General features: G+C 45.3%; 5 protein-coding genes across 5 annotated transcripts; 2 read left to right on the top strand and 3 right to left on the bottom strand.

Annotated features, from left to right (window-relative positions):
* The first annotated feature begins 32,974 nt into the window (after positions 1-32,974).
* On the top strand, positions 32,975-34,483 carry LOC100273946 (uncharacterized). The gene is made up of 2 exons (NM_001148336.1): positions 32,975-33,498; positions 33,578-34,483. The coding sequence occupies exons 1-2, from the start codon at positions 32,989-32,991 to the stop codon at positions 34,322-34,324; spliced, it is 1,257 nt and encodes a 418-aa protein (NP_001141808.1). The 5' UTR covers positions 32,975-32,988; the 3' UTR covers positions 34,325-34,483.
* A 63-nt stretch (positions 34,484-34,546) lies between these two features.
* On the bottom strand, positions 34,547-38,078 carry LOC100192485 (Fumarylacetoacetase). Its single transcript, NM_001137705.1, is given in 14 exon segments — positions 34,547-34,823; positions 34,918-35,043; positions 35,111-35,207; positions 35,385-35,449; positions 35,541-35,603; positions 35,749-35,819; positions 36,005-36,064; positions 36,147-36,246; positions 36,531-36,606; positions 36,720-36,794; positions 37,069-37,193; positions 37,290-37,348; positions 37,460-37,538; positions 37,759-38,078. Coding segments are annotated over 14 exon segments (1,284 nt in total). The 5' UTR covers positions 37,984-38,078; the 3' UTR covers positions 34,547-34,760.
* A 4,376-nt stretch (positions 38,079-42,454) lies between these two features.
* Positions 42,455-43,118, bottom strand: LOC100277392 (HrpN-interacting protein from malus protein). Its single transcript, NM_001320301.1, has 2 exons — positions 42,838-43,118; positions 42,455-42,714 (listed from the first exon to the last, which is right to left on the bottom strand). The coding sequence occupies exons 1-2, from the start codon at positions 42,917-42,919 to the stop codon at positions 42,617-42,619; spliced, it is 180 nt and encodes a 59-aa protein (NP_001307230.1). The 5' UTR covers positions 42,920-43,118; the 3' UTR covers positions 42,455-42,616.
* A 2,900-nt stretch (positions 43,119-46,018) lies between these two features.
* LOC103654838 (ultraviolet-B receptor UVR8) lies at positions 46,019-49,022 on the bottom strand. The gene is made up of 4 exons (XM_008681661.3): positions 48,567-49,022; positions 47,526-47,742; positions 47,145-47,457; positions 46,019-46,660 (listed from the first exon to the last, which is right to left on the bottom strand). The coding sequence occupies exons 1-4, from the start codon at positions 48,878-48,880 to the stop codon at positions 46,176-46,178; spliced, it is 1,329 nt and encodes a 442-aa protein (XP_008679883.1). The 5' UTR covers positions 48,881-49,022; the 3' UTR covers positions 46,019-46,175.
* Positions 49,023-49,851: 829 nt separating this feature from the next.
* Positions 49,852-53,907, top strand: LOC100282040 (calcium ion binding protein). The gene is given in 5 exon segments (NM_001154953.1): positions 49,852-50,051; positions 50,769-51,011; positions 51,883-52,082; positions 52,510-52,684; positions 53,467-53,907. Coding segments are annotated over 4 exon segments (678 nt in total). The 5' UTR covers positions 49,852-50,051; positions 50,769-50,818; the 3' UTR covers positions 53,577-53,907.
* Positions 53,908-71,381: the final 17,474 nt, after the last annotated feature.

Raw genomic sequence — 71,381 nt, 5'->3', positions numbered from 1 at the left:
AACCAACCAACAATTTAAGGCACTTAACAAGAAAGCACAAGAACACACGATTTATCCCGAGGTTCGGCAACCACCACAAAGGTGTCCTACTCCTCGTTGAGGAGCCCACAAAGGCCCGGGTCTTTTCCAACCCTAATCCTCCACAAGCCGACCACAAAGGTCAAGACAATCTCTTTTCAAATTTGCTCAAAGAGCGGGTAATACAAACTTCTTGGGGTCGTCCACAAATTTGGAGACTCCCAAGCAACCTCTAACCGTCAAGGAACACAAGGCTCCAAGAGTTACAAATCCGCACAAGTTCAAGTTTGCAATGAGCTCAAGAACAAAGAGAATGGGAGAATCAAGATGAAATTGACAGTGCGTTAGATCGACTTCACCTCACACCAAGGATCCTTCAAGCGATTGAAGGAGATGCGATTTCGGGTGTGAGATGTGAATTGAATGTCTTTGTTTGGGGTTTGGTCAGCTGAGAAATCGTGGAGAGAGCAGAAATAATGAAGAGAGAGTGTGTGGGGGGTATTTAAAGAATTCCCCAAAAGCTGGCAGCCGTTGGGAGAAAAAAACCAAAAACCGGTTGAATCAGTTTACAGACCGGTTGAACCGGTTTCCACCAGGAAGATCTCGGTTCACTGATCTACTCAGCCGAAGACTCGACCGGATCCAAAACCGGTTGAGCCGGGAAAAATTCCGGTTGAACCAGTTTCTCAAAAATATCTGCAACGATTTTTCTGACAGCTCTGACTGTCAGACAAGTCAGAGCAGGGATGGCAGAGGAACAGTCCAAAAACCGGTTGAACCGGTTTCAGGTCCGGTTGAACCGATTTCAAAGGCTGAAAAGCAAGTTTTGAATATTTTGAAGTGAACAAAGGTGGAACTCTTGTGGGAAGTAAAAATGGTTTTTCACAAAGGCATTCATGATCTGGAAAAGTGTTCTCGAAGATGATTTTGAAGGATTTTGAACTTAGCTCATTGCATTACTTACTTAACCATTGCAGATCCCTCTTAATTTAACGGCGATTCCTATAACTCAAGAATTATAAAATGAACACTGTCGTTGTTTCTAAGCACCTGGAGCACGCCATATGATGTAGAATTTAAATCCATTGTGCTTTACATTTTTATGCTCATAAGATCTGTGTTTCTCCTGTTTGTAGAATTATTGTGTACATGCTAGGAGCAAACTTGTTAGAATCTCTGTTTGTTTTGTTATTTAATCACCAAAACCCTCAATTAGGGTTGATTGCACTTACAATCTCCCCCTTTTTGGTGATTGATGCCAAAACAAACTAGAGTAGAGATAAAAATTAAAAAGTAAGAACACTTGCGAGATAAAAGTATTTATGTATGTGCAGCTCTCCCTAAATATGTGCATGGGTTTTGTGATATTAATATTGACTTGATATGTTAATTTGCAACATATTTAGAGAGAGTGAACAACCAACACAATACACAAAAACTGAGGGATGCAACACAATTATATAGGATGTGATGATAAAAAGAATAGTATTACACAAACAAGCCCATCATTGCATAGCATAAGATATGAAATGTTACTACTGGCTATTACAATAATGTCATCACATCACATCATTAAAAAGTTTGTGGCTCTAAGCCATCACCACATGCATCACAAGTCAGACGAATAATAATTATTACAAACCAGGTGTTCATTACATAAATTAAAGGTGCTGCTAAGATGAGAATCCTTCTCCCCCTTTTTGGCAACAAGAACCAAAAAAGGAGAGAGCCACCAAGCCATAGATCACCACTGAGGAGGAGGATGCGGAGCAAAGAATTGATGCGCCAGGTGAGATGCAAAGTGTTCTTCCCCAAACTGATCTGGGGGAGGATAGCTTCCTGAAGGATCCTGGGGCGGAGGATGAGAAGAGGATTGACCCGGATCCCCCTGGTGGGGAGGCGGGGCAAACTGCTCACGATCATCAAAGTATTCTTCATCTTCTGGAGACATGAAAGACACCCCATATGCCTGCTGGTGCCACTCATTGATTTCTGGAGGAGGTGGATGGAGAGGCACATCAGGCGAACGGGGAGCAAATGGCATACCCATAGAGGAAGCTTGACGACGAAGATTGTCGTCAGTCTCCCGTTGTCGCCGAGCCAGCTCATGAACATCTGAAGATATATTTCTGCACATGGAGAAGAATGCAGCAATGCCATGGGCCAGACGAGCACCCATCCCACGACCACGACCTCGACCACGACCACGACCACGTAGTGTGGGAGATCCGCGACCAGGAGATGGACGCGAGGGTCCGGCAGCAGCAGGTCCACGAGAGCTGGAGGGCGCTTTCCTCAGACGCCCTGCTGGATTGTTTGGATCAATTCAGAAGGGGGTGTAAGATAGATGTCTTGTGCCTTTCTCATAGCGAAATTGAGTCACCACTTCAATCATTTTCATGATGAAGGGGGCGTGGAGACGCCCTTAAGAGGGAAGCAGGCAGCATGAATAACTTCTTGCCAAATCATATCAAAAATGTTGATGCTTTCCAAGCTATTGGGCTTCATAAACGAGAGCAAGACTTTGCTCTCCCCCAGGATGTTCATCTGATTACCCCCTTTAGGAATGAGGGTCATTCTGCATAGAGAACTAATATATCTATAAAATTTATGCAGATTTGTGGACTCCCAAAATTTACCAGTCTCAGGTAAATGAAGATCCCATGCTTCATCCTTGGTGGGTTGCCGAAAATCATGAATTTTGATCTTGTCCCCAGAAATGTCTTCATCAGAGAATCCAAGAATGTGAGCAAACCTCCGGTAGCTCACCTTGTACCAGCTGCCTTCGATATAGAAATTTAGATAAGGAAAGTTAAAGGGACTTTCCTCATCGGCCAGCTTGATCCAAAGAGTGGAATAGAACTGAGCAATGACCTCATCATTCCAATCATATTGGAAGGTCATTATATTCTTCATTTTCTTCCTCTCACAGCCCCTCAAAGCCTGTGTCATTTCTGGATCTCCAATAGCTTCACATCCTTCCCAGTTGATGTATCTTTGATGCAGAATAGGATGATGCTTCTTGGGAAGAATCACAGAGTTATAAAAATCCACATGCTGAAGGGTCAAGAATCGATTACCATCGATCCTAGCATCACGAATACGTAATGTAGGGTTCTGGAATCGGATGTCCTGGAGAAGAGCGGACCCTCCGCTGGCAGTAAAATATGTGATAGGCTCATTCGCAGATCGACGAGCCTCCGCCCGGTGGAGTACCAACCCTCGGATAATGGGAGCGTTGGCAGAGGGGAGGTCAATCTCATCATCCTTGCCACCATCATCATCACTTGTTGGCTCCCAAGCCTGTGGATTTGCCGCAGGTCAAGAGCGACCGGAAGGATTCTGGGTTGTTCGACCGCGAGCTCCATGAGACCCTGAGGCCTCACCACCTTGCATTACGTTTCTGGATCCTCACCCACGCTTGGATCTGGAACGCGAGGGAGTATCTTCATGAATCTCTTGATCATCATCGGAGTCGGATTCAACAACTGATGGGTTCCTCTGACGCACCATCCTTAATATAAAAAGAAGAACCTATGGTGAGCGAGGAGATCGATGTTCAAGGATTTTAACAAACACGTTTGAGTAGAGACGCGTATGATATTGAGCATGCACTTCAACCATTTATGCGAGCGGTTCAACTACAACGAACAATATCAAACAACTAAACTCAAACAATGTTCGAGACAAAGAAGATAGTCTAAGTGTTGCAAGCACCTAAACTAAAATGTATCCTTGAAACGATACACTAGATAATCAAGAACGGGTGAGATCGAGTAAAAACATGAGAAAATAAGGTAATACCTTGATCTGAAGATTGAACCACAGAAATCCCAACTAAAGTGAGGGAGTTGATGGAGGAAGCCGAGAGGAACAAATCTCCAACAAAACTCCCAAGGATTTGATGGCACAAATGGACTTTGGTTTGTGATGAAAGTGAGAGGGAGAGAGACCAAAAGTGTAGGCAATGGCGGCTGGAAGAAATGAATGGGTAAGAAGTGAAAGGAGGAAGGGAAGGAGAAAAGGGAGGCGGTGTCGGCTGGTCAGCGGACCCAAAACCGGTTCAACCGGTTATAAAACCGGTTCAATCGGTTTTGCGTCAGAGTGAATAGTTAAAGCGCGCAGAAAAAGTTGCTGACTGCGAGGAATTTCTGCCAGACTGACAGCGTAGTCTGCGAGACTGACGGCGCAGACTGCGGCGTTGACTGACAGCACGGACGCAGAGGCGGCCAAAACCGGTTCAACCGATTTTTATACCGGTTCAACCGGTTTCCACCAGGGAAAAATCGGTTGAGTGGCCTACTCAGCCGATTTACTCAACCTATTTTGAGATATTGCCCGGTAAGGCTTTAACAACACTTAACATATATGACATGAGTAATTTTAATAATAAAAACAATATTTCTCATGACATTTTGTGCATACAACCATTTTATATCCATCAATCATGTGTTCAAAATTTTAGTTTTATGACACGTTTCGAGAATCCAAGATATTTAGCTCACTACTAAGAAAGCAAAACCTAGTCTCATCAAGGGGTTTTATGAAGATATATGCTAGTTGATTTTCGGTGCTCACATGAAACAATTCGATATCTCCTTTGGCTTCATGGTCTCTCAAGAAATGATGTCTAATGTCAATGTGTTTGGTTCTAGAGTGTTGCACAAGATTGTTTGCAAGTTTTATGGCACTCTCATTGTCACACAATAGTGGAATCTTATTAAACTCACAACCAAAATCTCTAAGGGTTTGCTTCATCCATAACAACTGTGCACAACATGCCCTAGCTGCTATGTACTCAGCTTCTGCAGTGGAAAGTGCAACACAATTTTGTTTCTTGGAACTCCATGACACTAAGGACCGCCCAAGGAATTGGCAAGTCTCAGTAGTGCCTTTTCGATCTACTTTGCAACCGGCATAATCTGAGTCAGAGTAGCCAAGTAAATCGAAAAGGGAGCCTTTAGGATACCATAATACTAGGTTTTGGGTGTGGACTAAGTATCTTAGGATTCTCTTAACGGCAACAAGATGACAATCTTTAGGATTAGCTTGAAAGCGTGCACACATGCTGAAAGGGAAATGTGCCCTTGGGCCATTTCTAAGTATTTTGGTGATTGAGTGCCAACACAAGTGCTTAAATGTGAATCTATGCCCATGGATGAACAAAGTACAAATCAAGAGCAAAGGTATGTTTCTAAGTCTCAGTACGTTGGTTTTGTGTACTAATAAACTTGTCTAAGTATGAGAAACAGAAAGAAGAAGAGAAGAAAAGAGTTGGCTGTGTATAGCCAAGAGGCTGTTTCGGTCTGGGGCACCGGACTGTCCGGTGGTGCACCGGACAGTGTCCGGTGGTGCACCGGACAGTGTCCGGTGTGCCAGGTTGCCTCGGGCGAAGTGGACGCTCTCGGGAATTTGCCGACGGCGTACGGCTAAAATTCACCGGACTGTCCGGTGTGCACCGGACTGTCCGGTGAGCCAACGGTCGGCCGGGCCAACGGTCGGCCGCGGAATCTGCGCGCGACACGTGGCCGAGCCAACGGTCGGGAGGGGGCACCGGACTGTCCGGTGTGCACCGGACTGTCCGGTGCGCCAACGGCTCCCAGATCTGCAACGGTCGGCTGAGCCGTTTAAGGAAAGAAATCGGGCACCGGACAGTGTCCGGTGTGCACCGGACTGTCCGGTGCGCCCGACGACAGAAGGCAAGGACAGCCTTCCTGGTTTGTTCTCAATGGCTCCTAGCTGCCTTGAGGCTATAAAAAGGACCCCTAGGCGCATGGAGGAGCATACCAAGCATTCCTACAACATTCCTAAGCACCAAGACATCGATCTCACGCATTCGTTTCATTGTGATAGCATCTAGAGCTCTTGTTGAGTTGCGAACTCTTTGAGTTGTGTTGCGAGCTCTTGTTGCAACTTGTGTGCGTGTTGTTGCTCTGATCTTTCGAAGTCTTGTGTGCGTTGCTCATTCCCCCTTTGCTCTGTGTTCTTTGTGAACTTCAATTGTAAGGGCGAGAGGCTCCAAGTTGTGGAGATTCCTCACAAACGGGATTGAGAAAAAGCAAGCAAAACACCGTGGTATTCAAGTGGGTCTTTGGACCGCTTGAGAGGGGTTGATTGCAACCCTCGTCCGTTGGGACGCCACAACGTGGAGTAGGCAAGCGTTGGTCTTGGCCGAACCACGGGATAAACCACTGTGTCGTCTCTGTGATTGATCTCTTGTGGTATTGTGTTTTGTTGAGACTCCTTTCTAGCCACTTGGCATTTATTGTGCTAACACTTAACAAGTTTTTGTGGCTATAAGTTTAAGTTTTACAGGGTCACCTATTCACCCCCCCTCTAGGTGCTCTCAATTGGTATCGGAGCCGTTCTCTTCAAGAAAGGGACTAACCGCCCGAAGAGATGGATCCTAAGGGGAAGGGAATCGTGATCAACGACAAGGAAAAGGAGTCCTTCGTCAACGAGCCAAAAGATGACAAATCCAACGACTCTGGCTCGGGCCACAGACGTAAAGATGGGAAGAAGAAGAAGATAAGACGTATCAAGGAGATCGTCTACTACGACAGCGACGAGTCTACTTCTTCCCACAAGGACGACGACTACAACAAACAAAAGACGGTTAACTCAAACTTTTCTTTTGATTATTTGCGCATTCCGCACAGCTCAAATGCTCATTTGCTCCCCATTCCACTTGGCAAGCCTCCTCACTTTGATGGAGAGGACTACGGATTTTGGAGTCACAAAATGCGTACACACCTATTTTCTCTCCATCCAAGCATTTGGGAGATTGTGGAAAGTGGAATGAAATTTGATAGCTCGGATAGTCCTTCGTTTATTAATGAACAGATCCATAAAAATGCACAAGCTACTACTGTGTTGCTAGCCTCTTTGTGCAGGGACGAGTATCACAAGGTGAGCGGCTTGGACAATGCCAAGCAAATTTGGGACACCCTCAAGATCTCTCATGAGGGGAATGATGTCACCTTACTCACCAAGATGGAGTTGGTGGAGGGCGAGCTCGGACGATTCGCGATGATAAGGGGCGAGGAGCCGACGCAAACATACAACCGGCTCAAGATCCTTATCAACAAAATAAGGAGCTACGGAAGCACGCGATGGACGGATCACGACGTCGTCCGCCTAATGCTAAGGTCATTTACCGTTCTTGATCCTCATCTAGTGAACAATATTCGTGAGAATCCCAGGTACACGAAGATGACGCCCGAGGAGGTACTCGGAAAATTCGTAAGCGGGCGGATGATGATCAAGGAGGCAAGATACGTGGACGACGCCTTGAATGGACCGATCAACGAGCCTCAACCCCTTGCTCTCAAGGCAACAAGAAGCAAGGAGGCGCTACCTAGCAGGGTGGCACAAATTGAGGCGGCCGGACTTAATGATGAAGAGATGGCCCTCATCATCAAAAGATTCAAGATGGCGCTTAAAGGTCGCAAGGGACAGCCAAGCAAGACCAAAGCCAAGGGGAAGCGTTCGTGCTTCAAATGCGGTAAGCTTGGTCATTTTATTGCTAACTGTCCCGACAATGATAGTGATCAGGACCAAGGGAACAAGAGGGAGAAGAAGAAGAATTATAAGAAGGCAAAGGGCGAGGCTCATCTTGGCAAGGAGTGGGATTCGGACTGCTCCTCGTCTGACTCCGACAATGAGGGACTCGCCGCCACTGCATTCAACAAGTCATCCCTCTTCCCCAACAAGCGTCACACTTGCCTCATGGCAAGAGAGAAGAAGGTAATCACTCGTAATGATATCACTTATGATTCTTCTAGTGACGATGAGTCTAGTGATGATGAAATAGATTACTCTAGTTTGTTCAAGGGATTGGATAGAAATAAAATTGATAAAATCAATGAATTGATTGATGCCTTGAATGAAAAGGATAGGCTTTTAGAAAAGCAAGAGGATTTGTTGTATGATGAACATGATAAATTTGTTAGTGCACAAAATTCTCTTGCTCTAGAAATTAAAAGAAATGAAGTGCTTTCTAGTGAATTATCTTCTTGTCATGAAACCATTGCTACTTTAAAAGGTGTTAATAATGATTTAAATGCTAAACTAGAAGTGGCTAGTAAATCTAACTCTTGTGTAGAACATGTTATGGTTTGCACTAGGTGTAAAGATTTTAATGTTGATGCTTGTAGTGAACACCTAGTTTCAATTTCTAAATTGAATGATGAAGTGGCTAGTCTTAATGCCCATCTTAAGACTAGCAAAAGCGAATTTGATAAATTAAAATTTGCAAGGGATGCCTATACGATTGGTAGACATCCCTCAATTAAGGATGGACTTGGCTACAAAAGGGAAGCCAAGAACTTGACAAGCCATAAGGCTCCCATCTCCGCCAAGGAGAAAGGGAAGGCCCCTATGGCTAGTAGTGTGCAAAAGAACCATGCCTTTATGTACTATGATAGAAGACAACCTAGAAATGCTTATAGGAGTTGTAATGCATATAATGCCTTTGATTCTCATGCCATGTTTGCTTCTAGCTCTTCTTATGTGCATGATAGAAATGTTGGTAGGAGAAATGTTGTTCATAATATGCCTAGAAGAAATGTTGTTAATGTTCCTAGGAAATTAAATGAACCTTCTACAATATATCATGCTTTGAATGCTTCCTTTGCAATTTGTAGAAAGAATAGAAAGGTAATTGCTAGGAAGTTAGGGGCAAAATGCAAGGGTGATAAAACTTGCATTTGGGTCCCTAAGGAAATTGTGACTAACCTAGTAGGACCCAACAAGAGTTGGGTACCTAAGTCCCAAGCCTAAATTTGCCTTGCAGGTTTATGCATCCGGGGGTTCAAGCTGGATTATCGATAGCGGATGCACAAACCATATGACGGGGGAGAAGAAGATGTTCACCTCCTACGTCAAGAATAAGGATTCCCAAGATTCAATTATATTCGGTGATGGGAATCAAGGCAAGGTAAAAGGGTTAGGTAAAATTGCAATTTCTAATGAGCACTCCATATCTAATGTGTTTTTAGTAGAGTCTCTTGGATATAATTTGCTATCTGTTAGTCAATTATGCAACATGGGGTATAACTGTCTATTTACAAATGTAGATGTGTCTATCTTTAGAAGAAGTGATGGTTCACTAGCTTTTAAGGGTGTATTAGACGGCAAACTTTATTTAGTTGATTTTGCAAAAGAAGAGGCCGGTCTAGATGCATGCTTAATAGCTAAGACTAGCATGGGCTGGCTGTGGCATCGCCGCTTAGCACATGTGGGGATGAAGAACCTTCACAAGCTTCTAAAGGGAGAACACGTGATAGGTTTAACTAACGTGCAATTCGAAAAAGATAGACCTTGTGCAGCTTGTCAAGCAGGTAAACAAGTGGGAGGAGCACATCACAGCAAGAATGTGATGACCACATCAAGACCCCTGGAGCTGCTGCACATGGACCTCTTCGGACCCGTCGCCTATCTGAGCATAGGAGGAAGTAAGTATGGCCTAGTTATTGTTGATGACTTTTCCCGCTTCACTTGGGTGTTCTTTTTGCAGGATAAGTCTGAAACCCAAGGGACCCTCAAGCGCTTCCTCAGGAGAGCTCAAAATGAGTTTGAACTCAAGGTGAAGAAGATAAGGAGCGACAACGGGTCGGAATTCAAGAACCTTCAAGTGGAGGAGTTCCTTGAGGAGGAAGGGATCAAGCACGAGTTCTCCGCTCCCTACACACCACAGCAAAATGGTGTGGTAGAGAGGAAGAACAGGACGCTAATCGACATGGCGAGGACTATGCTTGGAGAATTCAAGACCCCCGAGCGTTTTTGGTCGGAAGCCGTGAACACGGCTTGCCACGCCATCAACAGGGTCTACCTTCACCGCCTCCTCAAGAAGACGTCATATGAGCTTCTAACCGGTAACAAACCCAATGTATCTTACTTTCGTGTATTTGGGAGCAAGTGCTACATTCTAGTGAAGAAGGGTAGAAATTCTAAATTTGCTCCCAAAGCAGTAGAAGGGTTTTTGTTAGGTTATGACTCAAATACAAAGGCGTATAGAGTCTTCAACAAATCATCGGGTTTGGTTGAAGTCTCTAGCGACGTTGTATTTGATGAGACTAATGGCTCTCCAAGAGAGCAAGTTGTTGATCTTGATGATGTAGATGAAGAAGACGTTCCAACGGCCGCTATGCGCACCATGGCGATTGGTGATGTGCGACCACAGGAACAATTGGAGCAATATCAACCTTCTTCCTCAACTATGGTGAAACCCCCAACTCAAGACGATGAACAGGTTCATCAACAGGAGGCGTGTGATCAAGGGGGAGCACAAGATGATCATGTGATGGAGGAAGATGCGCAACCGGCACCTCCAACCCAAGTTCGAGCGATGATTCAAAGGGATCATCCCGTCGACCAAATTCTGGGTGATATTAGCAAGGGAGTAACTACTCGATCTCGATTAGTTAATTTTTGTGAGCATTACTCCTTTGTCTCTTCTATTGAGCCTTTCAGGGTAGAAGAGGCCTTGCTAGATCCGGATTGGGTGTTAGCCATGCAGGAGGAACTCAACAACTTCAAGCGCAATGAAGTTTGGACACTGGTGCCTCGTCCCAAGCAAAATGTTGTGGGAACCAAGTGGGTGTTCCGCAACAAACAGGACGAGCACGGGGTGGTGACGAGGAACAAGGCTCGACTTGTGGCAAAAGGTTATGCCCAAGTCGCAGGTTTGGACTTTGAGGAGACGTTTGCTCCTGTGGCTAGGCTAGAGTCAATTCGCATCTTGCTAGCATATGCCGCTCACCATTCTTTCAGGTTGTACCAAATGGATGTGAAGAGCGCTTTCCTCAACGGGCCGATCAAGGAGGAGGTGTACGTGGAGCAACCCCCTGGCTTCGAAGATGAACGGTACCCCGACCACGTGTGTAAGCTCTCTAAGGCGCTCTATGGACTTAAGCAAGCCCCAAGAGCATGGTATGAATGCCTTAGAGACTTTCTAATTGTTAATGCTTTCAAGGTTGGGAAAGCCGATCCAACTCTTTTTACTAAGACATGTGATGGTGATTTGTTTGTGTGCCAAATTTATGTTGATGACATAATATTTGGTTCTACTAACCAAAAGTCTTGTGAAGAGTTTAGCAGGGTGATGACGCAGAAATTCGAGATGTCGATGATGGGCGAGTTGAACTACTTCCTTGGGTTCCAAGTGAAGCAACTCAAAGACGGCACCTTCATCTCCCAAACGAAGTACACGCAAGATCTGCTAAAGCGGTTTGGGATGAAGGACGCCAAGCCCGCAAAGACTCCGATGGGGACCGACGGACACACCGACCTCAACAAAGGAGGTAAGTCCGTTGATCAAAAAGCATACCGGTCAATGATAGGGTCTTTACTTTATTTATGTGCTAGTAGACCGGATATTATGCTTAGCGTATGCATGTGTGCTAGATTTCAATCCGATCCTAAGGAGTGTCACTTAGTGGCGGTGAAGCGAATTCTAAGATATTTGGTTGCTACGCCTTGCTTCGGGCTCTGGTATCCAAAAGGGTCTACCTTTGACTTGGTTGGATACTCAGATTCCGACTATGCTGGATGTAAGGTCGATAGGAAGAGTACATCAGGGACGTGCCAATTCTTAGGAAGGTCCCTGGTATCGTGGAACTCTAAGAAACAAACCTCCGTTGCCCTATCCACCGCTGAGGCCGAGTATGTTGCCGCAGGACAGTGTTGCGCGCAACTACTTTGGATGAGGCAAACCCTCCGGGACTTTGGCTACAATCTGAGCAAAGTCCCACTCCTATGTGATAATGAGAGTGCTATCCGCATGGCGGAAAATCCTGTTGAACACAGCCGCACAAAGCACATAGACATCCGGCATCACTTTTTGAGAGACCACCAGCAAAAGGGAGATATCGAAGTGTTTCATGTTAGCACCGAGAACCAGCTAGCCGATATCTTTACCAAGCCTCTAGATGAGAAGACCTTTTGCAGGTTGCGTAGTGAGCTAAATGTCTTAGATTCGCGGAACCTGGATTGATTTGTAGCATACATGAGTTTATGCCTTTGATCATATTCCTTATGCATTTTGTTGCTTAATAATGGTGCTCAAGTTGTACACACACTCCCTGGACCTCACAAGTCCGTTGCAAAGTGATGCACAGTTTTAGGGGGAGAAGTGTTGCAACTTGACCCTTTGAGACTAACCATTTGGTTGAGTTTGATTTAGTCTCAAAGAAGGTTTGAAAGGGTAAGGTGGACTTGGACCGTGAAAGACTTCCACTGCACTCCGATGAAAAGAGTAATTTCTCCAAGTTCATCTTTTAACTCTTATTGCCTATTTGCCCTTAGTTGAAGATTTTGGTGAGGCAATGGGGTTAAGGGCAAAGATTGATCCCGTTTTGGTGCTTGATGCCAAAGGGGGAGAAAATAAAGGCCAAAGCGATAAATGGATCAGCTACCACTTGAGAGATTTTGAAAATAGTAGAATAGAGCCTTTTGTTTTGTCAAAACTCTTGCATTGTCTCTTTTGTCAAAAGTTGGCCTCTTGTAGGGAGAAATGTTGATTACGGGAAAAAGGGGGAGTTTTTGGAATCTTGAATCAATTTTCTTTGGAAAACCTCTCTTTATGTCTCTACAAGTGGATTTGACTTAGAGATAGGATTTTGAGTTTGATTCGCAAAAATAAACCAAGTGGTGGCAAAGGATGATCCATATATGCCAAATTGAATCAAAATAAATTTGAGTTTTTATTTGAAGTGATATTGCACTTGTTCGAGTTGCTTTATGTTGTGTTGGCATAAATCACCAAAAAGGGGGAGATTGAAAGGGAAATGTGCCCTTGGGCCATTTCTAAGTATTTTGGTGATTGAGTGCCAACACAAGTGCTTAAATGTGAATCTATGCCCATGGATGAACAAAGTACAAATCAAGAGCAAAGGTATGTTTCTAAGTCTCAGTACGTTGGTTTTGTGTACTAATAAACTTGTCTAAGTATGAGAAACAGAAAGAAGAAGAGAAGAAAAGAGTTGGCTGTGTATAGCCAAGAGGCTGTTTTGGTCTGGGGCACCGGACTGTCCGGTGGTGCACCGGACAGTGTCCGGTGTGCCAGGTTGCCTCGGGCAAAGTGGCCGCTCTCGGGAATTTGCCGACGGCGTACGGCTAAAATTCACCGGACTGTCCGGTGTGCACCGAACTGTCCGGTGAGCCAACAGTCGGCCGGGCCAACGGTCGGCCGCGGAATCTGCGCGCGACACGTGGCCGAGCCAACGGTCGGGAGGGGGCACCGGACTGTCCGGTGTGCACCGGACTGTCCGGTGCGCCAACGGCTCCCAGATCTGCAACGGTCGGCTGAGCCGTTTAAGGAAAGAAATCGGGCACCGGACAGTGTCCGGTGTGCACCGGACTGTCCGGTGCGCCCGACGACAGAAGGCAAGGACAGCCTTCCTGGTTTGTTCTCAACGGCTCCTAGCTGCCTTGAGGCTATAAAAAGGACCCCTAGGCGCATGGAGGAGCATACCAAGCATTCCTACAACATTCCTAAGCACCAAGACATCGATCTCACGCATTCGTTTCATTGTGATAGCATCTAGAGCTCTTGTTGAGTTGCGAACTCTTTGAGTTGTGTTGCGAGCTCTTGTTGCAACTTGTGTGCGTGTTGTTGCTCTGATCTTTCGAAGTCTTGTGTGCGTTGCTCATTCCCCCTTTGCTCTGTGTTCTTTGTGAACTTCAATTGTAAGGGCGAGAGGCTCCAAGTTGTGGAGATTCCTCGCAAACGGGATTGAGAAAAAGCAAGCAAAACACCGTGGTATTCAAGTGGGTCTTTGGACCGCTTGAGAGGGGTTGATTGCAACCCTCGTCCGTTGGGACGCCACAACGTGGAGTAGGCAAGCGTTGGTCTTGGCCGAACCACGGGATAAACCACTGTGTCGTCTCTGTGATTGATCTCTTGTGGTATTGTGTTTTGTTGAGACTCCTTTCTAGCCACTTGGCATTTATTGTGCTAACACTTAACAAGTTTTTGTGGCTATAAGTTTAAGTTTTACAGGGTCACCTATTCACCCCCCCCCTCTAGGTGCTCTCACATGCAAACACTTAACACGATGTCAGGTCTAGATGCACATAAGTAAAGCAGTGATCCTATCATTGATCTATATAACTTTTGATCTACTGGTTTACCTTCTTCATTTAGGTCAAGATGTCCATTTGATGACATTGGAGTCTTGGCGTGCTTTGCCTTTTCCATGCCAAACTTCTTGAGCATGTCTTGTGTATATTTGGTTTGGCATAGAAAGGTACCTTCCTTGAGTTGTTTGACTTGAAATCCCAGTAAGTTTTTGAGCTCGCCCATCATAGACATCTCAAACCTGTTCGTCATTACTTTGCTAAATTCTTCACAAAATTTTTCATTAGTACTACCAAATATAATGTCATCGACATATATTTGGCACACAAATAACTCATTGTCAACTTTGCGAGTAAATAATGTAGAGTCAGCTTTTCCTATAGTAAATCCATTCTTAATTAAAAAATCTTTAAGACAGTCATACCAAGCTCTAGGGGCTTGTTTAAGCCCGTAGAGCGCCTTGTGAAGTAGATAGACGTGGTTTGGCTTCCTTGGATCTTCAAAGTTCGGTGGTTGCTCCACATAGACCCTCTCTTGTAGTGGTCCATTTAGAAATGCGCTCTTGACGTCCATTTGATATAACTTGAAATCATGGTTAGTAGCATAAGCAATTAATATTCTAATTGACTCTAACCTTGCTACCAGTGCATATGTTTCACCAAAATCAAGTCCTTCCACTTGAGTGTAGCCTTGGGCAACCAACCGTGCTTTATTTCTTGTAACAACGCCATGTTCATCTTGTTTGTTCCTAAAGACCCATTTTGTCCCAATCACATTTTGCTTGGGTCTTTGAACCAAGGACCAGACTTCATTCCAGGTGAAGTTGTTCAATTCCTCTTGCATAGCAATTATCCAATCCAGATCACCCAACGCTTCTTCAACCTTAAGTGGCTCAAGAGAGGAAACAAACGAGTAAAATTCACAAAAATTTGCTAAACGGGGTCGAGTTGTTACCCCTCTCCTGATGCTACCCAGGATGTTGTCCACTAGATGATCTCTTTGAATGGTATGATGGACTCGAGGATGGGGCACTGATGGTTGTCTTTGAATTTGCTCCTCATCATCATCCACTTGATCAAGAGGCACTTCACCATTAACACTTTCGTGTTCATCTTCTACCACGGTTGGCATCCTTTGGGGTTGATGATTTTCTTCAAGACTTGGATGACTTGAGGTTGATGGGTTTGCTTGGGTGGAGGATTTTTCACCCACCACCTTTGCACCCACATCAAAAACCTCATTGGTCATCCACAAAGTTCCTTCCTCATCATCCATTTATTGAGGTCTCACTTCACCTATTGCAAGCTTCTTTATGGCCTCACAAGGTGGTTCTTCATTTCCTGCAGTGTCATTAGAAACACGCCCTTGCGAGCCATTAGACTCATCAAATGTCATGTCTATTGCTATTTCAACAAGACCAGTGGTATTGTTGAAAACACGATATCCATGTGCATATGATGCATATCCAAGCAAGAAACCCTCGTCCACTCTAGGAGCAAACTTTGAGCTCTTGACTTTCTTGTTAAGAATAAAGCATTTACAACCAAATACTCTAAAATAATCAACTTTAGGTTTGTTACCAGTGAGAAGCTCGTAGGCAGTCTTCTTGTAGATCTTGTGAAGATAAAGGTGGTTGATTGCATGACAGGCGGTGTTGACTGCCTCTGCCCAAAAGTTGCCAGGAGTCTTGTACTCATCCAACATGGTTCTAGCGGTTTCAATTAGAGTTCGGTTCTTCCTTTCCACAACACCATTTTGTTGTGGAGTGTAGGGAACCGAAAACTCATGCTTGATTCCTTCTTCGCCTAAGAATTCTTCGACACCTGTGTTCTTGAATTCTGTCCCATTATCACTTCTCACTTTCTTGATTTTGAGCTCAAACTCATTTTGAGCTCTTCTCATGAATTTCTTCAAGGTCTCTTGGGTTTCACCTTTGTCACTCAAAAAGAAAACCCAGGTGAAGCGAGAAAAATCATCAACAATGACTAAGCCATACTTACTACCACCAATACTGATGTAAGCCATAGGTCCGAAGAGGTCCATGTGAAGAAGCTCCAATGGCCTCTTTGTTGTGACCACATTCTTTGATTGATGTGGGACTCCATGTTGCTTTTCCTTCTTGACATGCGCCACAAACCCTATCTTTCTCAAATACAACATTTGTTAGTCCAATGATGTGACTATCCTTTTGAAGTTTGGCCAAATTCCTCATACCGACATGAGCTAGCCGACGATGCCATAGCCAACCCTTGTCGGACTTTGCCACTAAACAAGTCTCAGGTGTCACTTTACTTGTTGTGAAATCAACAAGATAAAGTTTGCCCTTCAAGCGACCCGTAAAGGCAACTGAGGAATCCTCCCTTCTAAGGATATTCACATCCACATCAGAAAATAAGAAATTATAACCCATTCCACAAAGTTGTGAAATGGACATCAAATTGTAGCTTAAAGAATCTACCAATAAAACATTTGAAAGTGATTGTTGGTCAGAGATAGGAATTTTACCAATACCAATCACTTTACTCTTGCCACTATCTCCAAACACAATTTCTTGTGCTTCTTGAGTTAGTTGCAAGGAATGAAACATGTCTTCCTCCCCGGTCATGTGATTTGTACATCCACTGTCAAGCACTCAACTTGACCCACCAGAGGAGTAGACCTGCAAAACAAATTTAGGCTATGCTTTTAGGTACCCAAATTGAATTGGGTCCTGCAGTGTTAGTTATAGCCTTGGGTACCCACACACTTCTTTTCATGACTTTTCTTTTAGTGTAGGCACCCACATATTTAACAACTAACTTACCTAAATCCCAAGTCAACATATAATCACAAAGATAAGAGTGAGAAATGGGAGCATTAAATTTTTCTCCACTTGTTGATCCTGCGTCCTTCACCTTACTCTTTGTGGAACTCAAGTTTACCTTTACTTGAGTTGACTTGTCATTTGAGGAGTGAATCCTCCCCAAGGCATCATATAGGGTGGTTCCCTCTATGAACTTGGGGGATCTCCACCCCTTATGCACTATGCTAGGGTTTTCCTTAACTGAGTTGAACTCAAGCCCCCTTTTTCCATTGTTGGGCTTTAGGGACTTGTACTTGGGTTCAATTTTCTTTAACCCATAATTGCTAGAGCATTTCTTCAATATTTCTTTGACCTTCACCTGTGGGCTTTTCTTCCTTGCACGGTTAGTTAAACAGCAAGAAGCATGGTATTTGGCACAATGTTTGCAAAAGGTATTATTTGAGGAGCTAGACTTAGATTCAATCAATAAAGATGAGGCATTGATGTTCTTGCAGTTTTCAAGTTGCACTTGAAGTTCTTGATTTTGGACATTCAAGATTAACATGCTTGATTCAAGTGCATCCTTTTCATTTGCAAGATTAGCTATAGAGGTTTTCATATTTGTTACTTCTTTTTCTTTATCCTCTATAGTTATCTTGACTAAGGATACTTCCTTAGTCAAGGCATCTAGCATTTCATCTTTATTGAGTAGCAATTCTTGAAGCTTTAGGTTTCTCTCCTTTTCAAGGATGAGCAAGTCTTCTTGAGCATCAAGAGTTGCTTTTCTTTTATCTAGCTTCTCCATTAATTTGGTGATAACATTATATCCATTCAAGCCAAATTCTTTAATCATTTTGTTTTTCATGGCAATTTGTTCATCATCATCATCATTTGGAAAATCATTACTAAATAAAATTACCTTATCTCCTTTTGCCATGAGGCAAGTTGGAGTGTAGGAGTCGTCTTGTAGGTTGGTGAAGAGTTGCAAGCTTGAAGTAGATTGGATGGCAACGTTTGCCACCACTTCCTCTTCTTTGGAGCTAGAACTCTCTTCATCGGAGTTCCATTCTTCACCAATATGGGCTTGACCATATTTCTTCTTCTTGAAATATCCCTTGTTCTTGCCTCCCTTTTTGAACTTGTCCTTCTTGTATTCCTTCTTAGCTTCTTGTTCCTTTTTGTTAGGACAATCCGCTATGAAATGACCGGTTTGGCCACATTCATAGCATGCCCTCTTCTTTCCTTTCCTTTGAAACTTGTCATTTTTCCTTACAAATTTCTTGAATGTTTTGATGAACATAGTTGTGTCTTCATCACTTGAGCTATCTTCATCACTTGATGTCTCGACCACTTTCTTTGCCTTGTGGTCTTTGTTCTTCTTGGGGGTGTCTTGTTCATTTGAGATCAAGGCATGAGAGTCTCTTGCCTTGATTGGGGCTTCTTCGGATTCATGTTGTTGAATCTTTGCAAATAATTGATGAGGCGTCATTTCCTCATAGTCATCACGATCCCTTATCATCCTTGCTAGACTCTTGTCCTTTTCTTTGTATGCACTCATGAATAGTCTTGTGACCTTGGAGTCACTCCAATCTTCACTTCCAAGCACTCTTATTTTGTTTACTAACACCATTAGCCGATCAAAGAGTGATTGAAGTGACTCACCCTTAGTCCAATCATATCTAGCAAGCTCACTCTCCAAAGCTTCAATTCTATGTATCTTAGCTTTGGGATCTCCTTCATGTGACATTTTAAGAATATTCCAAATGTCACGAGCATCTTCTCTTCCTTGAACTTTTCGGTATTCTTCCAGACAAAGACTTCCTTTTATTATGCTCACCGCTTGAGCATTGCGGTGAACCTCTTGCATCATTTCCGGAGTCATCTCTTCTCCTTGGGTGGGCTTATACATACCTACATTAACAATCTCCCAAAGACTAGGATGTACACCGATTAAATGCGACTTCATCTTATCGGCTCACTCGTCATAGTTCAACTCACTAAGAGTTGGCAACTTTCCAAGTGGTGCGGAAGAGAAGTTGGGAATAAAATTTCTAGAATAATCAAATTGAACTTTATTGAACTCGTTATCTTTACTTTTGGTGGATGATCCTTCGGTGGTGATACTCACCTTGCTCATCACCTTTGACACCAAAAGTTCTACCAAGTCATCATTGTATTCAAATTTTCCCTTACCTTTATCTTCTTCGGCCTTTCTCCTTGATTCTTCTTCTTCGGCCTTTTTCTTAGCATCTTCCTCTTTCATTTTGAGGAACATCTTCTCGGCAATCTTCATGGCGAGGTCGAGGACCTTGGGGTCCACTTCCTCACCGGAAGATGTGACAGGGATTTCCTCGAGGAGAGGATCCACATGGTCTCGTTGAGTAGACATGATCGTTTCCTCACGCGGTTAAGCGTAAAACGAGGTACGAAGCTCCGATACCAATTGAAAGTAGCCTAGAGGGGGTGAATAGGCTACACCTGAAAAATTTCACTAAAAACTTCGAGATAGGTCAAATTAAAGTTGCACTGGTGCAAACCGGTTCAGTTGATTTTGTTTACAACTGAACAAGTTTGAACCTGCTCAACTTAGATTAAATAATCAGTTAAACAAATACTACGAAGTAGTGAAAGATTTTGCTAATGACTTGCCCTACAGAAAATCCACTCAAATAGATGAATATGAACCAACCAACAATTTAAGGCACTTAACAAGAAAGCACAAGAACACGCGATTTATCCCGAGGTTCGGCAACCACCACAAAGGTGTCCTACTCCTTGTTGAGGAGCCCACGAAGGTCCGGGTCTTTTCCAACCCTAATCCTCCACAAGTCGACCACAAAGGTCAAGGCAATCTCTTTTCAAATTTGCTCAAAGAGCGGGTAATACAAACTTCTTGGGGTCGTCCATAAATTTGGAGACTCCCAAGCAACCTCTAACCGTCAAGGAACACAAGGCTCCAAGAGTTACAAATCCGCACAAGGTCAAGTTTGCAATGAGCTCAAGAACAAAGAGAATGGGAGAATCAAGATGAAATTGACAGCGCGCTAGATCGACTTCACCTCACACCAAGGATCCTTCAAGCGATTGAAGGAGATGCGATTTCGGGTGTGAGATGTGAATTGAATGCCTTTGTTTGGGGTTTGGTCAGCTGAGAAATCGTGGAGAGAGCAGAAGTAATGAAGAGAGAGAGTGTGTGGGGGGTATTTAAAGGATCCCCAAAAGCTGGCGGCCGTTGGGAGAAAAAAAGGCAAAAACCGGTTGAACCGATTTACAGACCGGTTGAACCGGTTTCCACCAGGAAGATCTCGGTTCACTGATCTACTCAGCCGGAGACTCGACCGGATCCAAAACCGGTTGAGCCGGGAAAAATTCTGGTTGAACCGGTTTCTCAAAAATATCTGCAACAATTTTTCTGACAGCTCTGACTGTTAGACAGGTCAGAGCAGGGATGGCAGAGGAACAGTCCAGAAACCGGTTGAACCGGTTTCAGGTTGTAAAGCCCTAAAATTTTTATAAGGTAAAAAAATAATAATACATGTATTTATATAAAAGTGCTTTGGGAATTATTCGATTTCCTTTTCTTTGTGCATACTCAGTTAGTGGTATTAAATTATTATTCAAACTAAACAAATAAATGAATAAAGAAATGTGCACATCATGTCGATGATTTTGTTGTGATGCATTTTGTTTGAATACAGGAATCAAGACTTAATTTGACCTCAATGATAAATGAAAATATAAAACAGAAATGAGGAAGGAAATGTTCATGGGACCCTATTCCCCCCATAAATGAATAACAAAAGGGAATAAAAAAACAGTAAACAACAGGGATTAGATTATTTTGGCACTCACAAATCTGAAATCCAAAGATGAGAATTTGAATTTGATTATCTCAAACCAAGCAGAAAATTTATAAAAAGAAAAAGAGAAAAGATTTCTCCTGCGCTTGGGCCGAATCCCACGGCCAGGCCCAAAACCCCACTCCACCTGCCAGCCCATTAGATCCTACCGCTGGCGGCCTCACCCGCGCGCCATATGTCACTGCGATGTGGGTCCCACTCGCCAGCCCAAATCTCTTCTGTCGCGTGGAGTCGCTTCCTTGTGGGGTCGGATGACCAGTCGTCTCCCTTCCGCAACAGCTCGATCTTCCTCCTCCGGTCAGACTCGGGCATCGCTATCCGGTTTCCTCTGCCCATGATTCTCGCCAGTCGTTCCTCAACCAAGCGCATAGCACGCGGAGTATCATAACCAACATGCTCGAAGGAGATTTATCCGGGTTCCGCTCGGGTTGTTGCGGATCTTGTCTGGGATCCCTATTCCTCGCCAGGCCCCTGATGCGTGGCCGGGGATCGCGGATGGCCGGTTCGGACCGATTCCTCCTCCCTCAAACAGAACGCGAGTTCTCTGCGCGCTCCGTGGGAATCGGGGGTCTCTAGCTGTCCGTTCCGGTCTCTGGCCCGAGCCCTATATAGCTATGTGTCGTTTCTCCTATCTATTTGAGCTAGCTCCGGAAGCCACGCCCGCCACCATTGTTTAGCGGGATGCAAACTCTGTGGCCTCAATTTGGGGCTGGGGAACTGTCTGGGCGCCACGCCGGGACCCGGGGGTGTGCTCGTGGCCTTCTCGGACGCGGGGAAATCCACCGGAGCCCTGGAGATTCTTCATCGGAATGTGTCCTCCACCGCCATACCGCCCTTCACCATGGTCGTCCCATCCTGACATCCGCTGTCATTGGTATGTGCACTTAACGTGTTCGCCCTTGTTCATACACTGCGTAGCGCTCGCTTGATTAGAGATTAGAGCTCGGGGTCGCAATGGAATCGACCTGCGGCGTGGCCGCCGTCGTGTCCGGTGTGCGCGCCGTTGCGGCTCGGAGCAAGGGGGAAGAAGTCCAGGAACCGTTGGATCCCTGATGTGGGATTGTGGTGTGAAGAGGTGATCAGCCGTTAGATAGACTATGGACGCTCCTGATCTGACGGTGATCGGGGGGAGGAAATCTTGACGCGACGCGTGAACCGTTAGATCACGCTTGGGCGGTGGATGGATTTCGTTGAGTCTGAGCCGTAGATCTAGGATCCCGCGGCTATCGTGGTGCGCTGATTCATTGAAGTCAGGATCTAATCCCAAGCGTTGATTTAGATCCAACGGCTCATTGTGGCCGATACCCCTTCGACTTGTGCGTCTTACAAATGAGCCCCTGAGTTTTCCAAAATAGAACCCGCGGTCCACAGAACAGTGCACTGAGTCTTAAAATTATTTGTACCATAGCCCCTGCGCTTTCTGGAATTTGTGGTCCAATCCAGAGAGCATTGAAAATCAGAAATTAATATCAGAAATTAATTTTTAGTGCATAAATAAATGTTAGAACTTGTTTAATCTGTAGAAAATTCATATGAACTCCAAATTGGTCCATTCCAGTTCCTAAATTTTCATAAAATTATTGTCTATCTATTGTGCCACTGTTTTGGCATGAAATACACATTAAAATTTATTTCTCACTTAAACCTATATTAAATGCATAAAACCTTAGAAAATCCATAACTTAAAATCTATACCTCCAAATTTAACGATTCCAGTTCCTGTGATCTTATTTTAATGTCTAGATTATTACTGTGTATTTTATTTACATGCTTGGTGTAATGTTAATTTTGCCTATACAATGTTTGTTTGTATTGCTACGACTAGAGCGAGGACACGTGTCATCTGAAAAGCAAGTTGGTACCTGGATTCTCAAGTGCCAGGCAAGTTGTGCCCTTGATCACTTCTTTTTACCCAGCCATGTTCTGATTAATCATAATGATCTGCATAGGTTAATTTTGATGGGACCCAATAGGTTACCCTAGTTTGATTATCTTTATACCTTGTTTACCACTAAAACTTTTTGGGTAGTACTTGCTAGTGCTTTATGTGGTTTTGGGTATGAAGATACATTACTCATGATTATACTTTTGTTATCCGTTGTTATTTATCGTTCATGATAAGATCATTATGTTAATTGGAACATGGAGCGACCACCCGGGAAAACAGTGCTACCACAAGGGTTTAATGGGACGCCCTTGGCTGATTAATTAGGAAAGCTAGTGGAGGACTACCTTACCCGAAAGGGGCAAGGGCAGTAGGGGAGTGGTCAGTGTAGGGAGGCCCTCAGGAGGATTTTGCTGCGATGGTGGTCCTGCAAGGGATTCCTGCATTGGAGCTTCCTATAAACTGTAGCGGGTTTTCTGAAGCTAGTGGAACTTTGTAAAGGCCTCGTAGTGTTACCCTGCCTCGCCTCCTCGGTAGAGGTGTATGGGAAGTCGCGATCCCTTGGCAGATGGGTAACATGACTTGTGGGTAAAGATGCGCCACCTCTGCAGAGTGTAAAACTGGTATACTAGCCGTGCTCACGGTCATGAGCAGCTTGGACCCTCACATGATTAATTTATGGAACTTAAATTCAATTTGTCATATGCATTGCATCGCAGGTGATGTTGTTACTTCTGTTCTACTATTTAATTGGGTTGGTATTTACTTATACTTAGTAATTGCTAATAAAATTTTGACCAACTTTAAAAGCAATGCTCAGCTCTAACCATCCTCTTTGGTAAGCCTTACACTTCACGTGAGCTCCCACCTTTGGCGAGTTCATGCACATTATTCCCCACAACTTGTTGAGCGATGAACGTATGTGAGCTCACTCTTGCTGTCTCACACCCCCCCACAGGTCAAGAACAGGTACCGCAGGATGAGGCGCTTGGAGGATGCTGCGATGAGTTCGTGAGAGATCTAGGCCGTCGTCTCCCAGTCAACTTTGGGTTGCTGGACCGTTGTCTCCTTATGATGTAATTATTTAATTATTTTGTATAGAACTCCTGTTATATAGTAAAGATGTGACATTCGATCCTGTGCCATGATTCATCATATGTGTGAGACTTGGTCCCAGCACACCTAGTGATTATGTTTACGCCCGGGTTTTGGACCCCTAAAACCCGGGTGTTACAGAAGTGGTATCAGAGGAATGTTGACTGTAGGACGAAACCTAGATAGAACTGGACAACCAATACTTACTTACCTTTGCTACTCTGATTCTTTTCTAAACTCTTCTTAATATTTTCTCATCTAATTCCGCTTACTCTGATTATTCTTATCTTTTCTTTCTAAAGACAAATGTGGATTTCACACTTTGAAATCCTATGCCTAAAGTGACTTTTAGGAATAGGAGACCTAATCTTAGGAACAAAAACAAAACTATTTTTTTATAGGTATCTATACGCTTGAGTGTTTGTTCTTATGATACTTGTTTGATTTGGATTTTTGATTGAGTGTGGCGAGTTGTGGAGTAATATCCACAATTACACCTGCATATGCATATAGAAAAAAATATGCTCATCAAAATAACTAGACAAGCTAGATTATCCCTCATTAAAATATATCTAGCTTAATAGATCCATCTTATCTTAAAAGATATTCTATTACCTTAGTAGACTCATCTTATCTTGAAAAGATTTTATCTTCTCTGAATAGATCAAACCGACTTCTAATGGTTCTAACTTATCCTTTTGAATTCATCTTATCTTGAAAGAATCGCCTTATCCTAACCATCCTACTTATCTCATCCCAAAGTAACCACCATGATCTAATCCAAGTCAATGAGATCTTATCTAGTCATAACAATCTAACCTAGATTTAATCTAATGTGATCTAACTTAATGTGGTCTACTAAAACATATTAGTGATATTGGTGAAATAGACTAGACCCTGATCCGATAAAACATGAACCTAAATTGGTGCCTTACACCAACTCGTCAGTGATCAACAACCTAACCTACATCACAGGTTGCCTAGTTCATCTATTCCAAAAGCAAAGTAAAACTCTGTTCAAACCTACCTACCTCATGTACCTCGGCTATCCTAACTATATATCCTTAGCCATATGTCCTTAACTCGGATGACAACTCCAAGAATAAAGGCCAAAGAATACCAACCATGTCAAAGGAGGATAAGCATCAACTCAAGTCTTCAAAAATCAAGTTAGATCGCTAGAAGAATCAAGATCCACAGTTCTGGATGAAGTTTTTCCTTATTATACCCTTGCCACAACCCCTACTTGCCATAATCGTACCTCATCTGACCTAATAAATGGCTAGACATACAATATCCATATATTCTAAATCGTCTACTAACTGTTATGAAAAAAAACTTGAACAAAACTTTGATTTCCAAAACCCAATGAGAAATTAAAATTCTAAACCAAACCTATTGTATCCCCTTTTCTTACAAATCTCGGGGACGAGATTTCTTTTAAGGGGGGTAGGATTTGTAAAGCCCTAAAATTTTTATAAGGTAAAAAAATAATAATACATGTATTTATATAAAAGTGCTTTGGGAATTATTCGATTTCCTTTTCTTTGTGCATACTCAGTTAGTGGTATTAAATTATTATTCAAACTAAACAAATAAATGAATAAAGAAATGTGCACATCATGTCGATGATTTTGTTGTGATGCATTTTGTTTGAATACAGGAATCAAGACTTAATTTGACCTCAATGATAAATGAAAATATAAAACAGAAATGAGGAAGGAAATGTTCATGGGACCCTATTCCCCCCATAAATGAATAACAAAAGGGAATAAAAAAACAGTAAACAACAGGGATTAGATTATTTTGGCACTCACAAATCTGAAATCCAAAGATGAGAATTTGAATTTGATTATCTCAAACCAAGCAGAAAATTTATAAAAAGAAAAAGAGAAAAGATTTCTCCTGCGCTTGGGCCGAATCCCACGGCCAGGCCCAAAACCCCACTCCACCTGCCAGCCCATTAGATCCTACCGCTGGCGGCCTCACCCGCGCGCCATATGTCACTGCGATGTGGGTCCCACTCGCCAGCCCAAATCTCTTCTGTCGCGTGGAGTCGCTTCCTTGTGGGGTCGGATGACCAGTCGTCTCCCTTCCGCAACAGCTCGATCTTCCTCCTCCGGTCAGACTCGGGCATCGCTATCCGGTTTCCTCTGCCCATGATTCTCGCCAGCCGTTCCTCAACCAAGCGCATAGCACGCGGAGTATCATAACCAACATGCTCGAAGGAGATTTATCCGGGTTCCGCTCGGGTTGTTGCGGATCTTGTCTGGGATCCCTATTCCTCGCCAGGCCCCTGATGCGTGGCCGGGGATCGCGGATGGCCGGTTCGGACCGATTCCTCCTCCCTCAAACAGAACGCGAGTTCTCTGCGCGCTCCGTGGGAATCGGGGGTCTCTAGCTGGCCGTTCCGGTCTCTGGCCCGAGCCCTATATAGCTATGTGTCGTTTCTCCTATCTATTTGAGCTAGCTCCGGAAGCCACGTCCGCCACCATTGTTTAGCGGGATGCAAACTCTGTGGCCTCAATTTGGGGCTGGGGAACTGTCTGGGCGCCACGCCGGGACCCGGGGGTGTGCTCGTGGCCTTCTCGGACGCGGGGAAATCCACCGGAGCCCTGGAGATTCTTCATCGGAATGTGTCCTCCACCGCCATACCGCCCTTCACCATGGCCGTCCCATCCTGACATCCGCTGTCATTGGTATGTGCACTTAACGTGTTCGCCCTTGTTCATACACTGCGTAGCGCTCGCTTGATTAGAGATTAGAGCTCGGGGTCGCAATGGAATCGACCTGCGGCGTGGCCGCCGTCGTGTCCGGTGTGCGCGCCGTTGCGGCTCGGAGCAAGGGGGAAGAAGTCCAGGAACCGTTGGATCCCTGATGTGGGATTGTGGTGTGAAGAGGTGATCAGCCGTTAGATAGACTATGGACGCTCCTGATCTGACGGTGATCGGGGGGAGGAAATCTTGACACGGCGCGTGAACCGTTAGATCACGCTTGGGCGGTGGATGGATTTCGTTGAGTCTGAGCCGTAGATCTAGGATCCCGCGGCTATCGTGGTGCGCTGATTCATTGAAGTCAGGATCTAATCCCAAGCGTTGATTTAGATCCAACGGCTCATTGTGGCCGATACCCCTTCGACTTGTGCGTCTTACAAATGAGCCCCTGAGTTTTCCAAAATAGAACCCGCGGTCCACAGAACAGTGCACTGAGTCTTAAAATTATTTGTACCATAGCCCCTGCGCTTTCCGGAATTTGTGGCCCAATCCAGAGAGCATTGAAAATCAGAAATTAATATCAGAAATTAATTTTTAGTGCATAAATAAATGTTAGAACTTGTTTAATCTGTAGAAAATTCATATGAACTCCAAATTGGTCCATTCCAGTTCCTAAATTTTCATAAAATTATTGTCTATCTATTGTGCCACTATTTTGGCATGAAATACACATTAAAATTTATTTCTCACTTAAACCTATATTAAATGCATAAAACCTTAGAAAATCCATAACTTAAAATCTATACCTCCAAATTTAACGATTCCAGTTCCTGTGATCTTATTTTAATGTCTAGATTATTACTGTGTATTTTATTTACATGCTTGGTGTAATGTTAATTTTGCCTATACAATGTTTGTTTGTATTGCTACGACTAGAGCGAGGACACGTGTCATCTGAAAAGCAAGTTGGTACCTGGATTCTCAAGTGCCAGGCAAGTTGTGCCCTTGATCACTTCTTTTTACCCAGCCATGTTCTGATTAATCATAATGATCTGCATAGGTTAATTTTGATGGGACCCAATAGGTTACCCTAGTTTGATTATCTTTATACCTTGTTTACCACTAAAACTTTTTGGGTAGTACTTGCTAGTGCTTTATGTGGTTTTGGGTATGAAGATACATTACTCATGATTATACTTTTGTTATCCGTTGTTATTTATCGTTCATGATAAGATCATTATGTTAATTGGAACATGGAGCGACCACCCGGGAAAACAGTGCTACCACAAGGGTTTAATGGGACGCCCTTGGCTGATTAATTAGGAAAGCTAGTGGAGGACTACCTTACCCGAAAGGGGCAAGGGCAGTAGGGGAGTGGTCAGTGTAGGGAGGCCCTCGGGAGGATTTTGCTGCGATGGCGGTCCTGCAAGGGATTCCTGCATTGGAGCTTCCTATAAACTGTAGCGGGTTTTCTGAAGCTAGTGGAACTTTGTAAAGGCCTCGTAGTGTTACCCTGCCTCGCCTCCTCGGTAGAGGTGTATGGGAAGTCGCGATCCCTTGGCAGATGGGTAACATGACTTGTGGGTAAAGATGCGCCACCTCTGCAGAGTGTAAAACTGGTATACTAGCCGTGCTCACGGTCATGAGCAGCTCGGACCCTCACATGATTAATTTATGGAACTTAAATTCAATTTGTCATATGCATTGCATCGCAGGTGATGTTGTTACTTCTGTTCTACTATTTAATTGGGTTGGTATTTACTTATACTTAGTAATTGCTAATAAAATTTTGACCAACTTTAAAAGCAATGCTCAGCTCTAACCATCCTCTTTGGTAAGCCTTACACTTCACGTGAGCTCCCACCTTTGGCGAGTTCATGCACATTATTCCCCACAACTTGTTGAGCGATGAACGTATGTGAGCTCACTCTTGCTGTCTCACACCCCCCACAGGTCAAGAACAGGTACCGCAGGATGAGGCACTTGGAGGATGCTGCGATGAGTTCGTGAGAGATCTAGGCCGTCGTCTCCCAGTCAACTTTGGGTTGCTGGACCGTTGTCTCCTTATGATGTAATTATTTAATTATTTTGTATAGAACTCCTGTTATATAGTAAAGATGTGACATTCGATCCTGTGCCATGATTCATCATATGTGTGAGACTTGGTCCCAGCACACCTGGTGATTATGTTTACGCCCGGGTTTTGGACCCCTAAAACCCGGGTGTTACACAGGTCCGGTTGAACCGGTTTCAAAGGCTGAAAAGCAAGTTTTGAACATTTTGAAGTGAACAAAGGTGGAACTCTTGTGGGAAGTAAAAATGGTTTTTCACAAAGGCATTCATGATCTGGAAAAGTGTTCTCAAAGATGATTTTGAAGGATTTTGAACTTATCTCATTGCATTACTTACTTAACCATTGCAGATCCCTCTTAATTTAACGGCGATTCCTATAACTCAAGAATTATAAAATGAACACTGTCATTGTTTCCAAGCACTTGGAGCACGCCATATGATGTAGAATTTAAATCCGTTGTGCTTTACATTTTTATGCTCATAAGATCTGTGCTTCTCCTGTATGTAGAATTACTGTGTACATGCTAGGAGCAAACTTGTTAGAATCTCTGTTGTTTTGTCATTTAATCACCAAAACCCTCAATTAGGGTTGATTGCACTTACATTGAGGCATCCAAACACTCTAGCTAATAGTTTAGCTATTAACTATTTTTGATAAATTAGTTAATAGTTAGATAGTTATTTGTTAGATAGCTAATTCCACTAATAATTTTTAGGTAACTAACTATTAGTTCTAGTGCATTCAAACACCCTCTAAGGGTCCATTTTAGCTTTAGCTTTTGGAGAAGGAGAAGCAACTCTACATATGTTTTTAAGAAGCTAAAGCCATTTTAAAAAATTAGTTGGTAACACATCTTATATGTTGTTTTGCAAAATAAACCTTGTATATGTTTTTAGTGTATTATAGTTTTGCTAATTAGATCGTACGCACGTACGACATGTAATTCATAGTAAGTTGATAACGTATGTTGGATGTAACATCATATTTTAAAGAGGACATATCTCGTGCACATGAAAGTTTTGTGCACATGGTACACATCTCCATGTCCAGTGGCCTATGGCCCGACTGCTCCCCACCTCCACCTGCATCATCACCGGGCGCCAACTTCCCACCATGTTTGTGAAACTTCAGTCTGTGTCTGTGAACGATGTGACAAAATTGTGAACAATGACTGCGAGTCGTGGAATATGTCAACTATATGTATGAACAATCTGCTCTTCACAAGTTACAGCAAAACACAAAGTGACACAATCTGGAACTGAAGATTCCAGATATATACATTCAGTAGCTCGGTCGGCAACATTCAGTTTACTTTGACAGATACCTGCAGTAGCATGTGCATGCTGAATGTTGCCTGCTGAATGCTCGGCCAACACAGAACCTCACATACACATGCAAAGAATAACAGAAGCAGACAGCTCAGGTCACAATAGCATTACCTTACATAAATTCTTCATTTAGTTTTGCATACACATGCAGTCGGCATTCAGTTTTGCATAGACATACAAAGAATAATAACAAAAGCAACACATTCATATTCAGTTTTGCATATACATGCAGTCGACGGCACACAGAACTCACACACACATTCAGTTTTGCATCTAGGCCAAAGCTAGTGGAATCAACACTAGTGGCTGAAGTTAGATGCACATTCCATCTTCCATTAAGAGCAGTGGAATCAACACTTAGGTAAAGCATGCAACCATCACGAAAACCAGTGATGCATAGACCTAGTGCACAGAAGAAACGGTTGAAATAGTTCTTCCCATCCTCCTTAGTCACATCAATCTCTACGATGTTGTCTGGTGACTTTGCTAGTATAGCCTCCCGCCATGAGAACAAAAGTTGGAAGCTATGCTCCTAAGTTCCAAACTACTCCTTTAGTGCCTTCTACTTCTCCTTCCACATTGTGTCGTACGCAATGGTCACATTATGAATTCCTAGAAGTGTATGTTGCAGCTCTTTAGCACCCATTTTTTGTTTCTTCACCAGTAAAGGAAGAGCGTGGAATGCAACCCATCCACTAGTAGGTGTGGTCGTCTTCCTCCTGCCACTAGAAGTGCATGTACGAAAGTCATCTAGCACAACAACCACAATAGCAGCTAATCTTTTCTTCTCCTCCCTAGCATAAATTTTTCGAGGACAACCACCACCTTTGCAATAACCATTGTATTTGGTGGTCGAAGTAACATCAATTCCAAGCTCAAACTCGTGCTTGATGGCGTATATCGTCTCATAGCAATTTTAAACTCCTTCATGTTAGGAAACAAACTTCCTGGTTGCATTGAAGGATTCATTCTATCATAAGCAACACTCTCGTCTGGAATATACTATTCACATTCATGGTCTGTAGGGTCGTCTCCCAAATCAACATCCGAAGTTTAATTTATTCCACGTTAATAATACCGCCTCTAGCGACATCCTCTCTTTTTCTATTCTCAGTTTCATCCTCTATATTCAGTCCAAGACGAACATACATCTCATTTTCACTAGGTACTTCATGTCTCCCTTCTTCCTCCCAAAAACCACTAACAACCAAAAACCCCAATCAAGTCGTTCTTTGGCTTCTATCCTCTCAGTGTCCTACAAGAAAACAATGAAAAGAAATCTAGCCTATCAATTTGACAAGTACCCTAAACCAACACAACATGAGCCACCTTATTAACCTCCACTTGCCCAGGTGGCACCAAGGACGCGTCCAACCAATCCAAACGTCCACCATTATTGGAAGCCAAATCCATTTGGGCACCTTCATCTACAAACATATAGAATATTTTCGAAGACAACAGATCCCTAAGCGCAAGGAGAAATGAGATCGGGGCAACACAAATCGAACTCACTGGTCGTCGGCGACGGCAATGCAGATAGCGAGGCAGGGTTGATCCGTGGAACTTTCGTCGATGCATGGACGTCGTCGATGAGTCCCACTGACCTCCCCTTCATAGTGCCTGCGATTGCTCCAATAAAATCCGAGGAGGGGACAAGGAAGAGAAGAGAGAGGGGACAAGGAAGAGGATGCTTCACGACGTCGTGGGGTTGGGGGCTTAATCGTCGTTCATCACGAGACCGCACAAAGATGATTCTGTTCTAGCAAAGTGGTCGCCTGCTGTTATGGCGAAGCAGCCGACTCTGCCTCCATTTCGTCGAAGCTTGTCTTGCCGTGTTTAGGGTTTTTAGGGTTTAGAGAGAACCACAACCTCCATGTCTAGTGGCCTATGGCCGGACTGCTCCCCACCTCCACCTGTATCATCACCGGGCGCCAACTTCCCACCATGTCTGTGAATCTTCAGTCTGTGTCTGTGAACAGTGTGACACAAAATTGTGAACAATGACTGCGAGTTGTGGAATATGTCAACTATATGTATGAACAATCTGCTCTTCAAGAGTTACAACAAAACACAAAGTGACACAATCTGGAACTGAAGATTCCAGATATACACATTCAGTAGCTCGGTCGGCAACATTCAGTTTACTTTGACAGATACCTGCAGTAGCATGTGTCTGCTGAATGTTGCCTGCTGAATGCTCGACCAACACAGAACCTCACATACACATGCAAAGAATAACAGAAGCAGACAGTTCAGGTCACAATAGCATAACCTTACATAAATTCTTCATTCAGTTTTGCGAGGACATACCCAGTGCACATGAAAGCTTTGTGCACATGATACACATATTAAATCATCACTATCCATCTCAGATCTAACGTCTTTGATCGATCATTGTAATTTACAAATAACACTTTCTACCACTACAGCCTAACACGTCGGAGGTTGTCCTTAGCAAATATACCAAACAAATACAGACGTTAGATCTAAGATGAGTGGTGGTGATTTAATATGTGCATCATGTACACTAAAATTCCATGTGCACTAGATACGTTCTCTCAGTTTTGCATACACATGCAGTCGGCATTCAGTTTTGCATAGACATACAAAGAATAATAACAAAGGCAACGCATTCATATTCAGTTTTGCATATACATGCAGCCGACGGCACACAGAAACTCACATACACATTCAGTTTTCTTCATCTAACACATACTGATTAAAAATCTAGACCAAGTCAGGATTCATTTTCTTCTTCTTAGGACTGGTTTTCTTCATCCTAGCAGCTAGTGCAGGGACAACGACGGTCGACAAGGGTTGGAGAGCGTGGGAAGAGAACTGGGGAGGAAGGAGAAATAGGACTCACGTCGTAGGTATCACCGTCCGAGAACAGAGGTTACTGAAGCATTAGAGCAGGCTGGTACGTAATCGTTCGTTGACGCACGGTGTCTCGCTCGAATCGGAGAGACTTCAACGGGCAACCAAGCTGATCGAGCCCCCTAAAAAAGCAGAGGACACCAACGGCCGCTCGCCCGGCGCGCCATGGCCATCCCAAACATAGCACGCCACCCCCTCGCCGTCGCCGCATATATATGTGCCCGAGCGCGCCACGGCTCCGGCGCGGCACGCACCCTACAGCACGAGACATATCGATGGCGTTCATCAGCAGTGCGGCGATGAAGGCAGCCGTGGCCGCTCTGCTGGTGTTCGCCGCGGTGTCGCCTGCCGCGCGCGCGGTGGCGGCGGAGGCGGAGGCGAAGGCGAAGGCTGTGGGAGGCGCGCCGTCGGTGCCCGCTGGCTCGCTGGACATCGCGCAGCTGGGCGCCAAGGGCGACGGCAAGTCGGACAGCACCCCGATGGTGCTCAAGGCGTGGAAGCACGCGTGCGAGGCGACGGGGCAGCAGAAGATCGTCATCCCCAAGGGCAACTACCTGACGGGCGCGCTGGACCTGGTGGGCCCCTGCAAGTCCTCCATCATCATCCGCCTCGACGGCAACCTGCTCGGCACCGGCGACCTCAACGCGTACAAGAGGAACTGGATCGAGATCCAGAACGTCGACAACCTGTCCATCAACGGCCACGGCACCATCGACGGGCAGGGAGCCCTGGTGTGGAACAAGAACGAGTGCCAGCGTTCCTACAACTGCAAAATCCTCCCCAACGTACGTGCTTCTTCTTTCTCTGTCTGTCCCCTGCTTCGGAAGGTGATGTGATGTAAATCGCAACGGCGAACGCGTGCAGAGCCTGGTGCTGGACTTCGTGACGAACGCCCAGATCCGCGGCATCACGCTGCTGAACAGCAAGTTCTTCCACATGAACATCTTCGGGAGCAAGAACGTGGTGATCGACAAGGTGACGATCAAGGCCCCCGGCAACAGCCCCAACACGGACGGCATCCACATCGGCGACTCGAGCAACGTGACCATCAGCGGCACCACCATCGCCGTCGGCGACGACTGCGTCTCCATCGGCCCCGGGAGCAAGACCATCCGCGTGAAGGGCGTCAAGTGCGGCCCGGGCCACGGCATCAGCGTCGGCAGCCTGGGGCGGTACAAGGACGAGAAGGACGTGGAGGACGTGAAGGTGACGGGGTGCACGCTCGCCGGCACCACCAACGGCCTGCGCATCAAGTCGTACGAGGACTCCAAGTCGTCGCTCAAGGCCACCAAGTTCCTGTACCAGGACGTCACCATGGACAACGTCTCCTACCCCATCATCATAGACCAGAAGTACTGCCCCAACAACATCTGCGTCAAGTCCGGCGCCTCCAAGGTGGCCGTCAACGACGTCGTCTTCAAGAACATCCACGGCACCTCCAACACGCCGGAGGCCATCACGCTCAACTGCGCCAACAACCTGCCCTGCCAGGGCGTGCAGCTCATCAACGTCGACATCAAGTACAACAGGTCCGACAACAAGACCATGTCCGTCTGCAAGAACGCCATCGGCAAGTCCATTGGCATGGCGAAGGAGCTCGCCTGCGTCTGAACCTACTTGCATCCATCACTCACTCTTCGTCACCTCTCTCTTTCTCACTCTCGCCAGTCTTTTTTTAGGCCTCTGGCAATCTGCGAACTTTCTTATTCATTCTACTAGTGTGGATCTATAATTCCATTCAAAATATATACATGATCTAAATTTCATGCCACAGAGGACATTGCAATGTACAAGTTTAAGAACACAACCCAACTCTTAAATAGAGGGAGACATCGTATAAAATGGTGAAGCGGTTTTATTGCACAACAGAGCATCAGTCTCCTCATCTTCAACAGCCCAGGAAAACAACCCATATTCATATTGTTCAGTTACATAGCAGCCTTGCTAGATAGCGGCATGAACTCTTTGATAGTTGAGACCGTTGAGACAACTCTCTGATAGCTGAGATCGTTGAGACTCCGGAGAACTGATGCCAAGACGTGTTGGCTCAGGGAAGTGCCGGCAGAACCTTCCCGGTGCAGGTTCCAAAACCAATGTTGTAGCCTTCACCCTGAAGAACCAGCGGATGGTGGAATCAAAATACAGCCTAGCGTCACTGTAGAGGCCTAGATCTGAATTGATCAGGAAAGACGAACTCACAGTACCTTGCAACATCCTGTCAAGATGACTTCATCTCCATCTTCTAGGAACTTGCGGGTCAAATTCCCCACCGGTATCTCCTTCTGCCCGTTCCATGTCAGCTCCAGCAGACACCCGAGGGAGTCCGGTTCCTGAAATGGCACATGTCAAAGTAAGATTCATACTATGGGTATAGAAGTTGCAATGTTTACTCCATACAGGTCCACTCAGTGTGCCAGTCGCAAATATATCCCCCGGCCTCATGTTGCATCCGTTGATGGTGTGGTGTGCTAGCTGCTGTGTCAGCGTCCAATACCTGTGCAAAAATTGGTTACAAGAAATGTGCCAGCACTGTTATGTGCTATGGCAAAACATTATATGGTTGAATAGTTGGGATCCTATTAACACACATTAGTATTTCTTTTTCTCGAACGGTGCAGGAGCACACGTTAGTATTTAAAGTGAAAAAAAAACGAATATGCAGTGTGCTTACAGATGCTTGAAATTAGTTTTTGTGACAATTGATGCGTCATTTTGATCTTTCGGCTTAATCCAGGCCTTTCAAAGGAGAAAAAAAGTGTCCCAGTTAGATCTCTTTTTATGACATAAATAATAGCGAAGAAGAAGCTGCAAGGTAGCAATGTCATACTTCAAGAGGAATGTCATAATTTATGTGATTCTTTTCGGCTAAGTACGGTAAAGGCTCGGGTTCCTGTAATGCAAGGAGAATTAGGTCACCATGGATCGAAGTTCTATAAAATGCTGATTAGAAAAACTAACCAAACTGACCGGTGTTAACTAAGCGCTAGTGATTAACTGATTATTCCAACGATAAATCTTAAAGAATGTTTCCTCACCTGCTTAGGAGCATCACACATGAAAGGCTTCAAAGCATCTAGGGTAACAATCCATGGTGATACCGTGGTACCTAGAGAAATTGTAGAAGCACAGTACATTTTCAGGTCACAACTGAAATATGGAGCCCAAAAGGGAAAATGACGGAAGTGCATATGTTAAGCTTGCAGGACTTCTAACTTTTTTTGTTTATAAAGCATGGCCCTTAAGATTTGTTTAGAAAACCTAAAGTTTCATTAAGGGCATCAAGTGTCTTACTGAAGCTTTTCCCAAGGAAAGGTCCAAGAGGTATAGTCTCCCAAGCCTGGATATCTCTGGCTGGCATATTACATGCAACTCAGTATTAAACACATCATGGATGTTAATCTTAAACAGCTGAAAATTGAAAAGAACAGAATACCACTCCAATCATTCATCAAAGTTAGGCCAAAAATATGTTCTTCGGCGTCATTAATATCAATAGGTTTGCCTAATTCATTCCCTGGACCAACAATGGCAGCCTGAAAGCAACAAGCCAGCAATTATTATGATATAATACAGTGAATAAAGAAAATTGTCACTGAAATAAACCACAGTTACCTATACTAGTCCCATAATTGATAATCATATACCAATGATAACTGAAAGTGTGTGGGGAAAATAATAATAGCTGAAAGTGACCTTACCGCTTAATGAGAAAAAAACAATTACTGAAAGTGACTCGACAGCTTAATTAGGTAGGTAGGCCAATTACAACCACAAAAGAGAGTAAGTACATGGGGTCTAGGGTTAGTAAGAAGCTAACCATCTCAAGCTCAAAATCAAGCTTCTGCGAGGGACCAAAATAAGGAGCGGAGTTTCCTGTTGGATGTCCTTGTCCCCTAAAAATAGAGAAATAATTAAACAAAAGAGCAACAGGCAGCACACAAAATAAAGGTTTCAAGCTTGAAACAACAGTTAAGACTCGTTTTAACAAGTATTTTGGGATGCACACCTGGGCCTAATGACATTGGTTCCAGACACAACTATAGATGATGCTCGCCCATTGTATCCTACTGGAAGATAAAACCTGAATTGACAAAATGTACATTGTAAGTTAGTTACAACTGGGTCACATCAATGAAGTAACGAGAACAAAAGTAGAGTAAACAATGGCATGCAGCAAAGCATTTGAGATATTTAATCATTACCATGAAGATTGAGCATAGTAACATAACAACCAGCTCATGACTACAGTAACTTAGCAAGAATATTCAGACAACAGGATCTGATCTCAACTGATTAACATACTGCTTTTGCTCCCCTAAATGCCAACAAAGCACATTATCCGAGAAAACACATACCAATTTGGATTGACTGGAGTCTGCGGCCCTCGGAAGATGAATCCACAATTCATTGCATGGTGCACAGAACAAAAGAAGTCCGTGTAACCTCCAACCGTGATTGGTAGAACCATCTCTATATCACTCTGCATTGCCAAAGCAGAGCATTGGCGATGATTTAGTCAATGATCCTTTGTTATTACCCTCAGAAGAGACGGGAAGACAGACTAAAAAAAACTCACCATTGGTACCAGACACTTGTTCCTCAGTGCTTCGTTGTCACGCAAGACGGGCTCGTCGGCTGCAAAGCAACAAAGAAAAAGAATGAAAAAAAACAAGCACATTGTTCTTACTTCTTCTTTATATTGATACTTTTCCTAATTGTGTGGCTAAACAGAAGAAGACTCGGAACCTGATAGGATTTTCTGTAGCGTGGCGCGCGCCTCCCTCCACGCCGGCCGGCCCATCCCCAAGAACATGTTGAGCGTCTCCTGCATGCAGCACCAAGGACACCAGTTATTTTCTACTCTATAGTCACTACTCACTACCAGACCAGTTTCCTTAGATCCTCAATTAACTATTTCCACGCTGCAACCGATACCAACACCCATTCACGAGTCGGAGAAGCTAAAATCAAGCTCATACCATCCGTCCGTCCGTCACTGCAGAGCAATCAAAACAAATCAAAGGGTTGAGGAGCAGAGCAGGCACCTGGTGGAAGCACGGGGAGCCGGAGAGCGCGGGCCCGTCGAAGAGCCCCGCGTCGGCGACGGCGGCGAGGTCGAGCGCGAAGTCCCCGATGGCCACCGCGGGGCGCGGCGCCTGCGCCTGCACCCCCCGCCGGCGGAAGACCCCGAAGGGCAGGTTCTGGATGGGGAAGTGGGAGCCCGCCGGCACCTCCACGAACGACCGCAGCTGCTGGCTCGGCTCCGCCATTGCTCCCTCCTCCGCTTTCTCGTGGGTGGTGTTTGGTTTGCACTTTGCAGTTTACTGGTGGTCACCACTCTCGATCGCCTTGTGCTGGTGCTGGCGGCTGGCCACAAGCGACAACAACCCCGCCGTGAAGACTAGCACTCCTGTATAAACAGACACCCTGTCTATTTATAAGCTGATAGAGCATCTCCAACAAACATTATTAATATGCCATCACCATCCGTATATCCCAAATCTACAATTTCTCACTTCTTCACAAATCTATTTGCATGCGTGCTCTCCTAAAAAACGCTCTCTCGTTTACACGCTCCCATTGATACTGTTCAAAATACATATCTGCATACGGTGACTATTAGAGATAGTCCGTAGTATTGATGTATCCTCTTAGATCTCATCATAGCCCATCCGACCCGACTCGATCCGATTAATGCAACGGATATTTTGACCCGCAATAATTTACAGGCTGGTATAGGCCGTGGTTTTTTTTGACTCAAACCCCAACCCAATTCAAAAAAATCCGACCAAAAGCCAAAAAGCAGACCTGAAAAAACCCTGGCTTGAAACGTCAAACAGAAAGACACGAGCTAACCCGATCTGACCCAAGACTAGCTAGTCATAGGTCGAGTACGGGCCGTAGTAAATGGCCCACAATCCAACCTTACCCGACCTGAACTCAATCCGACGTTTGAACGGGTCTGATACACAATAATGTGGATAGATATTAAAGTTTAGAAATATTGGGTATCACGAGTCGAGGGCAACAAGTTACACATATGATATTCGTATTTGTCCTAATCTATATGGTTTGGGATAGATTGACATGAAAATTAATCAATTTCTACAATAACCCGTTCCAACATGGAGATTAGTTTGAATGCAATCTTAGTTTTTTTGTTTTACGTTGTCGTTAGGGATAAAAGTGGATATCCAAATTGTTCAAATAAATTTAATATTTTAAGTAGATATACATAAAATTCGATGTTGGTATTTTCTTATGTTATCCAGCATATTATTATAAATAAGAATAACATTTTGTATAAATTGTCTTATGCATTGTTTGTTCTCTACAACAACAAAAAATGTGAATAAATATCGAAATTTGTATCCGAATTTTATATCTATCATTTGAGAAAATATATGATAAATTTGAGGTTTATCTTTTATAAATATTTACAAGCTCAATGTTATAATTAAGAATATGAATTTGTATAGCAGATTACGTATCCTATTTATTCGCAATCAAGAAAACGACAAAAAATGATATCCAAATAAGTATATGTTTTCGACCATTTTCATCCTCATCCCTAGTTGTCATAGCAAAGACATTAGGGTACCAGAAGTACCCAAGAAAGGATTGCTAACACGGAAGAGGGTAAGCCCTAAACCCTAAATTATATCCACAATGTCATGCACATCGACAACTTAATACACAAGAATTTTTATAGAGGCTTAGGCCGCAGCGTTTTTAATACACTACAACTTCGTACTGATCATGGATTATTGAGTGTATATGGTATGCCAAGATTACAAGCCCTAGCCCAACAGGCGCAACACTTCCTTGAAGATGAGTCATATGGGAGAAGATGGACTAACTCTCACTATTGCAGTCCTGACCGAATTGTCTTCAATTTTTTGGTTTGGGTTTGGTGGATTTTGTTGTGGATCCTTATGGGAGTTAGATGTCTAAACTTAAACTAAATGGTGTTCTACCCCTTTTATAGTTCAAAGAGGTGACAATTTTATATGCATATACCTCCTATGGTTCCTACATGTCATTAAGCCAGCCTAGAGTAAGGAAGGTGACTTAATGGATCTAGTATGATTCCTTGTACCTTTATCACAAGTAAGAGCCGACATATTGCCTAGTGTTAGTTATAAGGATTCTCTTAATCCTCTGGTAGGTAGGATCACCTTCATGAATAAAGTGATAAATATTAAAGTATGTTTGTCCAATAGCGTTGGATACACCTACCTTCTATATGTACGCATCGTTAGGGCGAAGGCGAACTTGTAATGCCAATATGCCATTGCTCACATTTAATATAAGCGTTATTGTAGTTGTCACTTTGCAAGGGGATCGCCATATCGACTACCGAGATTGATATTATAACATGTGACATCAACTTTCGAGACCCGGGCTTGCTGGTCTCTGGTGATTGGTTGTCAGTATAATCTCTTACAATTTATTGTACTTTCCGGTGATTATAGGATCAACACATGCACTATATAGTGGCCTCGAGTGCCCTGCAGTATTTAATGTGGTGTACTCGAAACTTATTCATTAAACTATTGTCACGGGGATAGTCTTTAGAGTATCTCCAACAGACTCTCTATCCTACTATATATCTTACTCACTATTTTAAACTTTACTTTGCAAACAGTGCAAATAGTACCTTATATAACCGTTTACACGGGCTGCTGGACATAACATTTAGGTATTTAGGTACGAGGCGCTATATATATAGGGGAGAATCTTTTAGTTGCCAAGTACCTAGCTTTGGCTTCGAGCTGCTTTCTCCAACGCAGATCAAGTAATGTTTACGCTGGACACGTTAGTAGGCAGTAGCAGTACAGATTTTACGCCAAAGGTGTGTCCACTCCAAAGGGAACATGCCCCCTGTACTCGAATTTCCGTATTTTCCTTTCCGTTTTATTCAAAAAGAATTAACAAAACAGAGTTTAACTAAACCTAAACACTTAAGAAAAACCTGAAGAACTGTTGTTTAGCGGTTAAACGGTTTGCACGGCAGCGGAAGCAAAAAACGCATGAGCAGAGCAAGCGAAGGAAACGGAACGTGGCGCGCGCGTCGGAGCCCCGAAGCCGAGGCGAAACGCGGGCGGTGCCTTCCGATGTTTTACTCCGGAACGTTTCTGAATATTCCGGTACGCCCTCTTCACTTCCAGCGAGGAGCAGACAGCAGAGCACCGGAAAGGGTTGGAGATGGCCGCTCGTATCGGCGCCTTCTTGGGCCCCCAAATAGCGGCGTCAACAGCTCCTCCAGGTTTAGCGTAGCCGGCGGAGCTCCCTCATCTTACCGGAACCGAAGAGAAAAAAAAATGGTCAGCTAAGATACCTAATAGAAATGTGATACCTTACATAGATTCCCTTACCTTTTCTCAGTTAATTTTTTTCTTAATGTCCTTATCATAAATGTACCGGTCGTCTTAGGTCTGTTTGGCTGCGTCTAGATCAAAGGGATTGAGGAGGATTAAGTCTATTCATAGTCAAAATTAAATGTAAAAAATTTTAATTAAAATTAAATAGAAGAGAATTTAATCTCCTTACGTTCAGACGCAGCCGAACAAGACCTAAACAGTTTTAATGGGCATTATCCGGTGACTCGAGGCAGTGTCCAAGCAAGGAAGATCATGCACTGCATCAAGCTGATTGCGACATCAACCTTTGTGGTTCATTAGTGAGGAGAGGGGGTGCAAAAGAGGAAGGTTGAAAAATAGGAAAGAAAAACACAAAGGATGTGTTTGGTTGCGGGACAACTAGTGACAGACAGGACATGGACATCCTCTAGCGTCCTCTCTCGTCTCTCTAATTTTAAGAGACAATACTGGAATAGTTCTGTCCGAACCCTGAACCAAACAATCTTATTTAAGAGATTGTCCTATCCTATCACGTCATTACAACCAAACACACCCACACTAACAGCATCTAGAAGGGTGAGTGTCCATAACCGCCATCATTGCAGATTTTATTATAAGCCATCTTCTGATTGCGTGACTTAGAAACACAAGTAGCTTAAGTGCAATTAAGTTCCTAAACATGAATTCTTCAATTCTGCATCAGTAGCATTTTGGTGTTAGATATGGTACTAGATAGGGGGGAATGACAAAGAAATGCAAAGGCAACAAAGACTGTATGATCAACTGATAGTCTTTCAGGCATAAACATATCTAAGCTTATCCGTGGAAACTGGTCAATAAAGCTCGAGATACATGCATCAAAGAAAAAAAAACAGCATCTTGTGATTGGAGAAGTACTTTTCAAAATTATGGACGACCAAGAAGGATGATCGGAGAAGTAATTTTCAAGAGAAACGAGATGCACAGGCTGACATGTGAGGTCCATATGTCAGCCACGACATGTTTAGACTTAACTGAGACCCAAACAACGATTAAGAACCAGACTGACATACTTTAAAAGTTTGTAGACCTAAATGACATAGGGCGACAAGTTTAAGGAGCGGAAATGTATTTTACTCCATGATTTTATATACAGATTTTAGTACAGCTGTAGCATTAATGCATGTATAAAAACCAGAACGCTACTGCATTGTTCAGGCTTAAAGTAATTTCGATAAGAGCACAGTAAATTTTCTTCACTTCCATATCGATATTTTTGTCGTATGTATTGTATTGGATCCTTAAATGGACAAATCGTGTGAAATAAAAAAAAACGCCCTACGTTTCTGTGCAGCAACAGAGGCTCAGATGGATTAAGTGACATAGGAGAACACCCACATTGATCAACATTCCTTTCTACAAAGACCGGGCACAGATGTTTAGTACATTATTATTGCAACGCTACGAAGTTCTGTGAACATGTGAAGCAGAAAAAAAAAAGTGGCTCATTTTAATAACCTAAACAAAGGAGGCCCCTCTGCAACGGCAGCGTCCAGCTCTGTCACACGTCATCCCCTGCGCCGTCGAGGCCCTTGAGGCCCTCCGCTACCGCCCGCGCGCGGTTCTGCGCCTGCCTCTCCACCGCCACAAAGTAGATGCCTGTACGGAAGCACCAGCACAGCGAGACCGCGGCAACGGGGAGAAGCGGTTAGGGGAAGACCGCGACGGAATGAAAGGAGCAGAGCAGCAGGGGCTAGGGTTTTTTTAGGTACGGGCGCTTACTCACGGCGCTGCCCAGGGCGCAGATCCAGAGAATGCGTTGCGACCACCTGTCTCCCACCACGCCCCGGCCTCCCATCCCCATCCTCCGGTCGCCGCCGCCGCCGGCAAAACCGCTCGCTTCGACTTGGGCTCTGTCGTCGTCTTCACGGCGTGCGTGCGTGCGCGCCCGACGAGTGGGCTCTACTCTGAGATCTCAGCCTTTTTGGGCTTGGGCCGTTTGAGAGAGGAGCGCTGCGGCCTGGATCGAAGGAAGACACTCACACCTCCTCCAACTTGTTCTCTCTCAAAAGGAAACCCTACTCCAATCAGTTAGTTTTATTCTGTGCGGTGCCACGTCACCCGCGACAAGAGTAAATCAGACAATATTAATAGTTCTAGGTCAAAAAAAAACTTTACCAAAAAAAATTATAGTAATTTTTTTTTTCAAAAAAAGCATCCAATTATTTCTTTATTATAGTAAAGTTACCCCAAAAAAGCCAATTTTAGAAAAATCATTGAAGATTTATTTTAGATTTTTATAAAACCATACCCTTACCTTATGGTGGCAATTTTGGAATCATCTGAATCTAGTATGGTATCCTTTTGTGTTTATTTGTTAGTAGACGCTCTATCTTTTTAGGTCCAGTTTAGTTCCTTTGGTCACTAGACTAAACTTTAGTGATTAACGCTAAAGTATCACATTTGGTTCCACTGACTAAACCGAACTAAATAACATTAATTGCTGTGAATAATGATTGTATTGCTCCTATTAATTAGTAGATGTTTGCTGCAAGAAGAAAGTAAAGATGACAAATAAGGTAAAAATCCTACTTTAGTCTCTTTTAGTCATCCTCCTGGTGACTAAAGAACTAAAGTTAGTCACCCCACTTTAGTCATCATGTTTATTTTTTGAGATTAAAAGTGACTAAACTTCGGTCACTAAACTTTAGTTTCCCACAAACCAAACGAGACCTTAATTAGCCTATGTTGATAGACCAAGATTGCATAGAAGTTTGTAATTTTGACAACTCCGTATGTTCAAAATAAGCGAACATATTTCAGTTTGAGGAGTCAACCGATCTTAAGTTTAACCAAAAAATATATAAAAACACTAAAATTTAAGATATCAAATAGAGATTTTCCAAAATACAAAAACTAATATTTTTTTCTTAAATCTAATTATTTTAAAACGGATGAAGTATAAACGGACGAGTGACCAACAAGATCAGATGCGGTCTATCAATATCAAGTAGCAATGCGCATACACACATTCTCTTAAAAAAAACACATCCGCTTTCCTGGCCATAACCCTTCGAGAAAGAAAAGATGGCGTCAACTTTCATCCTCTTCAGACAGACTATGATACCCGTTCAACTAACGACAACAACGGCTATACAAGCAGTCCTTCTGTGCAAGCGTGCAAGCAAACCATCTGATCCATTAAATCGTGATCCAATTGTAAGTCACATTTAACACTTAAATCCTTCCACCACCAGCTCAATAATCTTTATAAAAAAATTATTAACAAACCATGGTTGTATCTGTGGTTGGATCGTAATCTAATGGATCAGATGGTTTGCTTTCACGCTTGCATAGAAGCACTGCTTGCATATCAGTCGTTGCCTCAACTAACAACTATACTCCAAACGATTCAAATTATAAGGTGTTTTCTTTTTTTCTAAATACACCATTTTTATTATGCATATAGACAAGGTGTATATCTAAATATGTAGCAAAAACTATGAATCTAAAAAAGCAAAAATGTCCTATAATCTCTACTACTTATTAAAACTGCAATAATAGTCGGCCATTCCGCGTTCTGCTCATTACGTGTTCCCTCCTCCCCGCGCACAGTCGTCCATTCCTATGAGTCACATTCCCCCGTACAGCTGACGCCTAGCTAAAATTAAAAATACAGATAGCCCCAAGGGGATTCAAACCCAAGACCTCTCAAACAAATAATAGCAGTAGCTACCACTACACCATATGTGTGTTTATATCTACATCTATACCAGAAAACACATCCACTATATCTCTCCCCAAGTCCACCTGCTACCCTTGCACAATGCGTGGTAGTAGATAAGTATCACCGAGATTATTCAATTATATTTTTGGATGGAGGGAGTAGTATTTAAAAAAGAGTCTTGCATGCAATTTCTTTTGCTTGAATAATGTTTTCAACTTAAATTTCTTTTTTGCATGCGTGATATTTATTCTTCGTAATATTTTTTCCATTGATCTGACTTGTGAGTCATTTTTATAAACCAACGTCAAACATGAATCCATGTTTCTTACTTGAAAACCCTGAACAAACACCATTAGCAGGAGACACTCGTGTTGGGGTCGCTCATCGACGACAAGAAGAAACTTGGCGACTGCCAGTTCGACCTCTAGAAACAGTCATACGTGGCCGCATGTGACGCTATGTACGACAAGCTCCGGCGCAGCCGCCGCTTGGACGCGGTGCAGAGCGGCTGCTCCGCGCTGTCCATCGTCAAGCAGGGGGACCTCATGGTCGTCGCCAACGTCGGCGACTCTCGGGTTGTTCTGGACACCGCATTCGACGACGACGCCATCACGTCGTCCGGCTCGTCGTCCACCTGAAACCCAACCTGCCATGTAAGTCGCTACTAACTGGCCATGAATTCTTGTGCGCTGAGACGATGGCCGTTGCTGACGTTGTATGAGTGTCCTCGAACACGATGTATGTAGATGAGTAGCGCATCCGGTGGTGCAACGGCTAGGGGTACTACCTTGTTGATGAGCCCGGGGAACACTTTGTTTTACAGCCCAGCCAAGAGTCATCAGTACTCGGTATGTCGCGCGCGTTCGACGACTACTATATCGAGGACTGTGGCGTCATCTTGGCACCAGAGGTGACGCAGAGGAGGACCGACAATAATGACCAGTTCGTCATCCTCGTCACCGTTGGGGTAGCTTTTGTGCCGGCTTGCCTTTAATTCTCTTTGCAAACACACACTTGCCTTTTTTGTTTAAGCAAAAGCGTATAGTGGTACGTGTCTGATAACTAACGATGTACGAGGGAATTTCTTCCGGTATGTGTGAAACGTGCTCTCCAATGATGAGACCATGCAAATCGTGACATATATTGAAGTCTGCATGATACTGATGGTTGCAATGTAGTGGTGAACAGATAGATTATAAATAACAAAATTTATGTATGGCCAGAATCACAAATTGATTATGAAACATTTTCTTATAACGGTATAACACACATTTTGTATATAAGTTATCGTAGTATACTGGTATTATATATTTCCGTTGCAACGCACGAGCATTCAGCTAGTTAAGAACAAATGGAGTACCATCTTTCAGTTCACCAGCATACCAACCTATACCTACTCGGCAACCAGGAGGAGATTATGGTCCATCCCTGCTGCAACTTGCAAGACTTCCACCCCTTCCAGGGTATCTACAAGACATGGCGCCGCCTCATCAATGGAGCTGCCCAGGCCTAGCCTGCCATTCCTGCCCGATCCCCAGGTCCAAACTTCACCTTTCGACGTGAGAGCAACCGAATGGACTCGACCAGCCGAGGCCGATACCAGCCTCTCCCTGCTCAGAGAGTCCACCAGTGCAGGGATGTCCTCTTGGCTGGACCGTCCGAGCTGGGAGCTGCAGTTCCATCCCCATGAGAGGAGGCCAGTTTCCACACCAGCGGTGCCTTCAGTCGTTGTGTAGCATAGTGCAAGAGAGTGGCCGACACTTGCCGACATGGAGAATGGCCTATAGCTCATGCCAACAGGAAGCAATTCGGGTGGCCCGGCCTTCCTACCCAGCTGTCCATAAGTGTTGTCACCACCGCTCAGTACAATGCCATCAGCTGGAAAATTACAGAATCCATATGAGAGTGGGAGATAGAGATTTGAAAATAAGAATAACCAAAAAGGCTAATTTGAGAATGATAGATTCTCACCGTTTTTCATTTTCTTGTAGTCTGTTTCCTATGAGGTTAAGATGACATAACTTTTTCTATGTTGATCCTATAAGTAACATTAACAAATGTACAGCTACTTGCATTGTATGTTAAATTGTCCATACAATGAACTGTAATAGGACCAAGTAAGATTTGTCAAGATGTGATAATGACAGGTAAATAACCAAATATTATCTAAAACATGTACTATTTGCATCCGCAGTACAAGATATTTCCAATGTTTGATCACATCAAATATTATTGAAGCAACATTACAGCATAGTTTTATTGACTCTGGTTACCACGTGCTCAGCATAAAAGAATAAGAAAAGCATTATCCATCACAAATGACACGCAAGGAGTTCCGTTTGTAGTAGAAAGAAATACTCACAGCAGAGAATCAAGGAATGGTCAAGCCCACAAGACACATCAGACACCTCAAGACGACTCACTTCATGAACAAGGGATGGTTCCCAGATAATGGGCATATCGTCTTCACTCTGAATTTTCTCTTCAACCATCTTTTCAACAGCCTCCAGCATTACACTAGAATACTTGTCTACCGTTTTTCCTATGTATTCTTCTGCAGAAAGAGCTCTAGTGCTTTGGCCCATTTCTCCTAACCTTCCATTTTCCGAGTAGCCCCAACCAAATAGCTTTCCATCCTTTGTCAGTGCCATGGAATGCCCCCATCCAAATGATACCTAACGTTATTCCTTCAGTTAACGTCATCACCAATCAATTTATTAAATTTCTGTGAGAAAATTAGCACCTTAACAATGTCGTAGCTAGCAAGAGCTTTCACTTTAGATGGCACTGCTGCCTCTACAATGTCCTTCCCAAGTCCAAGTTGGCCACGCTTTGACCTCCCCCAAACCCATAGGGAACCATCAGATCCTATTGCTGCTGAAACAACGCCTGAAGCAGATACAGCTTGAACCTGAACATTTTCCAATCCTCTGACCAGTTCTGCATTGCTCCAAGTATTCCTGTCATTTAGTGAAATAGTTGAATAGTTTTACGCATAGCCTTGATAAGTAACACTGCGTAAGGACAAGGAAACAATCATTAATGGTTAAGTTCTAAGGAATAAAATTCTGATAGACAGTTCCATTAGGTAGAGTGGGCAAAGTGTTAATACTCTTGATAGCGGAAAATATGAAATTATCAAAAACACACAACTGAAACCATTAAAAGAAGCACGGTCCACGTTAAGACCCTCTTTGGCAGGGCTTTTGTTGGGCTTCTCCATCGGATTAATCAAAAGCCCTACCAAACGTGCACACACAACAACGACTTTTGAAACCAAAAACAGTAGAGCTGAAGTCATTTAGGCCAGAAGCCTAAGCCACCAAAAAGTGGCTTAAAGTAAAGATCCTAACAATGACGTACTGCACCGTGCAGTTGGTTCACTGCACGTGGACCCTGTCGCACATGGGGCCCACACGTTAGTGACCCCTCCCGAACGTCAGTGGACCTTGTTCCAACAATCACAGGGTCTCTTTCTTTATATTTTTGTTCTTCCTAAGTCAGTGATGCTCTCTCCTGGTTGATGTGTAGCATACACATTACTGACTGAACTGCATAAGCACACAACATAGTGCTTTGTGCTTCCAAATCCACACATGTCGTGTAATCATGTAACCACCATGTAGTAATGCTTTCACCTCGAGGGTCATGCTTGTGCTACTTTCATCAATTATTTACCCGATGCTACATTACACTAGCTTCTCATGATATATGTACAAAGAGGACTCAAGTTATTTGAGCACTCCAAATCTTCTTGAGCTAGCAAAGATGAGTTTTAGATCACCTCGGGGAGTGAAGCCCGCGGCCGAGTTGGCCCTCGTCGTTGCGCCCCCACGCCCAGACCTCTCCGGCGGCAGATACGGCGAGGGAGTGGTAGTGACCGGCGGCGACGGCGCTCACGGACGGCGGGAGGGAGGGCACGGGCGTGGGCACGTAGGCGTGGGCAGCCGGTGGAGGCTGGCCCACCGCGCCATGGCTGTTATCCCCGAACCCGTACACAACGCCGGCGCACGGGGCCCTAGCCCCGCTGCCGGCGAGCGCGGAGAGGAAGCGCCGCGAAGCGAAGGCGCACCTGCGGGGCAGGAGGAGAGAACGCATCGCGCATTCGCGACCGGAGCCGGGAAAGAGAGGAGGTCACTTGGGTTGATACCTGTGTAGAAAAATACGGCCCAGCCGGTGAACATGCCTCTTGGGGCAAGGAGGTGGGCCTACGTTAGCCTGTTCGACCGTAACTTTCCCCTTTTTATTTAAATAATTCTAAATTTGAAATATATTTCGGTCGAAAGAATTCAAATGTAGACTGAACGTCTACGGAACGACGGATATAATTTTTTTAAAAAAATCCTGATTGTCTAAGTGGAAGTCGGTTGATCCCTACCACTAGGTAGGGTATAGGGATGTATATTAAAAGCTAGTTTGATTCGGCTCGTTCAAATTTGAGATATGATGTTAACCAGTTCGTCTCGTTAAGAAATTAGATCAAAGGGTCAGCTCGATTTGACTCGTTAATGAGCTTAAATTTGAGTTGGATCGTTTAGCCATGTTAAGATTTAAAACGGCTGAATATTTTGCTTCAGTGTTGCACCACTTTTATTTTGATGTTCCTTCATCCAACATATTGCTATACTATTTTGGTGATAAAATAACAAAGTTTAGGTTTTAAAATAGATGTATGCGTTATGTTTTGAGACTAGGACGTTTGCTAGTGGGGCTCTCTTAACGTAGACCGACCGGGTTCTGCTTCTTAATTAAAGAGGTGTTTGATTTTAAAACTTATTTTTAGTTTTTTTTATTTTATTTTTATTTTAGTCACTAAATTATTAAATACGAAAACTAAAATAGAGTTTTATTTTCGTTTTTATCAATTTATAGATTAAAATAAATAAAATATATAGACTAAAAAATTAGTTTCTAAAAACCAAACATCCCTTAAGTTTAAAATGACATTTTTGAAAATTCACGTCATCATCGTCAGCATGTAGCAGGAGGAAGAACATTGGCGCGCCGCGCGCATGCGTTTCACCGGGGCATCTGCTCTCGTAGGCTGCCCACCGCCCTCGGCGCCGGACGCGCCTCTGCTTCTCCTTCTCTCCATCCCATCCCATCCCCTCCCCTCCCACCGTATGCGCAACCCGCGCCTCCCTTCCCGGTCCCCTCCCTCCACCACCCGCCCGCAGGCGCAGGCGTCCCCCGTGACCCCGTCGATCGCCCCTCGGCCCTGCCGGTGGAGTTAGTGCTGGAGATCCATCCGGACTTGGATTTCTCCTCGGTAAGGATGCTATCCAACTTTCCTTGTCGGTCCTGTGGCAGGCAGGTGTGCACTTTTGTGGAAACTGGAAAGATCGTTCCTTTTGTGCCGGGGGATATCGATCTTTTCACTGCTGCCCTGAATTGTCCAGTTCCTTCCAAATGTTCTTTCTCCGGTGGTTCGGTGCGGACTCGTTTGCTGCGTCGATCGGTGTAGTTAGTCGGTGGCCTCCAGTTGCAACATTAGTTCTTCTTTCCTTTTTCTTTGATTTGTAACATCAGTTGTTCTTTTCTTTTTCTTTTAAAACAAGGGAAAGCCTATTGTTTTCGCCACGTGAAACCCTTCGGTTTCGTTTGAGGGTACTTTCTGGTGGAATGCCACAGGCATCATATATAATTTTTTTGCCGCTATCAGTGCTGGTGCTCTTTTGTTGCATGTCACAAATGGTACACGTTTTGTATTTTAAAAAAATATAATTTGAATGCACGCTGCTTCCATCGTCACCTGTTTTCTACATAATTTGATTGATACAAGTTAAATTTACTATGTCAATAACTTGATACATTTATGAGGACGACAAGATCATCATGGTTCTTAGATCTCCTTGTTTCGTCTCTTGATCTAAAGGATATCTGCCAAGCAGTCTTTTACAGTTTTTGTGGCCAGTGCCTTTCATCGTGGCGGACTGGCGGTAGTGTAAATTTCTTCGTCTACCATGAGTAAAACTTACGTCTCCAGGTCCAAGCAAGGAGGTTTTGGCACCATACAAGATCGTCGAAATTGCGGAAATGGGAGGTGTAATTAGTGGTGACTCACCAAGGCACACCTCGCCGGCATCTAAGTTAGAGAAGAAGATGGTTGAAGCCATGCAGCAGAGAGCATTAAAAGGAACCTCAGTGAAATCATTGAACAGTGTCATCATGAAATTTCCTAAGATCGACGAGAGTTTGAGAAAATGCAGGACTATCTTTCAGCAATTTGGTGAGCTTTACCGCCTCTATCTGAACCAGCACTATGGTATCATTTCATTTAAAGGCCAAAACTTGACATAAAACTGGATGTATAGCTGAAATATGTAAATTTAACAACAGGCAGACATGAACAAGGTATTAGCTTTGGGTAGTCTTTATTCTGCAGTATTATTTTTTAATTATAGTTACACCTAGAGTTATTTTACTTCATTTAATGTCTAACTACTGGACAAAACTAGCATGGACAAATTGTCTTCAGTCGATCTAAATGAAATGACGTTCCACCTATTTTGTTAATCCAACATAAAGCAAAGGTATTTTTTCAAAGAGTAGTGCTCCACGTAGAACACATTCTTCCAACTCTAGTGCAACCACACCATGCATGCTCACTGGGTTTATAGGGCCAAGGTCTCCTGGCTCCTGCTGCCTTTGGTCTATTGAGGTCAGATAAATGCCTCGTGCACATTGACATAGCAGATATCTTTCTCCAAATTTAACATGGAGTCATGTGCATTGCATTATGCCAAGGAGAGTGAATTCAGGCGAAATCCACCGTATGGAACTTAACAGATATCCCTTCTTCGCTATGGCTCTTTTTGGCAGATTTAGGGAAAATGCACCTGTAAATTTCAATTCATTAAAATAATTGAGCATAAGATAGATCTCCTCAATTTCTGTCCCATTTTATTTGCTTTCGAGACATGCTTTGACACCAATGTGAGGAATTTGTTGTCATCAGCATGAACTGGTCTAGAATCCAGACTTGCCTTGTCTAAATGAAATGTAAATGCTGACCACAAATTGTCTCTCGTTCTTGTCCTGAGGTGTTTCATCAAACCTTTTTTTAGTGTTTTGACAAACGTTGGTTTGTATTTATCCAGATGAAGATTCCAATGGTGAAATAGATCAGCTGGAACTTAAGCATTGTTTCCAAAATTTGGGCATTGAATCGACTGACCAGGAGATAAAAGATCTGTTTCAGGCATGTGACATTTATGAGAACATGGGCATGAAGTTCAATGAGTTCATTGTCTTCCTGTGCCTTGTTTATCTTCTAGATGATCCTGCAGTGTCTGAAGTTGTATCCTTGACACAATACAAAAATATCTGCTGTTCAATATTCACTTTTGTCTCTTTCTTTAGTGCAGGAAATCCACACGATGTGTTAATGTTCTTAATTTTTCCAGAGTCTGATATGACACTAAACTTGTGGTATGTGTTTACCTGAGATTTAAAACTAATCATGGTATATTAATGTCTCTACTTTATTGCATCCAGTAGGGCATACAAGTAGAACACATCGAGTTTTTCTGTGAGGTTTTCAAGATAATTTTTTTTGAAAAAGGATTTTAATTGATAAAAACAACTCATTGAACTTTCTGGTATGAATATTTTTGTATCATGTCGTATAAGTTAGAGTATTTGGCATGCCTCGAGTTGAGATCCTATTTTATGTGTTTTTTTTAATTCTGTCCCTCTGGATGTATGTCCTTGACATGATATTTTAGAGAAAAAGAATGGGGTTAGGTAGCCTTGAACCAACATTTGAAACATTGGTCGAGTCTTTTGTCTTCTTGGACAAGAACAAAGATGGATATGTCAGCAAGAGCGAGATGATACAAGCAATAAATGAGACTATTGGAGGAGAGCGCTCTTCTGGGCGCATAGGCATGAAAAGATTCGGTGAGTTATCTCCTCTGTCACCGTCATCCACACACCCTAATTTCTGCTCTTAGTTTCTTAATAAAAAGGTCAGTTGGCTTTCACTACAACCCTCATACGTTAGCATTCCCACTAATTGTCAGTCCTATTTTCTTGCGACACCATTGCTTGTTCTTGAGAAATCAACAATGTGAAAAATACCTTCTTTCCTTGGTCTGGCTGGATGCGCATTTCGAGAGCAAGGCAGATAGTTTATGTAGGTTACAACTGTTCATAGACTGTTCTTTTTCCCCCTTTTTTTTCAACTGTGATATGGATTCAGTGTCCATTGATGAAAATACTTACTCCAAACTGGTTGTAAGCATGAAAGCATTTTACTTCGGTCCAGTCATGGTTATTTTTTTTGAAAGGGACGGGCAAAAGATTTGTCGGTCCAATATATTAGAGAGGAGAAACACTTACAAGACACTCACGAAGACGAAAAAGAGAGGGAGGGGGGGAAGAAAGAAGAAGAGCAAGACTCGACTGCCTACTGAGACTAAAAACAACTCCAAAGGCCCAAACTAACCCAATAAAGCACCAACAAGCTCTCTCACTAAATAAGCGACCTGATCTGTATTCTTCTGCTGATTTCTGAAGATCCTGATGTTTCTTTCTAACCATAAGCTCCACCAAAAGTAGATCAGAAGCCCGTCGAATTTTTTCCTAGATTGCCTATTACAGAGACCTCTTAGATTCCAGTCCTGGTTATTACCTGTTTATATATTTCCCCTGATATATTTACTTCATTTGGTGGAATGCAGAGGAGATGGACTGGGACAAGAATGGAACGGTGACCTTCAAGGAATTCCTTTTCGCTTTCACTCACTGGGTGGGGATCAATAATGAAGAAGACGAGGACGAAGAAGAATGAGCGTGTCGGCTGAAGGAGATTCCTTTCCGAATCGACCGAGCCAGCCAGCCAGCCCCCCTCAGGGGAGGCCTCCAGCAGCTCCCTCCTGCCGTGGATCAGAAGCGGTAGAGCTCATGTGTTCTCTGTGTGTGCCGAGCTGATGGTAGATGTTCATGTTCGTATAAATAGAATGAAACACTAGCCGTGTCAAGGGATTTGCTGATAAAAAAAAAGGTTACGCTGGTCAGACGCTGCTCAGTTAATTAGGTTACCTTGTCATTAATAAAGTATTTGCAGTGTGTTTGGAAAATGTAAAACTGCGAATGGTACTACTAATCCTCTTTACTTCGAAGTTGGTTGGTTGGCAGGTTGTCTGTCTCTTCTGTTCATTTTGTGGAAGCACATGCCCATCGATGTTCATTTTGTAAAAAAAAAAAGGTTGCAATGGTGGGCTTGTGTTCAGTTAGCCAGGCAGCTAGCAGCAGCTCTGTTATCTGCAAGACTGCAACATGTTAAGAAAATGCACAGAACTGCCGGGGTGGTGGTCTCTTGCGTCTGAAGTTTGCTGTTGGAGGACACGAGCAACACCTGCTGTGTCTTCTTCATCAGTAGCAAAGGTGACCAAGGTAGGGGTCATCATCATCGTAGTCTGGCAGGGAATGGAGGGAGTGCTGTGCCCGACCGATATATGCAAGACTTGTGAGTTGTGACTTGTTGTGTGCGGTGTCGTGCATGTCCGTTTGTTTAGTCCTCGTATTAGGCTCCGATCCTCCTCGTGGCTAGAATGACTAGCGAAGAGCAGCAACGGCTGGTCGGTAGCCCGCGCGGGAATGGAGGAAGCTTTCTGGCCTCTTTCCCGCCCGCGTGCCCCTTTCCCTTTTTCCCTTTTTCCTCTTCCGGGGCGGACCTATCCGTCTCCTCCGCCCTACTCTCCCGTCGCCCGTCGGCTCTACTCGGCGACCGGAAGCGGACACCGCACTGGGCCGACCATGCCGGTTTCGGCTCACGCCTCCGCCCCTCTGACGAGTCCATGTCGGGGCGAGCGAATCCGTGCTCCGCGACGCGGACGGGAGGGGCTGCGCGCGCGCGGGGGCGGGGATCGGCCGGCCACGAGCCCATGGTCTATCGATCGATTGATCGATCGATCACACGCTCGCCTCCACGCTGCTGCAGTCGCAAAACCCTCTTTTTTCTCCGCCGGCCTGCGCCGATCCACCCACCGCAGTCCAGGCGCAGCGCAAGTCCCCGTTTTGATCCAGCTAGCTGCAACTGCAATGCAACCGCGCTAGCCGCTCGCTCGTTCCAGCTCCGTCCCCCTCTCTCCTCGCTCGCTCGTCGTCCAGTCCAGCTCCGTCCGTTCTTGCCTCCTCCTCCGGCTCCCGCGCGCGCCCCCCGATGGCCATGCTGAGGGTGTGTGACTGGGACGTAGACATCGACTCGGCCCTCGACTTGGTGCTCTGGTGCCTGCCCCTGCTCCTCGTGGCCTGCCTCATCGGCGGCCGCGTGGCCAGGGGAGGCCCGCCCGACCCCGTCGCCGACTTCGCGGCAGCCGCCGCCGCCCTCGTCGCCATCGCCAATGTCCTCGCGCGCCGCCTCAGGCTCCGCTGCTTCTGGCGCCGATAGAGCTGAAGGGTGGCATGGTCCGGCGCTGCCATGCCCGCACTCCGTAGGCTAGGGCGCTAGGCGGAGGAGGCCGGGTTTGCTGATCAGGGCTTCACTTGCTCTGTCTTGCGGATGGCTGAGCAGGCCAGCCGTGCGGCGTCATGAATAACAAAGGAACGGTTTTGCTCTGCTGTTCGTCTCTGGCACACATTTGATTACTGTTTCTAGGTCCATCCATTTGTGCCTGGATGCATCGTACGTGTCGCCTCGCCGCCGAGGGGGGACGAAGCTTGCCGCTCGATCAGCATGGCTATTCGTCTCTGTTCCTGTCGTCTTTCTCCTCCCTGCCAAGCTAAGTTCTCGCAGTCGCAGCAGCCGCACAGATTGTAGTTGGCCTCGCAGCCGAGCACGAGAGCAGCGTCAATGCACCGTGGAAAGTTTCGCGGACCCGCAGCGGTTTCCCTCCACTCTTTCCGGCCGGTGGGTGACATTTGTGGTGGGTTTCATCTTCAAGTGGCCATGGCATACCTGAACGACCGTCTCGGTTCCCCGGTCATTATCGTGCTCGAACTTGTTCTCGCTACAGTGGTCCTGTAGCATCCTTCATTTGTCATGGCCAACTTTTTTCACAGGAGAAAAAAAAATTCAGCCACTTGTCCTCTTCGATTCTATTAAAAAAACGAGTCTAAGGGGGTGTTTGGTTTCTAAGGACTAATGTTTAGTCCCTACATTTTATTCCATTTTAGTTCCAAAATTGTCAAATATAGAAACTAAAACTTTATTTTAGTTTCTATATTTAACAATTTATATACTAAAAAGGAATAAAATGAAGGGACTAAACATTAGTCCCTAGAAACCAAACACCCCCTAAGAGCAACTCCAATAGTTATGTAGATTTTAGCTCTCTAAATCATAGATTTAAGAAGTTACTAAATGACTTTTAGAGTAAAAAAATGTGAGTTTTCCAATAGTTCTCTAAATATAGGTTGTAATTTTGTTTTGTATTTATCCCCATAAAAAATAAGTCACAAAAACTATATAATGCAGTCAACATTTTTGTTTAGGGAGTTGTTAAATGGTTGCCAAATGTAGAGAGAAAATAAGGTTAGATAACAAGTTGTTAAATTTAGAAAGTTCATTTAGAGAACTGTTGGAGAATAGTTTTCATGTTAACTACCTAAATTATTGATTTAGAAAGTCTTTTAGAAAACTACTGGAGTTGCTCTAACTGTGCGTTTAACCGTATGTTACGCGCACTAGAGGCAGGTATAGTTCCTTTATATCTGCCGCATCGTCTTCCTCCTCTGGCTGCGAGCGTCAATATTACTACCATGTTTATCAATGGCATAGTTAGTTATCTGCGCGAACATTTTCTTTATATCTTTTGTATCTTTCCCTTGCCATATCAAATCATCATCATGAATCTTTGCCATATCAAATCATCATCATGAATCTAAGGTTGTGCTCAGCAGCAGATCGTATATATGACTAGTGCTGGAAATTGGGCTGGTCCGGCCTAAGTCCATCGTGCTTCGTGTCAAACGGGTTCGGTCCAGGAAAGCCCAAAAATTTTTTTGGGACGTGTCGTGTCAGCCCAAGTGTAGAAACAGTGGCCAGCCTGGCTCTAAACCACGTCGTGTCTTCGTTGGGCCATGCCGGCCCAAGCCCGGTCCGTATATTTGACCACATAAAATCAAAATATTACAACCATATAAAATTCATTGCTTACTAAATTAAAGATATTAAACAATTCTAGCATCATTTGATCACATAAACTCTACATATAACAACAATACAAAGTTGATATCTTACTAAATTAAAGAAATTAAATAGATTGGGCTTAGTTGGGTCGTGCCGGCCCAAGCCCGGCCCATCTACGCGGGCCATACCAGAGGCCCGACGGGTCAAAAATTGAGGCCCGACCCAAGCCCGCCTTCGTGCCGTGCTAGCTCGGCCCATATTATTTTGTGTCGGGCCGTGCTTTGGGCTCCTATTTTCGGGTCGTGGTCGTGCTGGTTCGAAAAGCCCAGCTCATATTCCCAACACTATATATGATCATGCAAAATATTATTTTGCAATATACACCACATTATTTACGTAGTGGAGTTTGAAATAACAAGTGTGATGGGACATATGATAGGAAGACTGCTAAAGATAGATTAAACCTACCTTCCGACCTCTCCTAACTTAGTGGATGGCATGCTCCCTAGCCCCACCTAATTGATATCTCATTCATCAACGTTGTAGAACTTGTGATCTCTAAACAATCTTCTTTTATATCTTGCAGCCATAGAAGACTGAAGTCCTAAACGTTACCGCCAATCTCTACTACTCCTTATGTCTTTAGTGTAGGCGTCCACACTTTTTTGTTCTGCCATCGCGCGCGCTCCGCCTCCCTCCCCGCGCCCGCAATCCCCTCCACGCCGCGCCCGCCCCGACTCGCGATGCGCAAGCCCGCCACCGCCACGCTATCCTCGCAAACGTCGCGCTCCACAGTCATCACCGGCCACCCCGCGCCCCTCCCGAGCTTCGTCGCGTCATCCCCTCATTTCCCCATAACCTCGTCGATCCGTACGCGAGCAGGAGGACAACGGCCCCGAGCCCGTCCTCATTTGCCTGGAACCCTAGCCGTCGCAGGCACCAGGTTGTCGTCCTCCCCGCCGCACCACCACCACGGCCACCGCAGCGACTATGACGAGGGCGGCCATCGAGGCATGTCCGCCGCCACCTGACCAGTATGATCGCGCGCCCGTCGACCCTGATCCGTACGCCCAACTTTCGTGACACCGATGTGACACCCGAGGAGGGCGCCTCGCGGGGGACTCGGACCTCCCCCTCTTCGTCGTCTTCCCTGGACAACATCTCCCCTGGACAACACCTCTTCGTTGTCTTCCCTGGACAACTACCACTCTGCGTCGCTCTCCCCAAGGTGGAGCCCCACGCCCACCTCAACGGCTCCGTCCGCAACTGCACCCACCTGTCAGTGCTCCACTCCGCACTGCACCACGATTGTGCACCCTTTCGGCTTCATCGCATCCGACACGGAGGCCCAGGCTCACATGTCATGCAACCGGCGCGCCGGTTACGACGTGCAAGAAGCCACACCGCTGCCTGCGCCAATGCAGCGCCTTCTCGACTGCGGAACCAATGCCGCGACTCGAGGCAGTCTTGCGCGTGACCCAACAGTGCCCATTAAGTGCAACGATCATGGGTCAGTCAACCGCAGGGGTAGGCACGGCGGTTGGCATGGCCCAAAAGTGGGCCGGTAGTAATGGCGACGAGGGACGAGCGGAAGCAGCGGTCAAATCGCCTGCAAGCTTGCGTCCCCTCCTGAAGCGGCATGAGAGCCCTCTCCCACGGCGTGAAGACGATGCACCCGTGTCCCGTTCCTCGAACGGCCCGCGCACGCGCAACGGACGCTCCGCGAATCGCCCGCCCCGTTGCATTAACTCCCCGGCAGAGCAGGCGACATCTCTGGCAGGCGAGGCGGGCGTCGTTTCACCTCCGACATGACAACCGCGTCAAAAAAGGTGTGCCGCCTTATTTAAATTCATATCCTTTTCCTCCTCTTTCTCTCTCTTGCTACAGGGACCGGGAAAGGGAATATTTCGGAAAGGATCCTTCTCGGCGAAGGAAGCGGGCCCCGAGCCTATTACTGATCAGGGGTTCGAAGGCTGGCCCCTCGGAAGGGTTCGACAGCCGCCTTAGAGCACTCGGGCTCCATGCCCATTACTGATCAGGGGTTCGAAGGCTGGCCCCTCGGAAGGGTTCGACAGCCGCCTCAGAGCACTCGGGCTCCGCGCCCACTACTGATCAGGGGTTCGAAGGCTGGCCCCTCGGAAGGGTTCGACAGCCGCCCCAGAGCGTGCAGAGCGAGGGATGACTCTGGGTACGTCCGATATATGGCCGAGGCTCGGGCTACGCTCCTGAGGTACCCTAGAACATTTCCGAGACCGGCAGGAACGATTTGTAACGGAATCCCACCAGAGGGAGGCATCGAGCCCTCGGACCCTGTCAAAAGGGGTCCGGGTCCGGCGAATCACCCGCAGGTACTTTTGGAGCGCGCCTCTGGGCCACTAGTCGACCCCTAACGAACGGGGCACGGGCGTCCACTCGGATCACCCGTTAGCAACTCACTGGAAACACCATGTTCGGCGCCCTCCGAGGGCAACATGGCGCTTTCCCCCTCCTCCTTTCGGAAAGGCGACGAAGGGGTGTATGAAAAAAGTCGAGAAAGTCCTTGATCGTCCTCTCGCTCCGTGCAGAGGCTCGGGGGCTGCTCTCGCACCCGGCTACGGCCAAACTGTTGACAGCGTCAACAAACCAGCCTACAAACTCGGAACCTGACCATGCACCTGGGCTATGGCCAGGCCGCATGAGGGAACAACAAGACCGGCCGAGGCATCACGAAAAGCATTAAGACCTCGAAGGAGTCAAACCACTCCTCCGAGGCCTCGGGGGCTACACCCGGCGGGTGCGCTCACGCGCACCCGCCAGAACAAAGTAAAACCGAGAAAGGCCGGTCCCCTCACCAGAAATGCGGCAAAGCCTCCAAGCGAGTACCAACACTCCCTTCGAGGCTCCGGGCTACTATCGGGCACCGTAATTAGGGGTACCCCTAACGCTCCTAATCACGACTGGTAAACACCCTCAGACCAGCTGACAGGCGCGTTTCAAGTCAAGCTTCATCTACCCAAGGGACGCGACCTCGCCCAAGCCCAGCCTCGGGCAGGAGCAGTGGTCCCGGACGAATTCACGCCTCGCCCGAGGGCCTCCTCAGGCAGCGGGCACACCCACGGCTCTCCCGAAGCCCGGCTCGGGCAGGCTTCGTTGTGAAGCAACCTTGGCCAAACCACCGCACCAACCGACCGTGTCGCAGGCGCATTCAATGCGAGGATCGCCTGGCATCCTATCCTGACACACGCGCCTCAGTCGGACAGGGTCGAAGTGACCGCAGTCACTTCACCCCTTCACTGACAGATCTGACAGGGAAACAGCGCCGCTAAGTGACTGCAGTCACTTCGTCCCTTCACTGACCGATCTGACAGGAAAACAACGCCGCTCGCCCCGCTCCGACTGTTGCGCCAACCACCCAGGCGAAGCTGACAACGAGTCACGATCAACCGCCGAGTTCAGCCTCGGGCGCAACAAGGAGCTCCGCCTCGCGCCTGAAAGGGAATTAGGCTTACACCTACTTCCTAAATAATTTTGGTGGTTGAATTGCCCAACACAAATCTTTGGACTAACTAGTTTGTTCTAGTGTATAAGTTATACAGGTGTCAAAGGTTCACAACATAGCCAATAAAATGACCAAGTGTTGGGTTCAACAAAAGGGCAAAGAGCCAACCGTAGGCCCTCTGGTCTGGGCGCACCGGACAGTCCGGTGTGCCACCGGACAGTGTCCGGTGCACCACCGGACAGTGTCCGGTGCACCAGGGGACTCCAGCTCGAACTCGCCACCTTCGGGAATTTCCAGGGGCTCTCGCGCTATAATTCACCGGACTGTCCGGTGTACACCGGACAGTGTCCGGTGCGCCATGGAGAAGCGGCCTCAGGAACTCTTCAGCTTCGGGAAAAGCCAACGGCTCGTCCGCTATAATTCACCGGACATGTCCGGTGTGCACCGGACTGTCCGGTGTGACTCCAGCACAACGGCTATCCCGCGCCAACGGCTACCTGCAGAGGCATTAAATGCGCCGCAGCGCGCGCAGACGTCAGGTTTGCCCATACTGGCGCACCGGACAATGAACAGGAGCTGTCCGGTGCGCCACCGGACATCAGGGGTGGCCCACAAGTCAGAACTCCAACGGTCAGATTCCAACGGCACTGATGACGTGGCAGGGGCACCGGACATGTCCGGTGTGCACCGGACTGTCCGGTGCGCCATCGAGCAGACTGGCTCCCCAACGGCCACATTTGGTGGTTGGGGCTATAAATACCCCAACCATCCCACATTCATAGCCATCCAAGTTTTCCACTTCTCAACTACTTACAAGAGCTAGGCATTCAATTCTAGACACATTCAAAGAGATCAAATCCTCTCCAATTCCACACAAAACCCTAGTGACTAGCGAGAGAGATTTGCCGTGTTCTTTTGAGCTCTTGCGCTTGGATCGCATTCTTTCTTTCTCTTGTGCTCTTGTGATCAACACTCAATTGTAACCAAGGCAAGAGGCACCGATTGTGTGGTGGCCCTTGCGGGGAAGTTTTGTTCCCGGTTGATTGAGAAGAAGGAAAGCTCACTCGGTCGGAGGGACCGTTTGAGAGAGGGAAGGGTTGAAAGAGACCCGGCCTTTGTGGCCTCCTCAACGGGGAGTAGGTTTGCAAGAACCGAACCTCGGTAAAACAAATCCACGTGTCACGCTCCTTATTTACTTGCGATTTGTTTTGCGCCCTCTCTTGCGGACTCATTTATTATTACTAACGCTAACCCCGGCTTGTAGTTGTGATTATTTTTGTAAATTTCAGTTTCGCCCTATTCACCCCCCCTCTAGGCGACTATCAATTGGTATCAGAGCCCGGTGCTTCATTAGAGCCTAACCGCTCGAAGTGATGTCGGGAGATCACGCCAAGAAGGAGATGGAGACCGGCGACGACAAGCCCACTACAAGCCAAGGGAGCACTTCATCTTCATCGGAAGAGTCCCGCACCAAGAGAAGAGAGAAGAAAAAGAAATCCTCCAAGCGGAAGGAGAAAAGATCTTCCTCTTCTCACCATAAGGAGAAGAAGGAAAAATCTTCTCACAAGCCGCATCGGAGTGGGGACAAGCACAAAAGGATGAGGAAGGTGGTCTTCTACGAGACCGACACTTCATCGACCTCCACCTCCGGCTCCGACGCGGCGTCCGTCACTTCTAAACGCCAAGAGCGTAAGAAGTATAGTAAGATCCCCCTACGCTACCCTCGCATTCCTAAACATACACCTTTACTTTCCGTCCCATTAGGCAAACCACCAACTTTTAATGGTGAAGATTATGCTATGTGGAGTAATTTGATGCGATTTCATCTAACCTCTCTCCACAAAAGATTATGGGATGTTGTTGAGTATGGTGTACAGGTACCATCCGTAGGGGATGAGGACTATGACACGGACGAAGTGGCCCAAATCGAGCACTTCAACTCCCAAGCCGCAACTATCCTCCTTGCCTCCCTAAGCAAGGAGGAATATAACAAAGTACAAGGATTGAAGAACGCCAAGGAGATTTGGGACCTACTCAAGACGGCGCACGAGGGTGATGAACTCACCAAGATCACCAAGCGGGAAACGATCGAGGGGGAGCTCGGTCGCTTCCGTCTTCGCCAAGGGGAGGAGCCACAAGACATGTACAACCGGCTCAAGACCTTGGTGAACCAAGTGCGAAACCTCGGGAGCACGAAATGGGATGACCACGAAGTGGTTAAGGTTATTCTAAGAGCCCTTATTTTCCTTAACCCTACTCAAGTACAATTAATTCGTGGCAATCCTAGATATACACAAATGACCCCCGAGGAAGTCATCGGGAATTTTGTTAGTTTTGAGTGCATGATTAAGGGCTCCAAGAAGATCAACGAGCTTGATGAGCCTTCCACATCCGAGGCGCAACCCGTGGCCTTCAAGGCAACGGAGGAGGAGTCTACACCAAGTAGACAACCAATTGACGCCTCCAAGCTCGACAACGAGGAGATGGCCCTAATCATCAAAAGCTTCCGGCAAATCCTCAAGCAACGGAAGGGGAAGGACTACAAATCCCGTTCCAAGAAGGTTTGCTACAAGTGTGGTAAGCCCGGTCACTTTATTGCTAAATGTCCATTATCAAGTGACAGTGACAGGGACAACGACAAGAAGGGCAAGAGGAAGGAGAAGAAGAAGTACTACAAGAAGAAGGGCGGCGATGCCCATGTTTGTCGGGAGTGGGACTCCGACGAAAGCTTAAGCGACTCCTCCGACGACGAGGACGCCGCCAACATCGCCGTCACCAAAGGCCTCCTCTTCCCCAACGTCGGCCACAAGTGCCTCATGGCCAAGGACGGCAAAAAGAAGGTAAAATCAAAGTCCTCCACTAAATATGAAACATCTAGTGATGAGGATGATAAAAATGAGGAGGATAACTTGCGTATTCTTTTTGCCAACCTTAACATGGAACAAAAAGAAAAATTAAATGAACTAATTAGTGCTATCCATGAAAAGGATGATCTCTTGGACTCCCAAGAGGACTTCCTAATCAAGGAAAACAAGAAACATGTTAAGGTTAAAAATGCTTATGCTCTAGAAAGAGAAAAATGTGAAAAATTATCTAGTGAGCTAAGCACTTGCCATGAGATTTTAGACAACCTTAGAAATGAAAATGCTAATTTGTTGGCTAAGGTTGATTCTCATGTTTGCATTGATCCTAGAAATGATGATGTTGATTTGCTTGCTAGGATTGATGAATTGAATGCTTCTATCACTAGCCTTAGAAATGAGAATGAGAAATTAATTTCTAAGGCTAAGGATTTTGATGTTTGCAATACTACTATTTCTGACCTTAAAACTAAGAATGATTTGTTGCATGCTAAGGTTATTGAATTAAAGTCTTGCAAACCCTCTACATCTACTATTGAGCATGTGTCCATTTGCACTAGATGTAGAGATATTAATATTGATGCTATCCATGATCACCTTGCCTTAATTGAAAAACAAAATGATCACATAGCACAACTTAATGCTAAAATTAGAGAGCATGACTTAGAAAATGAAAAATTTAAATTGGCTAGAAGCATGCTCTATAATGGGAGACGCCCGGGCATTAAGGACGGCATTGGCTTTCAAAGGGGAGACAATGTCAAAATTAATGCCCCTCCTAAGAACTTGTCTAACTTTGTTAAGGGTAAGGCTCCCATGCCTCAGGATAACGAGGGTTACATTTTGTACCCTGCCGGGTATCCTGAGAATAAGATTAAGAAAATTCATTCCAGGAAGTCTCACTCTGGCCCTAATTATGCTTTTATGTATAAGGGTGAGACATCTAGATCTAGGCAACCAACCCATGCCAAGTTGCCTAGAAAGAAAACTATTAATGCATCAAATGATCATGCCATTTCATTTAAAACTTTTGATGCATCTTATGTGTTGACTAGCAAATCTGGCAAGGTAGTTGCCAAAATTGTTGGGGGCAGACACAAGGGCTCCAAGACTTGTGTTTGGGTACCCAAAGTTCTTGTATCTAATGCCAAAGGACCCAAAACAGTTTGGGTACCTAAAGTCAAGAACTAAATTTGTTTTGTAGGTTTATGCATCCGGGGGCTCAAGTTGGATACTCGACAGCGGGTGCACAAACCACATGACCGGGGAGAAAAGGATGTTCTCCTCATATGAGAAAAACAAAGATCCCCAACGAGCTATCACATTCGGGGATGGAAATCAAGGTTTGGTCAAAGGTTTGGGTAAAATTGCTATTTCACCTGACCATTCCATTTCCAATGTTTTTCTTGTTGATTCATTAGATTACAACTTGCTTTCTGTTTCCCAATTATGTCAAATGGGCTACAACTGTCTTTTTACTGATATGGGTGTCACTGTCTTTAGAAGAAGTAATGATTCAATAGCATTTAAGGGTGTGTTAGAGGGTCAGCTATACTTAGTAGATTTTGATAAAGCTGAGCTCGACACATGTTTAATTGCTAAGACTAACATGGGTTGGCTCTGGCACCGCCGACTAGCCCATGTTGGGATGAAGAATCTTCATAAGCTTCTAAAGGGAGAGCACATTTTAGGACTAACAAATGTTCATTTTGAGAAAGACAGAATTTGTAGCGCATGCCAAGCAGGGAAGCAAGTTGGCACTCATCATCCTCACAAGAACATAATGACGACTGACAGGCCACTGGAGCTCCTACACATGGATCTATTCGGCCCGATCGCTTACATAAGCATCGGCGGGAGTAAGTACTGTCTAGTTATTGTGGATGATTATTCTCGCTTCACTTGGGTATTCTTTTTACAGGAAAAATCTCAAACCCAAGAAACTTTAAAAGGATTTCTGAGACGGGCTCAAAATGAGTTCGGCTTAAGGATTAAGAAAATAAGAAGCGACAATGGGACGGAGTTCAAGAACTCTCAAATTGAAAGCTTCCTTGAGGAGGAGGGCATCAAGCATGAGTTCTCTTCTCCCTACACGCCACAACAAAACGGTGTAGTGGAGAGGAAGAATCGAACTCTACTGGACATGGCAAGAACCATGCTTGATGAGTACAAGACACCGGACCGGTTTTGGGCCGAAGCGGTCAACACCGCCTGCTACGCCATCAACCGGTTATATCTTCACCGAATCCTCAAGAAGACATCATATGAACTCCTAACCGGTAAAAAGCCCAACATTTCATATTTTAGAGTTTTTGGTAGCAAATGCTTCATTCTTGTTAAAAGAGGTAGAAAATCTAAATTTGCTCCTAAAACTGTAGAAGGCTTTTTACTTGGTTATGACTCAAACACAAGGGCATATAGGGTCTTTAACAAGTCCACTGGACTAGTTGAAGTCTCATGTGACGTTGTGTTTGATGAAACTAACGGCTCTCAAGTAGAGCAAATTGATCTTGATGAGATAGGTGAAGAACAGGCTCCATGCATCGCGCTAAGGAACATGTCCATCGGGGATGTGTGTCCTAAGGAATCCGAAGAGCCTCCAAGTACACAAGATCAACCATCCTCCTCCATGCAAGCATCTCCACCAACTCAAAATGAGGATGAGGCTCAAAATGATGAAGAGCAAAATCAAGAAGACGAGCCACCTCAAGATGATAGCAATGATCAAGGGGGAGATACAAATGATCAAGAAAAGGAGGATGAGGAAGAACCAAGACCGCCACACCCAAGAGTCCACCAAGCAATCCAACGAGATCACCCCGTCGACACCATCCTCGGCGACATTCATAAGGGGGTAACTACTCGATCTCGGGTTGCTCATTTTTGTGAACATTACTCTTTTGTTTCCTCCATTGAGCCACACAGGGTAGAGGAAGCTCTCCAAGATTCGGATTGGGTGGTGGCGATGCAAGAGGAGCTCAACAATTTCACGAGGAACGAGGTATGGCATTTAGTTCCACGTCCTAACCAAAATGTTGTAGGAACCAAATGGGTCTTCCGCAACAAGCAAGATGAGCATGGTGTGGTGACAAGGAACAAAGCTCGACTCGTAGCCAAAGGGTATTCACAAGTCGAAGGTTTGGATTTCGATGAAACCTATGCACCCGTAGCTAGGCTTGAGTCAATTCGCATATTATTGGCCTATGCTACTTACCATGGCTTTAAGCTCTATCAAATGGACGTGAAAAGTGCCTTCCTCAACGGACCAATCAAGGAAGAGGTCTATGTTGAGCAACCTCCCGGCTTTGAAGACAGTGAGTATCCTAATCATGTCTATAGGCTCTCTAAGGCGCTTTATGGGCTCAAGCAAGCCCCAAGAGCATGGTATGAATGCCTTAGAGATTTCCTTATTGCTAATGGCTTCAAAGTCGGCAAGGCCGATCCTACACTCTTTACTAAAACTCTTGAAAATGACTTGTTTGTATGCCAAATTTATGTTGATGATATTATATTTGGGTCTACTAACAAGTCTACATGTGAAGAGTTTAGTAGGATCATGACACAGAAATTCGAGATGTCAATGATGGGGGAGTTGAAGTATTTTCTAGGATTCCAAGTCAAGCAACTCCAAGAGGGCACCTTCATTAGCCAAACGAAGTACACTCAAGACATTCTTGCTAAGTTTGGGATGAAGGATGCCAAACCCATCAAGACACCCATGGGAACTAATGGGCATCTCGACCTCGACACGGGAGGTAAGTCCGTGGATCAAAAGGTATACCGGTCGATGATTGGTTCATTGCTTTATTTATGTGCATCTCGGCCGGACATTATGCTTTCCGTTTGCATGTGTGCAAGATTCCAATCCGACCCTAAGGAATCCCACCTTACGGCCGTAAAACGAATCTTGAGATATTTGGCTTATACACCTAAGTTTGGGCTTTGGTACCCTCGGGGATCCACGTTTGATTTGATTGGTTATTCGGATGCCGATTGGGCAGGGTGCAAAATCAATAGGAAGAGCACATCGGGGACTTGCCAGTTCTTGGGAAGATCCTTGGTGTCTTGGGCTTCAAAGAAGCAAAATTCCGTCGCTCTTTCCACCGCCGAAGCCGAGTACATTGCCGCAGGACATTGTTGCGCGCAATTGCTTTGGATGAGGCAAACCCTGCGGGACTACGGTTACAAATTAACCAAAGTCCCTTTGCTATGTGATAATGAGAGTGCAATTAAGATGGCCGACAATCCCGTCGAGCATAGCCGCACTAAGCACATAGCCATTCGGTATCATTTTCTTAGGGATCACCAACAAAAGGGGGATATCGAGATTTCTTACATTAATACTAAAGATCAATTAGCCGATATCTTTACCAAGCCACTTGATGAACAATCTTTTACCAGACTTAGGCATGAGCTCAATATTCTTGATTCTAGAAACTTCTTTTGCTAAGCTTGCACACATAGCTCTTTTGAATACCTTTGATCATATCTCTTTTATATGCTATGACTAATGTGTTTTCAAGTCGATTTCAAACCAAGTCATAGGTATATTGAAAGGGAATTGGAGTCATCGGCGAAGACAAAGGCTTCCACTCCGTAACTCATGCTTCGCCATCACTCCGAGCAACTCTCTCGTCTTTGGGGAGAAATGAGCATCAAGGAAAAGGACTTCGTCTTTGGTATAATCTTAACTCATTTACTTATAACCAAAGGGGAGGAACTTACTTGGAGGGCTCTAATGACTCCGTTTTTGGCGATTTATGCCAAAAAGGGGGAGAAATGAGCCCAAAGCAAAAGGACCGCACCACCACCACCACCAAATTAAAACTTAGTGCTTTCCAAAAGTCTTTATCATTTGGTATCCTATTGTGTTCAAAAGGGGGAGAAAGTAGTATTTCAGAAATGGTATATCAAAACCCTCTTGAACACTAAGAGGTGGATCTCTTTTAGGGGGAGTTTTGTTTAGTCAAAGGAAAAGCATTTGAAACAGGGGGAGAAAAATTTCAAATCTTGAAAATGCTTTTGCAAACTCTTATTTATGTACCTTTGACTGTTTGCAAAAGATCTTTTGAAATGGATTTACAAAAAGAATTTGCAAAAACAAAACATGTGGTGCAAACGTGGTCCAAAATGTTAAATAAGAAAGAAACATTCCATGCATATCTTGTAAGTAGTTATATTGGCTCAATTACAAGTAACCTTTTCACTTACATTATGCAAACTAGTTCAATTATGTATTTCTACATTTGCTTTGGTTTGTGTTGGCATCAATCACCAAAAAGGGGGAGATTGAAAGGGAATTAGGCTTACACCTACTTCCTAAATAATTTTGGTGGTTGAATTGCCCAACACAAATCTTTGGACTAACTAGTTTGTTCTAGTGTATAAGTTATACAGGTGTCAAAGGTTCACAACATAGCCAATAAAATGACCAAGTGTTGGGTTCAACAAAAGGGCAAAGAGCCAACCGTAGGCCCTCTGGTCTGGGCGCACCGGACAGTCCGGTGTGCCACCGGACAGTGTCCGGTGCACCACCGGACAGTGTCCGGTGCACCAGGGGACTCCAGCTCGAACTCGCCACCTTCGGGAATTTCCAGGGGCTCTCGCGCTATAATTCACCGGACTGTCCGGTGTACACCGGACAGTGTCCGGTGCGCCATGGAGAAGCGGCCTCAGGAACTCTTCAGCTTCGGGAAAAGCCAACGGCTCGTCCGCTATAATTCACCGGACATGTCCGGTGTGCACCGGACTGTCCGGTGTGACTCCAGCACAACGGCTATCCCGCGCCAACGGCTACCTGCAGAGGCATTAAATGCGCCGCAGCGCGCGCAGACGTCAGGTTTGCCCATACTGGCGCACCGGACAATGAACAGGAGCTGTCCGGTGCGCCACCGGACATCAGGGGTGGCCCACAAGTCAGAACTCCAACGGTCAGATTCCAACGGCACTGATGACGTGGCAGGGGCACCGGACATGTCCGGTGTGCACCGGACTGTCCGGTGCGCCATCGAGCAGACTGGCTCCCCAACGGCCACATTTGGTGGTTGGGGCTATAAATACCCCAACCATCCCACATTCATAGCCATCCAAGTTTTCCACTTCTCAACTACTTACAAGAGCTAGGCATTCAATTCTAGACACATTCAAAGAGATCAAATCCTCTCCAATTCCACACAAAACCCTAGTGACTAGCGAGAGAGATTTGCCGTGTTCTTTTGAGCTCTTGCGCTTGGATCGCATTCTTTCTTTCTCTTGTGCTCTTGTGATCAACACTCAATTGTAACCAAGGCAAGAGGCACCGATTGTGTGGTGGCCCTTGCGGGGAAGTTTTGTTCCCGGTTGATTGAGAAGAAGGAAAGCTCACTCGGTCGGAGGGACCGTTTGAGAGAGGGAAGGGTTGAAAGAGACCCGGCCTTTGTGGCCTCCTCAACGGGGAGTAGGTTTGCAAGAACCGAACCTCGGTAAAACAAATCCACGTGTCACGCTCCTTATTTACTTGCGATTTGTTTTGCGCCCTCTCTTGCGGACTCATTTATTATTACTAACGCTAACCCCGGCTTGTAGTTGTGATTATTTTTGTAAATTTCAGTTTCGCCCTATTCACCCCCCTCTAGGCGACTATCAGCGCCAACCCATTTGGGCTGGGACACGCAACGACGACAAATTTACTAGTTGGTTCAGAGGACCCCCAGGTCCGAAACGTCGACAATTATATATTACATGAAAACATCATCATATATAAGTTTAACGGGTCCCCGCAGGGAACGGGGATGTGGAATGTTTCCCCATCCCCTTCCCCATCGGGGGAGGATTTTTCCTCGTTTACATCCCCGCGGAGGAAGAACCTTCCCCATCTCCATCCCCTAGTGGAGGAATTCCCCGCAAGGAATCGGGGATCGGGTCCCATTGCTATCTCTAGTCGTGGATAACTCGCTCTTGACCTCCACCGACCAAATTGACCCCACTGTCATGTTCGCCCAACCCTACATGAGTCCCGAGTCCCAATCCCAAGGAACCAAACCACCGACAGAGATCCACCGTCGAACCAGTTGATGGACTCACGGACAGTTATCCCTCGGCCTCAACCAGTTAGTTTGTCTCCCTGACATCGTCGCCCTCTCTCTCTCTTTAGCGTGTGGGCCCACCCCACAACATCGTCCCTGCGTCGTTTCCTCGCTCTTGGGCCGACTGGGCCATGCCCGTGCGTGCCTGCACCCAGTTGGGCCAAAATCACCCCCCTTCGGCCTACTTATCCTAGAAAAGCTTTTCTTTTTTCCCCATTTTTCCCTTTTTCACAAATTCATTTACACTTATGTTTTGATATTTTATGCATAAATAATGGTACAAGCACTTCATAAATCACATAAAATAATGATAACAAGAACATGACACTTCTTAGCAAAGCAAATGTTTGATGTACTAGTGACCTACGAAACCTTAGCTCTAGAAGAAGGGCAGGAGCACGACCTTTGTTCTTGTTGACGCCTTTTTGGAGGCGCCAATTACTCAAGAGAACCAGCGGCGGTGCTCTCTGCACAGGGGCGAACGGTCCGCGCGCGGGGGCCGGACGGTCCGCGGCCTGGTGCGAGGCGGCGGCGCTTTCTGGTCAGGCGCGGACGGTCCGCGGCACAGGGCTGGACGGTCTGCGACCTGGTGCAGGAGCCCGAGTTCCCTGCCTGACGGCCGGACGGTCCGCGCCCTAGGGCCGGACGGTCCGCGCGTGCGCAGGGGCGGCGGAAGACCGCCGACGGCGCCTGGATCTCGCTCCCGGGAGGGACCCCGTTGGGGAGGAGAGATCCTAGGTGGTGTCTAGGCTCGGGCCGGCCGACCTAGACTCCTCTAATCGACGTAGAGTCAAAGAGAGACGAAGAATTGGGGATTGGAAGGCTAAACCTAAACTAGACTAGAACTACTCCTAGGATAAAATGTGAAATAGAAGTTGTATTGATTCGATTGTTGATTACAAATCGGCCGTAGACCTCTCTATTTATAGAGGGGGGGCTGGACCCTTTACACAACTGATTCCGAGCTAATCCCGCGAATATAGCTAACAATCGTAGCACAAAACTCGGAACCCTAAACTGCTCTGCGCATGCGCGGACCGTCCGGCCCACAGGCGCGGACTGTCCGGACCGCGGACCGTCCGGCCTCAGGGCCGGACAGTCCGCCGGCTCATTTTGGTGT

This window comes from Zea mays, chromosome 4, assembly GCF_902167145.1.
Source record: "Zea mays cultivar B73 chromosome 4, Zm-B73-REFERENCE-NAM-5.0, whole genome shotgun sequence".
In the NCBI taxonomy this organism is placed as follows: domain Eukaryota; kingdom Viridiplantae; phylum Streptophyta; class Magnoliopsida; order Poales; family Poaceae; genus Zea; species Zea mays.
Note: the sequence above shows the minus strand (reverse complement) of the source record. Positions and strands in the feature narration are given on the sequence as shown.

Coding starts and splice junctions, on each gene's coding strand:
- LOC103654838 (XM_008681661.3), bottom strand. CDS start 48,880: ATGCGTTCTCTCCTCCTGCCCCGCAGGTGCGCCTTCGCTTCGCGGCGC. Junction 47,458..47,525: donor CTAGCTACGACATTGTTAAG/GTGCTAATTTTC, acceptor GAATAACGTTAG/GTATCATTTGGATGGGGGCA. Junction 46,661..47,144: donor CCATTCCTTGATTCTCTGCT/GTGAGTATTTCT, acceptor GTAATTTTCCAG/CTGATGGCATTGTACTGAGC.
- LOC100273946 (NM_001148336.1), top strand. CDS start 32,989: ATGGCGTTCATCAGCAGTGCGGCGATGAAGGCAGCCGTGGCCGCTCTG. Junction 33,499..33,577: donor ACTGCAAAATCCTCCCCAAC/GTACGTGCTTCT, acceptor GAACGCGTGCAG/AGCCTGGTGCTGGACTTCGT.
- LOC100277392 (NM_001320301.1), bottom strand. CDS start 42,919: ATGGGGATGGGAGGCCGGGGCGTGGTGGGAGACAGGTGGTCGCAACGC. Junction 42,715..42,837: donor CGCCCTGGGCAGCGCCGTGA/GTAAGCGCCCGT, acceptor GCTTCCGTACAG/GCATCTACTTTGTGGCGGTG.